The 64,413-nt window shown below is 42.7% G+C and overlaps 1 protein-coding gene across 2 annotated transcripts; it reads right to left on the bottom strand.

The window, feature by feature from the left end:
• Positions 1-6,477: 6,477 nt before the first annotated feature.
• Osmr (oncostatin M receptor) lies at positions 6,478-63,272 on the bottom strand. Of its 2 annotated transcripts, none has more exons than XM_059276611.1 (18): positions 63,086-63,272; positions 50,990-51,074; positions 43,356-43,525; positions 37,908-38,079; positions 35,400-35,678; positions 33,924-34,059; positions 32,896-33,047; positions 25,951-26,093; positions 25,163-25,316; positions 21,543-21,619; positions 20,047-20,272; positions 17,461-17,640; positions 16,361-16,465; positions 14,206-14,376; positions 13,106-13,273; positions 8,382-8,463; positions 7,875-7,947; positions 6,478-7,136 (listed from the first exon to the last, which is right to left on the bottom strand). In XM_059276611.1, the coding sequence occupies exons 2-18, from the start codon at positions 51,060-51,062 to the stop codon at positions 6,579-6,581; spliced, it is 2,919 nt and encodes a 972-aa protein (XP_059132594.1). In that variant the 5' UTR covers positions 51,063-51,074; positions 63,086-63,272; the 3' UTR covers positions 6,478-6,578. The 2 variants fall into 2 exon arrangements, with proteins under 2 accessions (XP_059132594.1, XP_059132593.1); XM_059276610.1 differs by lacking the exon at positions 63,086-63,272 and adding an exon at positions 62,433-62,696.
• Positions 63,273-64,413: the final 1,141 nt, after the last annotated feature.

The raw sequence follows: 64,413 nt of genomic DNA, 5'->3' as shown, positions 1-64,413 counted from the left end.
ATAAAAGTAGACTTTCATGATGAAAACTACATGCAGTGCCAAGTGACTAGCGTAGGTGTTTAAGACTATTAAATTATAGCAGAAAAGGTTAGGAATGATGTCAGTGGTAATAGAAATCATTGAGAAAATTATCTATAAATAATAGATATTACCAAAATAATGTCAGTACTGTAGTTTTTCAAGAGTTTAGAATTAATCTTAGTCATATAAATTTGTACTATTGATAATTATTTAATAATTTGGAAGGGTTTGAATAGTTAAGCTGGTTGTAAACTGTGAATTTCTAATTGTAAATTGTCATTTTTAATTGAATTTTTTTCAAGAACAGATTTCAGCTTCACCTACTAAATAAATACTGACAAAAGAGAAATTTAGTATTTATAAGGAAATAGGCTCTAAAATTTCTTAGCCTTTTCTTTTCTGTTTGTGCTTAGGGTGTATTGGAGGAGAGAGTGTTCTCCCTAACTTAAGTGTTTCTAATACAGAGAAATGAATAGACATCCCGTAAGACAGTGGTTTTACAAGGCTGTTAGAAAGTGCGGGCATTGTTGCTGTGGTGACGTATCCGAGTCACTGGGAGCAGTGGCTTCAGCAGCATTCCACTCTTGTCCAGAGCTTGAGATGGTGAACACTGGATTCCGTGTCACCATGGCCAAGTGTTCAAAGTGGGATGTCACTGTTCATTTAAACTTGTCTACTGCTATTTATAACATTTTTATTTCATTCCTTTCAGAGGATGCCTTTTATGCCCCATATCAAAGCACAGATCATTAAGCAATAAGAAACAAAATTGTCTGTCATTCAAATTATAATTGCGATTATTCTCGTGTGGTAAGAGTGAGGTGCTAATTTTGTGTGAGAAGAATTTGTGACCACTTTGGAAATGTATTCTGGAAGTAAGGTTTTTTTGTCCCTCCTTTAGACTTTCACTTCCATTTTGTCTCAGATTCACAGTCCATGAAAGAAAAGTAGAATTGTTTGAAAGACTTCTAAGAAAAGCTGCTTGCAATGAACATTTCAGATTTTCCTAAGTGTGTGCTGGCAAAGGGCTCCATTTTCTCCATATTGACAGAGTCTGTTGTTCCCATCTTAACTTCAAGAATGTCACTACACTGAGTCCCACATCCAAGCGTGCCAGTGAACTTGAGGGCAGTGCTTATGAAGGACACAGAAGTCTGCGCGAGGCTTTCCAGGAGCCTTTTTCTTTCAATTACAGGTCCCCAGGGGGATTTCATTTCTAGCACATTGTATGACTCACAGAATGTGGGATTCCTCCCCTTTGGAGTATTTTTATAGTTAGGTGGATGACTGCCACAGATGCATGGATTGCACATTCTGACTCGATAAGATGCTTAACATGAAAATTTATGCCAAAAAGGAAATATACCTTACAACTTTCCCATTTAACTAAGTTGGTCTAGCACAAAATGCTAAGTCTTGGGGCAGAGAGGGAGTAGTGAAAATTTTTTATGTATGATTGTTGAAAACTCTTCCATTACTGGCCTGTCAGAAACCCTAACAATGCATTGGGAAACAAATGATGGAAATTCAGTTAGCTTTGAAAAGTGGTAAGGGATCGTGAAGAGAATCTCAGACTCAATGCTCTCTGACCACATGACCTTTTTTTATTTAGTAATACGCTGCTACATTTTTGGAGGTTCTGGTGTTTGTAGGTCACTGAACAGACATTGAAATCTGATTTATATTGTATAACTGTAACATAGAAAGAAAAAGTATTTATATATTTTCCTTAAGAATATTTCATTGAGTTGTGTATAATTTAAATAAGATTTGTCCCCAAATGGTTTTGCTCACCTTGATTTTTTTGTTGTTGTTGTGGTTTTATTGTTTTTGTATAATGTGTACAGTTTATGTTAAGGGCATTAAAGCCTCCTGAAACATAATCTTATCAAAGGGATTCATTCTTAATAAAATGTACTTAAAATTCTTAAACTTGTGGCGATGTTGCTTTATTTGAAAATGGGTGTCACTGGGCCTTGACTTGAATCACATGATACTGATGTTGACAGGTGTGATTTCCAATAAATGTGGCTTTTCGATCCTACCGATGGGGATGGTCTTGTACTGTGAAAAGGGGCTGCCCCCAATTTTAAAGTAATTGTATTTCCTTGGCATTCTTCAGAATTTAACATACTTATATTTTAATCTCAAATAAGTATTGTGAACGATTTGGAAATAGAAATGTCTTTAGCTAGAACAGCTCTGGACTTTCTGAGGTAGTAAGAAAAAGACCTGTAAGTGGAGTGTTGCTCAATCGTTCACACACTGGCCTGAGCAGAGAGGCCAGCCTCGTTCTACCTTGTGGCAGAATAACACACCACAGGAAAAGAGCCAGCTGAGAAATTTAGTGTGAAAGCTAAGGTCTGTTAAAGTTGTTAAAATATATTCCCCACCTTAAGCAAACTTGGTTCAGGTATTTGGCCTGTGGACACCTGTTTGTGTGTATCATTGTTCTCACCCTGTACCGTGTTTTTATCAAAAATGTAAAATGAAAAGCATGCCTAATTTATCATAGTTGAATAAGAAAATGGTAGTCTATATTTTTTAAATTTTCCATATAGAAATATTCAAATAGCTGAAGAGAGAGCTCAGTGATTAAGAGCACTGGGTCTTTTCAGAGGACGTGGGTGGGTTCAATTCCCAGCACACATGTGGTTTTCTTAGTGCTTATTTGTAGTCCTAAGCCAACTTTACACTTAGTCCTCCATGTTGGAGATAACTCATGGCCTTGTTTGCTAATTCTGAAGACTTTTCATCTCCATTTTTATCTTGTAGAGTTTTAGAAGCACTCTATGAAGTGTCTCCTAAGCCCTTTGAGACAAAGCAAGCTTAACAGCTTGTAGATGTGACCTTAAGTCTAATTCAACGTGGTGTTATAAACACACTTTGCAAATGAGATTAACCATGAGAAACACACACACACACACACACACTGACTGTACATGGACATCTTTGTACATGTGGAGGCCAAGGTCAAATATCAATCATTCCACCTTTTTTTTTGAGATGGGGTCTCCTGGGTGAACTTAGATCCTATTAGGCTATGTATGGCCAGTGAGCTCCAGGAATCCTGTCTCTTGGCTGATTGTTTCTTGTGCAGGGGCATGTAACTCGTGTTTCCATCTATCAGCTCTTGGAATCGTCTCCTCTACTGTCGAGTCCTTTTCAGAAGTGCTTGCCGATGCCTCTATCTTGAAGTGTTTGGTTGATGTCCACTAGCAGTTCCAGAGTTTCGGGTCTTCCATTAGAGTCTTTGACCCGTTGTTTGATTCTTGAACAAAGTAAAAGAGATGGGACCTAATTTCAATCTTAAGGATGGGAAACTCCAGTTTTCCCAGCACTGTTTACCAAAGAGCCTGTCTTTTCATGCAGCTGTGTGGGTTTGATTCTGAGTCCTCTGCTGAATCTCAATAGTCTGTGTCTCTTTGTGCCCACATTATATGGTTTTTGTTTATTTGGCTCTGAGTATATAATAGTTTATGGTCACATATTGTGATAGCTTCAGCTAAGACTTGCTTTGGGTATTCAATCTTTTTTACTTCCATATGAATTTTAGGATTATTTTATTCTGGTTCTATGAAGAATGTAGTTTGAATTTTGATGAGAATTCTACTGAATGTGTAATCACATTTACTAACGGCCATTTTTACAGTCTTCTGATCCAGGATAATGACAGGTCTTTCTCTTTTCTATATCTTCAATTACATGTTTTAGAGATCTTTTACTCCCTTGGTTATGTTTATTTTGAGAAGTTTTAAAAGTTAGTTATGAAAGGGTTTTTTTTTTTCTGATTTCTTACTCTACTAGTTCATTATTGGAATATAGAAAAGCTGCTGGATTTTTAGATGTTGATTTTGATTCCCATAACTTGCTGAATGTGTTTATCAGATCTAAGAATTTTCTCCTGGAGTCTTTTGAGGTTAATATCTAGAGTATATAAGGAACTTCAAAAATTTAATCATCTAGTCAATAAATGGGCTGATGATCTGAGTAGACAGACATTTCTAGAGGAGGAAAAAACTACCTGAAAAAGGGTACAGTAACGTTAGCCATCAGTACAAGGCGAATTAAAAAGCTTTGAGATGCCATCTCAGGCCAGGCAAATTCCTGCTATCAAGAAAGAAAAACACGTTGATGAGGATGAGGGGGAAGAGGAACAGGATACAAAATCTTTCGCACTATTAGTGAAAATGTAAATCGGTACAGCTACTATGAATGTCAGTGTGGTGGTTCCTTAAATTAAAAATAGACCTGCCATATGACCCAGCTTTACCACTTCTGCGTGTACACCTGGAGGACTCTTAAATCAGCATAGCACAGTATTTGCACATCCATGTTCATTGCTGCCCTGTTAACAATAGCTAAGCTAGGAAACTAGCCAAGAACCATCAACAGATATGGATTAAAAAAAAAATGGGACTTGATCACAGTGGAATTTATTCAGCTCTAAAGAGTATAAGACATTTGCAGGAAAGTGGATGGGACTGCAGATCATTATAGTACATGAAATAAACCAGACTCGGCAAAATATCACCTTTCCTTCAACATGTAGGTTTAGTTACGTTTGGAGTTTAGTGTTGGAGTAAGGACTGTCACAGGAACATAAGAAGGGGACCACGAGAGGGAAAGAAGGCACCTTCAAGCACGTGAGTCTGTCCAGGAACTGATGAGATGTGTAGATTGCAAGTTAGTGCTGAAGAGACCCTTTTTAGCTTGAAGGGGTACCTAGAAATTTACATTTCTGTTAAATTTGTGAGGTGATTTATTGGCTACACTCAATAACTTAAGTTTTCATTCTGTTGAGGGAATTAAAACAATGTGATTGTGAAATGTTTCAAATTGGCCTTTATTGAAACAGCAAAAATAATGGTTTTTTTTTTATTTATATTTTGTGGATTATCTTTTAAACAAGCCTGAAATGAAAGAAAACATTTACAAATCAATGTCATTAACATTTCTGGGTACAAGTTTCCAGTGAGAAATACATTGACAGAAAAACATAAACAGTATTGGCAGTACTGACCAAAGTCATCTCCAAGTAGACTCTTCACGATAGTGCCTGGTACTAGGTTAGGGCAGAACCATTTTCTCTATCAAAAGGCTTGGTTATATGTAAAGAAAAGACTGGGACCTTTAACAGAACATTTTTGATTGGTGTTGCTATGTTCTAAGGCTACATGCCATATGGCTATCGCTATAGTATTGGTAACAGCCATGCATGTGCACAAAGTCATCATTCCCACCGCACTCACAACAGACAAGACAAAGGGACCCTCTCGATCTTATTTTACAAAGTGACAAACATCAGGAGGAAGAAAGTGATGAATTGATCACCTATGTTTGTCCGGCTACCATAGAGCATCTTCCAGAGATTGTTTACAGGAGTTATGCTGCTACCAAGCTCCATGGGAGTTCAGGCCTTACCTAAAAATAATAGTGTGTATAGTGGGTATTGTGTGCCATGTCCTAATACCTGATGCATGTGAGTGCTATGGAAATTGTTAATACTGTATTTAAAGAATAACAAGGAATCTATGACTTGGTACAGACATTTTTTTTTCTGAATATTTTTTTCCTGGAGGTGGTTGGATTTTGATGTTATCTTAAAAGACATACTTTGGGGCTAATGCCAAACTAATTTCTAACTCCATGGAACATTTTAAAGTTAGAGCTAAATTGTATCGAGTCCTGAGGCTTTATTACTTTAGCATGATAGGAATGTGAGTGAGAATTCTCTTGAACCAGACTATGTGTGGAAATAGGTTATTTAGATACAGCTTGGGATGGGGGCAATGAATGCGAAAGGAACCACTCAATGAAATGTCCTGTTTTCTATTCTGAGGTAGTCAAAAATCGAGGAAGACTGAAGTCTACTGAACAGGCTACTGTCACCTGGATCCCAAGTCTGGAGCTTTTTGCAATCCTGTTTTACTATAGTAAGCTAGATGGCAGGAGTCCTGTGAAGACTATTCCTGTCCCATTCCTACATCTTACCTGTTGGGTTGGTTCAGTGTAGACACCAAGAGAAGTTTTTTTTTACTTTATCAGTGACTACAAATTCTCATTTCAAGGTAAGACCAAAATCTAGTTTGTAACCTTTCAATTAAATGTGATAAGTCTACACAATAGGAGTAATAAATCTCTTGTGGCGTTAATCAAAACATTTGATCCAATGGCTTTACCCTTAACATATTAAAGATTAGGTCAAGTTTACATGAAGATGTTTTCTCACTGCAAACCGAAATCCTAGGACACAGCCACTTTGTGCAGTCCTGAGTAGATAGGGTTTGTGAAATCGCTGATGAATATCCTATGTCAAGGTCAGGGGTTCTGTGACAAGGGTGAGCCTGGAACAAATAATAACAAGGTCAGCATGCGCCATTTCTAAGTAAGCCTTCAGGGCAAATGCCAAGTTGCATAGCTCTGGTCTTTAGTCTTTAGTCTGTCAGCAGTGGATGCTCCTGGAATCAAGGGCCAGGGCACGTTGTGTTGGCATGGTACCAGCCATATCCCCAAAAGTGCCTGTAGTGTATGAACCGGCTTGCTGCTAGTTAACATTACTGTTCACCTTGACCTAAAAGGATCATTGAGGTCAGGCTGTTATTCTCACTCAGAGCAGGTGGTGCGAGGCTCCCTGGGACTGCCATTTGCATTTTATACTCTGAACAGTGCACTGGCATGGGTGGATTTGTGGCAAGACTGTCCTTGTCTCCACACATGGGTGAAGCCAGCTGAGACACATAAATCAAGCTAGTTTCTTCAGTCGGGCTTTCCGCCAGGGACTTCATGTAGTCTTTTCCTAGAACATTTAGTAACTTGTCAGGTGGGGTCAATAGTCCAAGTTGATGTGGTATGTCTTTTAGGGGTCCTGAAACGAGCCCGTGGGAACCAGAGTCAAAAGCTGACTGATCATAAGTAAAATTCTCAAAGAAGACACAGGGCACAGGGCCAGAGGAACCGCTTTCTATTGGCACGGAGGGAGGCTTAATGGATACATCTTCAGCGTGTGGTTTCCCAGAGCCTACACACTGTGTCTTGGGGCCTTCTACCTTGTTTATAACTTCAAGGACATCTGGAATGCAGTCTTTGACGTTCATTATTAAGTGGGGGTTCTTCTGCAAAGGAATCAAATATACATAATATAAATGCATATGTAGGAGTATCCAAGTGCATTGTGTATGTAGTGTGCACTGAGAGCTCCCCATTCCTTCCTGGCCACGTGTTAACTTGAAGGTTGTGACAAAAGCCAGATGATTCACCAGGACAGAACAGAGCATTTTTGTCTTAGGAGTTCTTGTCTGACTCCCCATTGGAGAAAGCCTTCCTGTCTCACCACTGACTTTTCTAGTAGCCCACGATGAGAAAGATGCAATCACCTTTGTTTGTTTGGCTATGTTGGGATCCAAACTGGGCCTTACTCATGCTAGACAAGCAAGCACTCTGCCACTGAGCCGTACCCTAGTTCATCCAATTGCCTGTCCCATGGCCTTATTTGTGCCTCTAATTTATTGTCTTTTCCTGAAGAGGTCTAAGAAAACTTGATCAATGAACTTGAACCAAAATCAGGCCTTTTCTGTCTCTGTCTCTGTCTCTGTCTCTGTCTCTCTGTCTCTCTCTCTCTCTCTCTCTCTCTCTCTCTCACACACACACACACACACACACACTTTGGGTTTTTTGAGAGAGAACTATGTAGCATGGAGGCTTAGGACTAACTTTATAGACCAGACTAGCCTCAAACTCAGTAAAGATCCCTTTACTCTTTATCTCTCAAAGGTAGGGATTGCAGGCATGTACCACAATGCCGGGCTCGATCAGTCCTTCACATGTTACACATACCACATCCCCACATTTACCTTGGATTTTATCAGTGACAGGATGCTGCTCTTGTATGGATTTGGAATGTCAGGGTAGCACTTCTCCTTCACCCTGGAAGGACAGTGAAATTCAGACTGAATGCACAGTTCAGTAGAATAGTTAGAAGTGAGAGCTCTGCAGTATCCTCTGTGAAGCAAATGACTTAATTCTTCCTTACTTTAATACCCAAATCATGGGATCCATGAAGATAACTACAGTACTTAACAGTATTATTGCAGGCACTCTAGCTCTTTCTATATAAAGCATGTGGAACACTGCCAAGCATAAGGTAGCATAAATAGTAGCTGTGGCCATGGAGCAACTTTTGAAATGGTTCTTTTCCCCATCTATTGACCCAGAAGGCAAAATTGTCAACTGAATGACATATGCTCACTTACATTTCTTTAACCTTTGCCTTTCCAGCATTCTTTCCCCATATTATTCCATATCATTTCTGTCCCACGGTTTGTTTCTAACTCTTGGATAAAGGCTTCCTCTGCACTTACCACTGGCTTTTCCAGTAGCACGCAATGATGATGAGCAAGACACAGAAAGTCATGGGTAATAAGATCTGCAGTAGCATGTGGGCTAAAGAGGAAAAAGGAAAGGAATTATTTTCATATATGCATTGGCCTCCTTGAAAGGATAAAAGGTGATGGTGGTGAAGAATTTTCCATGCTTACAGTTCTTCAAATATATATATTTATGCAAGACTCAGTATAAGTTTTTAAATGAGTTTAATTCTGAAAAATCACTTCTCACAAATAAATAGGTCTTATTTATTAGATTTATAGAAATTTAACTGGATGAAACTTACAGGGAAAGTTCATTCTGGCTTCTGCCTGACTCAGAAGAGAAAACACCAACTAAGCTGGGTATGGTGGTACATGCCTTTAACACTCCTAACTCCAGGAGTTCAAGGTCATCTTCCACTACATAGCAAGTTCAAGGCCAGCCTGGGCCATATGGGACACCAAGCAATGCAGGGAGCCTTTTGCTGTGAGCCAACATTCCATAGTTCCAACTCATTAAGTCTGACAGAATAGAGCATAATTGCCCAGTTCCTCACTCCCCACCCTAGCTCTGTGGTAGGTGGGAGTACCTTCCTGCCTCTTGCCTGGGAGCTTGACCACATGCCTGAGTTTGGCCAGTATGATGATGAATGAATCATAGCTGTGGTTTAAGTAAGGGCTTCATTATGCTACCTATTCATCCTCTTTCATCCACCATGAAAAGTTTGCTCAGTATACTGCTGCCCTTTAATAAGAGTGCAAGTGACTTTATGTGAAATACACCTGCATCAGACCCAAGCCTGGAGGTCAGGGTGGCCCAGTCAGTCAAATCATGCTCATGTGGGACCCCTGATCAGAAGACAAACACTTGTTTGCCACTGAGGTTTCACGGTTGCTTATCAGACATTAAAAACTGGCTAGGTTCAGGAGTTCTACCTCTTGATATTGTGACAACATTGTCACCTACAAAGTTCACACTCAGGAATTACTTTTTTGGAGTTACCAAAAAAAAAAAACCACATTAAAATGTCATAATATTTTAAGTAAATTGGGCCACATGTGTGTGTTGTGGAATACTTAAGATGTGTTACATTTGTTTATGCTGTGGAATATTAGTTTAATGATGCAAAGATGTGTTGCATTTTTTTATGTTGCATTTGTTTAACTCTGTGAAGCTGTGTTACTGTGCCTGCCTAAAACTCCTGATGGTCTGTTAAAGAGCTAAATAGCCAATAGCAAGGCAAGAGAGGGATAGGCGGGGCTGGAAGGCAGAGAGATAAATAGGAGAAATCTAGGCTCCAAAGAGAAAAGAAAGGGAGAAATGAGAAAAGGAGAGGGAGAGAACACCAGGGGCCAGCCACACAGCAACAGCCAGCCACAGAATAAGAAGAAAAGAAAGAGATAAAGAATAAAGAAAGTAAAAGCCCAGAGGCAAAAGGTAGACGTGATAATTTAAGTTAGCAAGGCTGGCTAGAAACAAGCCAAGCTAAGGCCAGGCATTCATAAGTAAGAATAAGTCTCAGTGTATTTATTTGGGAGCTGGGTGGTGGGCTCCCCAAAGAGTAAAAAACAACCAACTACACATGTGATTTGTGGGCTGCAGACTGGACATGGAGACAAGACTTCTAGTTAGTCCTACATTAGAGTATCCGCGTCCATCTTAACCGCCTTTAATAATTCTGCTTCATTTCTCAAATGAATCAAACACTACTATGTTTTAAAATACTTTGCTTGTTTTGGTTGCTTGTAATTCAACTAATCAATCACTCAGCTATGTATAAACAAACTCCTAAGCAAATGACTTGGAAGGCTCTGAGGACAGTATACATGGACACATGGTCCTATTCTACCTGTGCACTTCTCAATCCCTTCTCTCTCCTTACCCAGGACTTCCTGGACTAGAAAAAAAAAAAACAGCTGGGTTTGGGGACATTAGATGTTGGTTTGGGGACACTGGGTGTTGGGTAGTGCTAGAGTTTTGGAAGGGAGCCTGCCCTCAGTAGAGACCAACACTAGTGTGGTGAGGATACTTGCTCTCAAGACCAGCCCTTTGAGTGTTACAATCAATTTTAAAATTTGGTAAAAGTATGAATTTACATATTTTTTATTGAAGAATAAATAGAGGACAAGTCCCATTATCAGAAACGCTTGAAGCCAGAGGTTTTTAGTATTTCAGATTGCTTTGAACTGGGGAATATTTGCATATTCATAGTGAGATGTATGAAGGGAGTCTAATTACAAAATTCATACAAGATTCTTCTGCATTGTATAGCCTGAAGGTAATTTATTCAGTACATTAAAGGTAGCCAGAAGTTGAATTTTCCTCTTATGGCATGGCAGCCCTCAAAACGTTTTGATTTGGAATTTAGAATTTCAGATTTATTATATTCAACCTCTGTGTGTGTGTGTGTGTGTGTGTGTGTGTGTGTGTGTGTGTGTGTGTGTGAGAGAGAGAGAGAGAGAGAGAGAGAGAGAGAGAGAGAGAGAGAGAGAGAGAGAGAGGGGTGGGTGGAGGGAGAGACAGATTAGCATACAGCCCAATGAGTTTTCACTACCTAGACATACCCATCAAATCAGTGTACAGATCAAGAGGAGCATCACCCAGGGAACTCAACCACTCTTTATCTCTAAGAATCCATAGGCTGGTCTTTTCAGAGTGTGATGGCATTCTCTCTCTGCACTCTGTAGTAGAACCGCACAGCAGAACTCACACCTGTCTTTATTGACATCCAAGTTTCACCTGTATTGTTTTTATAACTGTAGAGATTTTGTTTTCATTACTCTATGATACTCCATTGTGTAACTATAGCAGTTATTTATCCTTCCCCATTTGTGAGACTCATGAATGTGGGCATTCTAATACTTGCCTGTAGGCGGTTTTTTTTGGGGGGGAGGGTATATACAGACATTTCTTTAACATGTATATCCAGAAATATATATATTCTAAAGAAAGTATGTATGCTCCATATTGAGCATACACTTTATTTAGAAGACACTAATGCTACTAGTTTTCCTAAATTGTTTGTATCAACTTTTTCCCTACCTATGGACAGCCAGGGCTACACAGAGAAACCCTGTCTTGAAAAACAAAAGAGAGGGGGGAGGAGAGAGAATTTGATTATTTTTTCCATTTGTTTGAGTTCAACTACTTTCAGGTCGATTTGAAAACAAACCTTCAAAACATTTCTATTCTGAGTGCTGAAAAGTTACTCATAGTTCTACATCCTGACAAACAGAACCTAAGTTCTAAGTACTACAGAAGATGCATCCCATGCACTCGGCCTACTAACAGCCAGGCTTCAGAGCAGCTACTGCAGAGTGTCACTGGCCACCCTCTGCATGGGCCTGGCTGTTGGAGCTGTGGCTCATGCCACCGTCCAGCATTTCACCAGCCTGGAAAAAAGATCGAAATGCAAGGAACATCTTCTGAGCTTGTCCTGCTTTTACACCTCATCAATCCAAAGGAATCTGAAGTTGAACCATCATTTGGTAGGGAAACACCTGAACCCAGTGTGCTTGTTAAAGCGGCTGGAAACATGGTTCCAGTGTCCAGGAGCAGAGGCAGAAGTGGTAGCAGAGATGTGACACCAATTAGGGCACTCCAGGACTACCATCCTAACTAGTGTGACTGTCCCATCCCAACAGCTCACATCTCAGTGAATGGATGCTGCATGGAGGATGCTGGGAATTTCCAGCTTGAGCCTATTTCTTTCTCAAAGATGAGTGTCTTCAAGGTCTCTTTCAGCCTCACCCTTCTGTGAATTCTTTAATGGAAACCACACCCTCACCTCCAGCACACACACACTCATCAAATGCTCAAAATCCTAGTGCAGCAAGAGGGTGCCTAGGAGTGCCTCCAGAAAGACTTCCCATCATCTTTTAGAGACCGTTCAAAACTGGATCTTGATTGCACATCAGGAAAGAATGTCAGGAGGAGCCAGTTGAAGCAGAATTGAAGCTTTTCAGGTTATTTTATTATAGATTTTGAGCATTGGAATTAAAAAAGAAAGTGTTTGGGAAGAAAGTAAGAGACACTCAAGAACGCTGGTGCAGGCTTCTCTAAGGAGAGTAATCCTAAAACATTCTCTGCTTCACCCTCTATCGGATTACATTTCTCCCCACCTTCCTGTCAGTGGCCGCCAGAGTATACGATGGAGACACAGTTCCTACTATGTCCCCTCCTCTTTTCCTCCTCTCTGTCTCAAGCCAAATGCATTTTAGAGAGACATATCTCTTCACCTGACCCCTTCCCCAACAGAATCCACAACCACAGAGCTGGTGATGTACTGGCCTGATCTAATGAACATTGCCAGGCTCAGACTATCCTTAGACCCCAGCAGAGCAGAAAAGCCACCAGCCAAGCCAGGAAACCAGGCAGAAGGAAGGCTGAGGCAGGAGGCAGCTCACGACCACCCATGCTGGAGAGAGAAGCTCCAGCTCTTCTGATGTCTAAAATATGCTGTGGTTTTCAAGTCACCCCAAGACTGACTTCCAGAGACAGGCATCCAGGGTCAGTGAGAAAGATGAGAAGAAGGTTCTAGATCTTAATTGGTCAGGTTACTGCTGCTTTTACCTGGAGTTTGGAACAGGATTCTGGATAACATTTATGTGTGGAGGAGAGAGGAAGGGGAGGGGAGAAGAAATTATTGAAACTTGCTGATCTAGACAAAGTGTAGGAACTTGATCTCGAGGAAAACATTTGATTTGGAGAAACTCACAGTGTTCATCCAGAGTCGTGACCTTCGTGAATGTTCCATTGGGGCCTTGGCCAGCACTGGTGTATGGAGTGACGAAAAACTCATAGAGGGTTTCCGGCTGAAGGTTTTTCACAGTGAATGTCTTTTGCTTGGGATCTTTGATGTCATATTCACAGAGCACTGAATTACCTGTGATTGAAAAACAATGTTGTTATCAAGAAAATCATATTAAGAGTGTGGGAGCGGGCCTGCATGTGGCCAGTTAGTGGGGTGCTTGCCTTGAATGCATGGGCCCTGGCTTTAATTCCAAACACTACACACACTGGACATGATGGCACATGCCTGTAAGCCCAGCACAAAGAGCAGAAGTTCCAGGTCATCTTCAGTTACGTAGTGAGTTCAAGCCAGCCTGGGATACATGGAACTCTGGCTTAGTAAGAAAAAGAAAGGAAAGTGTGTGGCAGGGACCTTGTGGGAAAGCCAGAAATGGATAACCCAGCTGCCTCAGTACCATCGGCATTTTTAAACCAACCTCAAATCAAATTGTAATTTCTCTGATTTTCAAGATGGGCCAGAGTCAACCAAACATCCACTAAATGAGGGATGGTAATCGTACAGATACAGAGCTCTGCCAGATACCGTGAGCACACACAAGCGAAGGAAACATGCTGATGCCAGAGATGTAGCTTATAGACAGACTCCTTGCTCATAATACACGGAAGGCCCTGGATTTGATCCTCAGCACCACAAACAAATAAGTAAATAAAAATAATAACATTTGCCGGTTTTATTGTTGTTTTATCTTGTTTTGTTTGGTTTTTAAGGGGGGGCTGGGAAAAGCAAACAAGTTTTCTAAGTGGACGGACTTCTTAAGGGGCTGATGGCCAGGCCTGCATTATTTTCGAAGTGAATTAAAATACCAGTCCCTATACTCCCACTCCTTTTTGTTTGCCTGTTGATTCTAAAATGACATGGGAAGAGCATCAGCCTGGTCCCTAGTCTGGCCCGATCACATAAGGGGCCTTTCCTGTGCTCTTCCCCAGCTCTGGGGTGGACTCGGCCTCCATTCCATTGCTTTCTGAATGGTGTGCTGAGTCTAGGTGAAGAAGAGCAGGCATCACCTGGAAGCCGCGTCCTTTTCCCCTGTGGGTGGCACTGCAACTCCTTGGATTTCAAGTACACACGGTACCCTTCTACAAAAGCAGACTGGAAGTCGCTCGCATAATCCTGCCAGTTCAGGGTGACGGAGTTGGAGGTAAAGTTAACTCTAACTTCCGGGTTCTCCAGAGGAGCTAGGAAAGGAAGATGGGATAAGAACAAGTTATGATTTGGGAATGGTCTCAGAGCACATATGCAAACTAAACAGACCACAGGCAGCCCTGGACATGAAGAGCATCTGTCAAGTTAAGGAGTGATAGCTTTTCCCTGATAATGTGTACCCAGACACAGGTAGGAGAGCTGGGAAGGGGCTGTGTAGTTGTCCCCTTCAAGGATTTCATAGATGAAGACCTACAGACCCAGAGAGATTAAAGAGTTGATAGAAAAGTCACAGGAGGGAAAGTGAAAACAAAAGGTCTGTCCTAATCTTGATTCTGGCCTTGAAGTTTCAACGGTATTTTCTGAACCTGAGACTCTGCAGGCGTAAAGAGGAAGGGACAGGAGAGGCAAGATGTGTTCACAGATGTGAGCGGGGACTTGAAGAATCCAGTTCTCAGGACAAGGCAATGCATGTTATCAGATGCTCCGGGAATGTACAGGGTGAATCCTAACCCCTGTCACTTACACACACACACACACACACACACACACACACACAAACACGCACGCACGCACGCACGCATGCACGCACGCACGCACAAACATTTTTGTATACTGTCTGCACACAGAGATACATTCACGAATGGCATGCCTCCTCCTTTTCTCTCCGCTAGCCACGAATACTGGATCAACTCCCCCAAACGAAGAATTTTAGAGTCAGTCTGGTGAGACAACCAAGAGCTTTCAAAGTCCAGAGACCTAAATGCCAAGCATTCCAGTGGGAGGAGTGAACAGCCCCATTCTGGTGGTGGGACGGGTAACTATCCAGAGAAGGTGATTTCACAGCAATTCTAAAAGAAATGAGTAGCGTGTTTCAGAAGGCGAAGCCCTTTGACCCAAGGGTTCTGCTTCTAGGATTCATTTAAAAACCATCATCATCGCAGTCATGGGGTGACAGCTCACTCGGTAAATGCTTGCCTTTTAAGCATGAGAGTCTGAGTTTGGTCTCCAGAACACATGCAAAAATCGGAGAGAGCTGGTGTTTGCTTGAAAGCCCAGTGTGTATGGGAGAGGAGACAGATCGATTCTTGGAGCCTGTTGGCCGGTCAGTGTAGCCGACTTGGTGAGCTCTGGGCCAGGGAGAGACAGGTGCCAAAAGCATGGTATAGGGTACCTAAGGAACAATAGAGGCAATCCCCGGCCTCCACTTGCATCTGTGCCTGCATATACACAGGCACACACACACACACACACACACACACACACACACACACACACACGTACAGGCACACACACACACACACACACGTACAGGCACACACACACACACACGTACAGGCACACACACACACACACACACACGTACAGGCACACACACACACATGTACAGGCACATAAACACACACACATGCACAGGCACACACACACACACACACAGATACAGACAATGACTTAGCTAAAATCAAAGTAATTCAGACTGGGCACAAGAAGGTGGACACAAAAAGAGAGGTATACAACTTGGAGCTACAAGATATTTGAAGATAAAATTTACAGTTTCTCAGTGAAAGTCATTGTCGTCATTCTGAATTGTCCAATGATAGGTGACATGGCATGCACAGAGCGGGGGGCTTTCCAATCACAGAAGCAGCACTGTGGCCAATTAATATTTTTTGGCATTAATCAAGAAAGCAGTTAACACACTTTGGAGAGTAAGATCTTATTTCCATTGAAAAGTGTGTATCTGTATAGAGAAATGGGTATCAGTGTATAATAAAACACTAACTGGATATTGGCCTTTTGGGTGCTAAAATTAGCAATGATTTCATCATCTTCCATGTAACATTTTATAAATCACCATATAAATGAAGATATTTTATTTATATGGTTTTAAATTTTGAATGTAATTTCTAAAATAAATGGGACCATAAAATCAAGCTTGGGAAGGAACTCTTCCTCAGCACAAAGCTCAGATGACTCAGAACAAGTCTCCACGAGGCATGCCGAACGCCACCTACTTACCCAGTTCCTGGGTGTACCCTGTTTGTTTCTCTAGTAACTGAGCATTCTGTTGCGTAGATCTTCCAAAAATTCTGAAGTTGTAACGGACCCCTGGTTTAAAAGCATCTGGAGAAGAGAAGTCAAGGATTTTTTAACAAGACAGAATGACATCATCATCTGAGTTGAAAAGAAAGGATGACCAATGAGTGAGCACTCCCCTAGAAGTTTCTTCCTCAAGATCTTTCCTTTTTTCCCCTCTACTGCTTCCCTCCTTCCGCTAGACCTCAGAATCGTCCATGTTTCGAACATGGCACTGTCCGGAAAGTTCTATAGAGACTGGCATCCACTCTGGAGCCAGGACCCTCAGCCTGCCCTCATCTACGTGTACGGATCTGGTACAGAACCAGGCCAGACTCCAACTCCTCCAACTCTGCTTTGGACATTGAATGTCCTTACACTATTTGTCTTCAGTCTTTCCATTAAAACTCAGAATCTTGAAAGCCTGGCCTCCCCTTCCTTTCTTCCTCTTTCCCAGTCAGCCCTGTAGTCTCCCTGCAAAGCTCTTGGGCTCCTGAATCTCGCAGGGGCCTCCATCACTTTCTGGATCTAGACAATTCCCACATCAGTCCTTCAGCCTTGTAGATGGTACACCTGTGCCTCCTCCTTAAGCCACTCACTGGAGCTCCTTTGACTTCCCTAAAGCAGCAGCAATCTTCAAGTTGTAGATTCAGGTAAGGAGGTGAGAGTTCATGCCTACAAGGTTATTGAAACTGAAAGCCAATATTTTGTTTCCATCAACTTTATGCCCTAAACATGTCCCAAATATGTGCTGTTCTCTGTATCTGCAAAAGCTTTCTGCAAAAGGTTCCAATGTCCCTCTAATTTGGAGGGAAAAAATTATTAACATCTGTACTATGGGTCTACATTTACATACTTTGCTGTTGTAGATTTTAAGCCCGAAGGACAGAATCTATTCTCATAAAATCTGATCTCCAAGCAACCACACTGGATTTGTCATTTCAAAATTGTTAGCCTAGCACAGAGTGTCTGTAGGTTAGAACAGAAGTCTAAGTTGAACCTGCTACAAGGGGGATGTGTAGGGGGAGTGTGGGAGTTCTCACCTGAGGTGATGATGGTGCTCGTGGTATTGGGACCTAGCTTGTCCCATTGCAAATCACAATGTTGGTCCCGGGAATGTGCACACCAGTCCACAACGTAGCCTAAAGCATCTCCAGATAAGGGATCCCAAGAAATATGGAATCCATCCTTTGTCCCATTAATTCTTTTTTCACGGACCTCTTCTGGACAGAAACAAACAGAATAATACTTCTGATTCAGTTCATTGTATTTCTTTTACAATTTCCAAGGAAGAAAATAAACCAACATTTGCAATGTTTGTTTATAGCTTTGGTTTAAAATGTCTCTTAAAGGCTTCCGTACCCAAAACCTTGATCCCCAGATTGTGGTACTCTCTGGAAACAGAGAGACATTTCAGATGTTGATAGTGGAAGGTGGAAGTTAGGTTACTGGACACACTATTAAAGAAGACATTGGCACCCTGGGTCTGTCCTCTCTTTGCTTCCCAAGCACCTTAGGTGAGCAGCTTTTGTTCTATCAGAAGCTACCCACCATGATTCTCATCCTCACAACCCAAAAAGCACCAAGCCAGCCAACCATGATATTGGTCTCTACAACTATGAACGAGAACACACTTTATCTTCTTAAAGTTTGTTACTGCCAAGTACTTTGTCCCAACAATGGGAAGTTGACTATCTCATGGGTAAGAACCTCAAATTGCTATATAGGATGAGTGCAGGTGTTCCTCACTATCTCCATTCTTCAAATCATGTTTGTGGCTTCAAGACACAGCTTGCTAAGCGTTAGGACCCAAAGTTTGGAATGTCTACTCTAAAGGTTCATTTGCAGTGTATTTGTATGGTTCATTTTCAAAAGTGCTTCCAGCGAGCTTAGGCGCAGCTACAGTGAACAGAAAACATTGGAACCTTGCTGACACCCTGCTAACGACACCCCTCCCCACCACCAGCCAAACTAAAAGCATGGAGTAGCAAATTACTAAGAGGCAAGCTTGCCTGCAAGGCCGTCCACCAGATACGTTTTAAATAAACAGTACGTAAAACACCTAGATGAATCCAGCACAGGTTTTGTTTGGAAAATGACAGAGGGAAATGTAAGACCCGGATGGTGTGTAGGATCGCCTTCTGCTGATTGCTCAGCCAAAGAGGAGACTTGTGTTAGGGTCACACAAACTGTTTCCATGCTCCATCAATGGCCATTCTGGGTTCACACCCAGTTTTGTAAAGTCATGAGATAAACTGCCTTGTTCCCACCACTCTGAGTTCTCAGTGCTCTTCTTACGAAGCACATTTCTCACGTCTATGGATAAGCGAAGGGGACATGTCAGTTTTGATGTGAGACAGATTTGTTTCTTTGATGGAGGAAGGTGAGAAAGCTGTGTGGGCAAAGCTGTGTGTGCTGGGGGGAACCAGCACCCTGAAGAAACCATCTCAACGACCTTTACCTTATGCTTAGAGCTGTACAGCCTGTTCCTGCTATATAACAACGTAACCCAGAAGATGAACAGCACCTCAGTTTCATGCTAATATTAACTAGTAATTAGAACTGCCAGCTGACACAGGATGCCCAGAGAATCTGAACTGCAGTCTTCAGTGTGATCCTGTGGAAATGGGTAAAGTTCTTCAGCTTCAAGGTCAACGTGTGACCCTACTCCAGAGCAAAAGAAGGGATTTCACCCAGGACAGTTCTTTTTATAAATAAAATACCTTCTAATATGGTTCACTTAGCTTAAACTTAAACTGAACTGGAATGGAACCACACAATCTTTCATAGCCTTATGAGCCTGGCACCCTTAACAGCAAGAACTGAAGGAAGGCATTGTTGCAAGGTACGTGAATGACCTCAGCATGTCAACTGCTTTTGCCTCTTGTCCACATGTGCACTGTTTCATATCAGGTGACGGGGGATTTACGATGCCAGGGTTTTTCTGTGGCTCAGTCAAGAAGGTCATTAACGTCACTCTTGGTTTTAGATGTGAGATCGTTTCCACTTTGCTCACTCTTTAGTTGATGGAAAGACTGGTAGGTTATCATTGTTATTCCACAAACTTGACTGAATTCCAATGTCTCCTGAAGGAGAACATCAGCTCTCCTTAGGATGTCCATGGGCTCCTTTGTCCCATCACTGTTCTCCCTCAACATAGTCTCACTATGGAGCAGAGGCTGGCCTCAAACTCATGATCCTCCTGCCTCAACCTCCCTAGTGTTGTGAATATAGGCATGCTCCATCAGCATGCCTGTTCCATAAACTCTTTATAGGTGACAAGACTGGGCAAATATTGGTTACAGCACAGTAAATATGGTCCATATCCCATAAGCCACAAATCTCTAGGGCACTGTCTTGACTCTCAGAGAGGATTGCTGTGGGACTACACTTACTTAAATGAATTTTAGATCATTCCTTAAGTGTGCTGAAGCATCCAGGGACAGAGTGTGCTGGGTCACTATGAAAGTACCATCACATTACAACCTGTGGATACGCCCAGCTCCAAAGGAAGTGCCTAAGTGCACAAGGTCGCCCCAAGCTCTGGTTTTATTTGTCTGTCACTACTTGGAAATATCACCAATATTTTTCCTCAAGAATGCAAGCCAAATTGACCAATGCTGACTCACCACGTCCAGAACCATCAGAGAGGGCTATCACTGACTCAGGCGATGCACCCACGCTGTTGTTGGCTGTGACATGAATCTTGTAAGAACTCCTCGGATCGAGGTCCAGTTGTGTGCCAAGGGCTGGTGCCCAGACAGAGTAGTGTTCTGACTCAGTTGGTCTGTCTTGATTTTCTACAACTATATTATAGGATGTGATTTTGCCATTGGCCTGTGATTTTAATAGTGGCTGAAAAAAAATGATAACCCTTTGAAAATGAGCTTTACTTTAAAATTACTTTATAATTACTTTTTATTCCCTCCATCTCTTAGTTGCCCAATCCACATACACCTAAGAACATATCCACTCATACACACACCTATGTGTGCACATGCACACATACTAGCACATTCACACATGTACACATATAAACATATTAGAACAAATGTATATGTGTGTGCGCACACATGCACGACATACCAGAAAATTCACACAGTTAAATAGAGAAATCATCAAGCTTAGAACCAGGTATTTCAATCTAACTGAAGAAAGCAAAGACAAAAATCACTTAGAGATTATATTAAAGATTTATAGTGTGTCCAGAGAGAAGGGACTGAGTCAAAAGTCACGAGGAATAGAGACTCCTTCGATCTGGAGGACGTAAAATTTGGAAGGCAGCTTAGAGAAGGCCCAGGAGTGGAACCAGCCCTTTGAAGACCTTGTAAGAAGAACCTGCATCCTGGCCTCCCTTTACCTAGTCTTTTCTCACCCTGACCACTGCCATCTAGACCATACTCCCTCTTTTAGAAGACACTCATGGTTACAGAGTGCCCTTGTCCTCACAGTCCCAGGATCTGTCAGTGATTCCTGAGGTCTGCTCTTCCTGGGACAGGCTCTGTGTACCCCTAAATCGCACGCAGATCAAGCAGCAGCTGTCTCCATGGGATGTGGAGAAAACTCAGACGGAGGCTCAGTAGAGTCAACATGTATATGCAGAGCCCTGGAAAACTGTGCCAAACTCAAGGGGAGAAGAAAAGCTGGAGGGCTGTGACCAGGGGCCAGCCGTTTCCTCTCACCATGTTTTTGGTATGAGACACTGAGGAATGTCAGAGCCCTGAATATAAAGCTAGCCTTCCAGGTTGTCATGTAGTGTACTGGTCCAGGCAGAAGGATAATGCTGATCTTCCATTATAATTTAATAGCTTGATTTGAAACTTTCGTATTTACATATAATTAGGACTCGGGTATGTGACTCTAGACATAGTCCCTTGTATTGAATCTTGCAAAATGTTATGGCGGGCCTGAGTTGAACATGCAGAGAAGGTTCTAGCAATCAGAACCAACCATCAGCCATCAGATGGGCTCAGGACAATTGTAGCCTGAGCACAAAGACACAGGTATGGAGTGGGTCCTTCTACCTGATAACCAGCCCTATGTGACTGACATCACAGTTTCTCCTGGCTGGGCAGAACACTGCTGTGCAGAGGCAGCAAGTCAGACCTGAAGCTGCACGACTTACCTTCCAGTATAAGTTCAAAACATGACTTCCATTCTCTAACCGCACTTGTCTCCATACATCAAGAGCCTGTGAGGGAGCTGAAATTAACCAAAGAAAAGTCCCTGGGTCATATTTGTGCAAAGCAGGCCGTACTTCCCATGTTCTTCTAAGACAGAGGTTCTCCAAGTTCCTAGTGCTATGCAACACCTTCCCTGTCAGGGGGTCATGACCCACAGGTTGAGGACAACTATTCTAAGCCATGGCGATTACCTGTCCTTCCTGGGGCCTCTGTCTATGGGTCCACAGCCATACTGCTCACTAACCACTCATAGTGTGGGCTTTAAATATTTTCACTGTCTATATTCATAGTACATGATGCCGTATTACATTGAGAACAGTCCCATATAAGTTTATAGGAGCTGCTTTAAAATCAAAGATCAACTGCTCTTGAGCATAATACCAAACTCGAAACTTATGACTTGGCCCAGAGCACTTGAAGCCATCAAAGAATTTTCATTTGTCAGAACAATTCTAAGAGGAGTTAGGTCAGTCTCCCGGCCGCCCAACCCTCCACCTCCATCTCCCGTTTCCTAGACAGCAACCATTGCCATGTGCAAGGCTGAGGTAGAGACACGCTACCCTAGGCCTTAGGGGGCAGGAAGCCTAGGAGCTCTTCCTGGCTTTCATGATTTCCTCCAGCTGGCCCCTCATTGGAGTCACAACCTGAAAATATTTCTTTCTTCCCTCTTCTTCCTGATCCTGTCAACTATCTCTTGTAGACACACAGGGGACCTACTGCCTGGTCCCCAAGTCATGGCACCATGTACTGCTTCCAAGAGTCCATGGTACAGTCTCTGAAAATAAGCTGGAAGATGGAATCAGTGCAGCCAGGTCTTGGCTCATCCGACTTTGAAACCCTAGCATCAGGCTCTGAGCCCGGGTCTTAGGGCAGGCTCCAGAAACACTGTCTGAAGAGTGAAAAGTGAAATAAAACCCAGAAAGCAACCTGCTTAAACATTCTTGTCTTGTCTCGCTGCACTTCATTCAGAAATTTGTGTAAACTGAGAGTTGGCTTGCACTGAATCTGTGCTTACTCTTGATATATTTGGAGGGCTCACTCTCTTTCCATATCTATCTATCTGTCTGTCTATCTGTCCTTCCGTCCATCCATCCATCCATCTATCTATCTGTATCATCTATCATCTATGTATTTACCTACCTTCAATCTGTCTATCTACCTTTAATCTATCTATCTATCTATCTATCTATCTATCTATCTATCTATCTATCATCTATCTGTATTTTTTTTCAGTGTTGGGGATTGAACCCAGGTCCTCGAGCATACTAGGCAAGTGTTGCATGACTGAGCTACACTCCCCCTAGCTGGCTGAGCCAGTCTCTTAACTCAAGACCACCCTGGGTACTGTAGCAGGAATCTTAGAAGGTCTCGCCAGTTCCTCAGCTGATCCTGTTTCCTCAGACTGGAAGCTTCTGAGTCTTCATCCAAATGGACCTCAGCTGAACTGTGCTGCTCGAAAGCCTGAAAGCTTAACCAGCCAAATGCTTAACCAGCCAAATGCTTCTAGTTTCTGGTCTTCATGCCTTATATATCTTTCTCTTTCTGCCGTCACTCCCTGGGATTAAAGGCTCGGCTTTCTGGGATTAAAGGTGTGAGTCACCATGCTTGGCTGTATCCTTGAACAGATGGATTTCTGCCTTTGGAATGCTAGGATTAAAGGCATGTGCTACCACTGCCTATCCTCAATGTTTAAAATTGTGGCCGTTCTGTCTCTGACCCCAGATAAGTTTATTAGGGTACACAATATTTTGGGGAACACAATACCACCACAGGGTACCTCCTTAATTAGGGGCAGAACTAATATATATATACAACAGTAGGTAAAATGTATAGAAAGGTAATTAGGTGTCATGCCTGTTCCAAATATTTTACATATATTAACTCATTTGCATTCCTATGGTGTAGGTGTTCATATTTACTCCATCCTCTCAATAAGGGAAATAAGGTTCAGAGAGACTAAGCCAACTGCTCAAAACATGCAGAAGTCAGAATGAAGCCATTGGAACTTATGGCTGACAAGTTCTCAGCCATGACATTATTCAGGAAATTGATGGTCACTTTCAGGTTTAAGTCACAGGCCTACGTTCAACAAAGATGCACGAAAGCATGCCTGGGCAGAAAAATATTATCAGTGTGATTTATTTTAAACCTTTAAAGAACTGATTTTTTTCATTGTTGCCTTTCACTCTTAAAAATGGGTGGAGGTGCTACAAAGATGGCTATGTCGCTTTTAGTTTGATTGATATTTTTGCTTGATATTTGCATCGGACTGTGTACTCTACTTAGAACCAAAATTTCCATCGTATTTTTGCGGTCATACTTGGACATGAATGGGCGAACAGAACAATAATCAAAAGAGAAAATCCAGGCTCCCGCAACTTCAAGGGCTGCCAGGTACGTCTGCTGAGAGCACCGTTGGCATCTTTTTGGTTAGTTCCTGGAGACTCACAGGCATGACTTCATTCTACAGCGAGACCCTACAGGCACAACTCATACTCAAATGCATTCTCAAAAAAATCTCTACAATCAGCCTGTGAATGGACTGGAATCCAATCTCAGCCGAGTTTTTCTCCTTTAAATGGTCCTTCTAGAATGCCACAGGAGCTCCCCTGTCTACACCCAGACAGCAAGAAGGGACAAAACATACCCATCCCACCTTTCTTTTGACAGTAACATAGCTAAGGCTCAAATCCACATGATATCAAGAGTGTAATGATACAACCAAGGAAGAGCATCTCTGCAGTCCTGGAGCTCCAGAGCCAGGCTGCTGGGAGTGAATCCCAGTGCAAACACTCCCTTGGCCTCTCTGCCTTTGTGGTCTCCTATACAACAGGAGAATCAGCACAGTTCCTGCATATGTCATAAGGAGCACGCAGCATCGTGAACAATCACAGATGAGCTGCTATTGTTTTATCACGTGTCTGCTGTTCCTTAACACTAGACACACAGTCAAATCCCTTCAATCCCCAGGTATAAGTTGTCTCACCTTGAGGATGGATGACAGCCATGATTGACTATCTTGAACTGGAAAGGTCTGAGAGCTGGGCCAGGCCATTTTGTCTCCCGACACCCACCTAAGTCCTAGGACATAGCTCTTTGGAGAATAGCAATGTAGACTCAGGACTGAAGAAACCTTAACTACCAAAGACAATCCAAGAGGACCCCAGTGTACTAGCACTGGAATGAATCACTTACTAATAAAGATGATTGTCCCAAAGACCATGGCATTCCCAAGGACAGTCTGATGCTGTGTGGTATAAGGCCAGTGCTTTCCAAGGCACTGACACAGCCTTTTGTCCCCAGTCCTAAGTCAAAGATCCACACCCAAAGCCAATGCAAACCCAGCAATAGCAAAAAAACTACTTGAGAAAACATATACTAGAAATAACACTGTTATCAAATGCCTTTGCTTACTAGGCATTTAATCTAATTTTAAAGTATGACATTCCCTTTGTTTTAATACTTTCCTTTCAGTGTTTGGCACAAATGGGAGCTCTGAAGGAAGCCCTTGCATAGCATGAGGCTTAGACTGTGAGTTCTAATGCCAGGGAGCCCCACATACCAGCCTCGGGTGTGCTGAACTCCTTTTGAGTCCAGTCACTCCATTTCCAGAAGTGGTTGGCATCTGCACAGCGCACACGAGCCTTGTACTCTGTGTCTGGCTCCAGATCACTGAAGAGGTAGCTCGCACTCATGTGGACAGAAACATTGTGCTCCTGAGTCAAGAAGGCAGAGAAAACAAAGACTATAGCTACATCTGTGCTGCAAAGCCAATCAGAGCACCACCATCCCTGATTTGGAATAAGACTGGGTATTCTTCAGGGGGGAATGCTTTTTCCCTTAAGGTTTTCTTTCCAGTGTTAAATGTTTAAATCAATTTCAGGATCCCCTTTCAACAGATAATCCACACTATGAACTAATATTGCAATAAGGACCTGGTTGATTGATGGATTTTTTCTTATTTTTAGGTTGTTCTTTTTGACTTTGGGTAAGGTCTTGTAGCCAGTAACTTACTATGTACATGAGGCTGGCCACAAACTTGTAGTAATCCTCCTGCCTCTGCTTCTTAAATGCTAAGATTACAGTTGTGCCCCAGCAGGTTTGGTCTAAAATAAGACATTTTTTTTCTTGTATTTTGGTTGTTTCTTCAGATAGAGTCTCACTATGTAGCCAAACCTAGTTTCAAACTTGTGATCTCCCAAGTTAGCCCCCTGAATGCTAGAATTACACATACATGTGTGACACCCAAGTTTTAAAAAAAAAAAGAACAAAAACAAAAGCTTATTCAGCCATCTCTCTGATCTGGTACATCGAAAACGTTTAAGATAGGAGACAAAGCATTGTTCTTACCTGTATCCCTCCTCTTTCGTGTTGGAGTCCAACGTGACACAAAAGTGTGTAGCTGTCTCCACGGGAGTACACCTTCCAGGTCATGTTGGCTTTTGTAGCACTTAGAGTTTCAAGGGTGACATCATGGGGAGCCTTAAGATGAACTGTCAAAAAGGAACAAAAAAGAACATTCAAGCAGATCCCAAACAGAGTTCAGTAACTAGGCAATTCATTTGTCACTTAGCTGCTCAGCAGCACTTTTTGTTTGTGTTTGAGAAAAGGCAAACAACGCCAGGCTTGGTGACAATACGTATTGTGTCAAGTAGACAATCTTTTTCACTCACTATTGCCTTACATATTTTATATGTATTAGACACTGAAGTAAAATACAAAAAATAACTACACATAGACTCTTAAGACTACATATTCGATAGATCAGTCAGGTTGTGGAGGAAGAGTCAAAACTTAAAGAAGACAGCCAATGGAGGAAGGTTATAATTACAACCTAAGTCTAACTGCAATAATATTAACAGTGTCAGGGACATAACCCTAAACAATCCAAGGTACAAAGCATCCCAGAATAATGTCACCAATTGACAAGGGCAGATGCCTCCAATGACCCACATGATGCAACTGCTACACACGAGTTTGAAATAGGTCCATGAGCCAAAGCCAAACGGATGAAATGCACAGAAGGAAAATAGTTCTCAGCAGAGAAACTGAACCTAATAAAGGGAAAAATGAAAGAGGGGACAGTGCAGAGAGAGGAAGGTGTAAGTGAGAAGAGGGATGCTGAGGTATGACCGGGGGAGGGGGTGGTGGAGAGGTAATTAAGGATGTTTGAGAAGCCTTATAGAAAACCCTATTTTATAAGCATCATATACACATTTTTTAATTTAAAAGAGTTTAATTGGAGTTACCCTACACAGGGACTATTCTCATTCCAGGCACCATACATTAGCAAATAAAAAGTCCAGCATATCCACTCAAATTGTTGATCAGAGGTGTCCCAGAGACCGTTAAAATAGTATAGGCTATTGCCAGCAATCTTGGTTGTCCACTAGAACTTGATGGTAAGACCTTATTGCTGAAGACACCACATACATTAGTCATAGGATATGGTGACAGGAAGCTTCCTGCTGCTAGATAGCTTTCTGAAAGGTGCTATACAGACTGTCGTCGGAGGGCTGGAGTCAATCAATAATCTTACCAACTGTGAACCCTGTGAACTATAATAATCACCGGTATGGTAAGATGCTCATAGGTGCAACAGTCTTATGAATACTACAGGGGTAACCAACAACTTTTCACTTGGATTTATGACCCACCACAGAGGAAGAAACACGTGCTTGGCACTGCAAATCTGGTCAAGAACAATGACTGCAATCATGGCCCCCAGGGATGACCCCACTACTGTTATTCTGGGGAATGAATATAATATCAAACTGCCCTTTAAACGTCTGTCTCTCTGCTTATAAAGTAATGTGCCCAATGAAGGGTAAACTAGACAATAAAGGCAGAAAGGAAATAAAGAACTTATTGAAAATTTTAGAACTGGAAAGTACAGTATGGAAAATGAAACCCTGGCTGGGAGTCAGCTGAGAAACATGGAGAATGGCTATAGACTATAAGCATCACATGGAAAAATTAAAAAAAAATTAGACTTCTCTGTGGTTTTGGACAGTGGATCCCATGGCACAACATTTCCTGGTTGCTTGAAGAAAAACTAAAGCTGATGACCTCAAGCAGTTAAAGAACACAAGTGCCCCCTGGTATTCATCTGTTTATATGCCCTTTTACTGTTGGGCACATTATAGACAGAGGAGTATGGACCACTCTTCGCACACAACTTTACCTCTATCTGTGAGGAGTGGCCCCATCACAGCAGCTGAGACTTTGAACCACAGAATGGACATGTCCATTTGTGCCTGTTGTCTGAGTTATAGACTATTCAGTGAGCGCTGTCCTGCGTACAGAGTGGAGAACAAGACATTGCCTTGTTTATATGGGACTTAACACAAATTAAAAAACTGTTTCAAACGGCCCTGTGACGACCAGGTCAACTGCTCAAAAAGCTCTTTGTTGTTGTTGTTGATGTTGTTTGAGACAGGGTTTCTCTGTGTAGCTTTGCACCTTTCCTGTATCTCGCTCTGTAGACCAGGTTGGCCTCAAACTCAGAGATCCGCATGCCCCTGCCTCCTGAGTGCTGGGATTAAAGGCATCAAAAAGCTCTTCTGAGCATAAGGACAAACAGCAGATTTCTAATAGCAAGTCAAATGCCAGGACCACATAAGCTGAGAGTCAAAGGAAAATCTCAGAAAAAAAAAAGTGGTTGCTGGGCCTGATCAACCCAGTAATAAGAAGGAGTTGAGGGACAGGTGAGTTTCTCTCAAGATAACATATACACAACCCCTGTGTTATTTTGGCCCTCTGCATCAAGGTGATGAACAACGCCACTGACTATAAATGGAGTTTCCTGCAACAGGATGCCTTGGAAGCCATTCACCAAGTCAGGATCCAACCCTCACACCCTCACTCTCAGAACCTTTAGAGGCTGCTAGCCTCACGCACTCACAGATGTTCAGAACCTCTGAGTGTACTGAGTAGAGAGTGTGACAGCAGAAAACTGCCGCTAGGTGTACACGACTCTCAGATTTGAGGCATGTGAATTGACCCTCACCCCCTGTCCCACTCTTTCTCCTTCCTTCCTTCATCCTGAGGTCTTACTCTGGATTACAACAACTAGGCTCAAACTCACGATCATCTGCTTCAGCTCCCCAAGTGGACGGGACTACCGTCATGGGCAGCTCCTTGCTTGCTGTTGGGCACTGCTCTCAGACCAGGCATCAGATAACCACAGCTTTACATGTGACACTATGGCATGAACGACCAGTTCTCACTTGGATTCGTGCTAATTATTATTACCAGTAAAATGGGACTGGGTTAACAGAGCTTGATAATTCAATGAATTTGTACATCTAAGATAGGAACCAATCACCCCATGAACAAATGCTTTGCTTACCAGAAGGGTCAAGTCACCCACTCACCCATCAGTGATGCTTAGGCTCTTCCCAGGTTTGTATGGAGAATCAAAAAACTTCTGATTGACCATTTGGCAAGGTTTACTGATAGCTTTGTCAAACCAAAAACGGAATGAGGACCATGGCTGCCATCTGGCCAGTAGATGGCAATATTTTGACTAAAAATGGGCATGGATAGTCCAATCTGCCCTTAGGGCAAACTAGGTGCCTTGGTGATAGTCACATGGTCTCTCCTTGCCACCCTTTCTTGCTGTATGAAGATAGAGGTGGGGTCTGGGGCTGAGGCTGACACCTGCCCTAATGGTCTGTTTGCTACAGGGAAGAGTGATTAATTACAGTTCTCTGGGGTTTCTGGGTCTCTATCCTCAGATTTTCCTCACTTTAGGATTTGAGCTGACAAGACCAGTGTTGTTCTTTCATCCTTCTCCTGACATTGATGGCCCAATAACACAGTAGATGCTTGCAGAGGGATTCAAGTTCATGTGCTGAACTAAGGAGACAGCCGAGCCTCGTAACTTGTCAACAGAAACTCAACAAAGTGACTTGTAAAGCAAAGCAGCAGTGGTATTAGAACCATCAGACCAGGACCTTTAAATAACCACAAGAAACTTCAGGAAAATAAAGTCTTACTATTAGTATACAGGACATGTGGCAATTTTAGATGCGAACCTGATTTTAAATCCTCAAGATATATAAAGCAATAGAAACACAATGAGAAATCAAACAATAGCATGTAATAGAGTCTCATCAACCAACTCAAGAATGTATAGGTCCAAAGAACACAGCTAACACCCTGAACTAACAGACACACTGCCCCAGTGTTAATCAATTCCATCCCTAGATTATGTTCCCCAAAGCTTCAGGTGGCAGATGCTTCTATGCACAGACAACATGCTGATAGCCAGGTTCAGAACCCTCAACCCAACCACAGAAAGTTTAATGAGCATGTATGGAACAGACACTGATGATTAGAATAAGGTTCTGTCAGACATTAATATCCCAAAATGTCTTCTATTTGGGAAATTTGAAACTCAAATAATTTGTGGATTAGTTTATGGATGGCGTTGGGAACATCCAAAGTTCATAGTGAAAGCATTAACTTGTCAAAACTTTCTGGATTGTTTTGGATGTCCCTAACTGACTTTTCACTAGGGGTTTGTTTTTACATATCTTATTTGTGGGATGGTCAGAAAATAAAAGGAGCAGCAGACTAAATTCAAGAAAGTAGAGGAAATCAGGTTATGAAGGTAGGGTGAAAAATCAACAACACACAAAGGATGTCATCAGACACAGGGCACATTAAAAACCAAAAATTGGTTTTAAAAATAACCAAGATAGTTGAACTTCTAGCAAAATTGAACAATGAGAACAAAGACACACACAAAAACTTAGAAAGAGTCACAGGAGTGACTATGCATGACAGGTAGCTTCTTAAGCAACTGGGAGGTAAAAGGAATGATCTTCTAAAGTAAGAAGAATTCAAGTTGAAGCGGCACATAGTGAAGACATGGCATACGGATAACTGGACCTTCTGAAGAACAGTGTAGAAGGGAGCTAACAAGACTGTGGTTCAGCCTTTAATCTTCCCTAATGCTTATTGTCTGGCAATAGGACAGACCCTTGAGCAAATATGGGAAACTGTAACCCAAAGATCTTTCTTAAAAATGTTCAGAACCACATGCTGGAAGAACATACCATGTTACTGAAAGTATCAATCTAAAACAGACAAACTCTAGTACAATTGGTGGACTTTAAAGAAAAAAAAAAACCGTATGACAACTAGACCAAAAGATCAAGTGTTTAATAATGGGAAAAGGCACGTGGCAAGTGCCTTTGGACATTCATCTTTGTTCTTTATGTGAGTAGGGAGTGTAGCAACGGAGTTCATTAAACTCAAGGGAGATAGCGTTAAGTGATTTTATACCCACTCAACCTGACTTTTAAATACAAAAGTAAGAGTCCAACTTTGACATTCAAAGATTCATGGGACTACTGTTCCATCAGCCATTTCTAAAGAACCCCCTAGAGCGACAACGCAAATAACAAGCATGTGTAGATAAACTTTTGCAAGAGAACTAATGGTGAACATTAAAATGTAGTTATTCATAAGCTAAAAAAAAATCTACCAATGTTTTTAAAAGGGAAAATAAAACATGCAAACATAACACTGCAAAATAAAAGGAGAGAAAAACCAGAAAATAAAACATAAGCCAGTTTTAGAAATTGCTGGAGTGATTATGATTTCTTAAATATTCAAGGAATATACATGAGAAAAATTTAAAGTTTTATGAACAAAGGCCTAAATAAATGTAAGAATTACCATGTTCCATGCATAGGAAGACTTAGTTATCACAAAGACACTGATGTATCCAAGTTACATTTGTAGATTCAATGTAAATCCAAAAATACCAGGAGAGGTTTGCGTGGAATTTGGTAAGTGAGTTCCAGGGTTTATATAGAAGAGTATAACAACTTAGAGTGACAGGAACCCACCTGGAAAAGGCCAGCGAGAGACTTAGCTCCATCCAGACCCACTGCAACTAAAGTCCACGGAATTAGAGGGGGTATTAGTGTGGAAAGAGACACACTGCCCAGTTGCACTAGGAGTCTGTGACTCTAATACACTGTTGTAACAGGAGGAGTTGGCATGTTAAATCAGTAGGGAAATAAGAGCTACTCAATGAACAGAAACGAACAAGTGTTCTTCCAAAAACAACAAAAAAACCCTCAATGTTACATCCCAACTTTATTTGATACATAAAAATCAGAGATTTAATTTTAAAAACACTTTAAAACTCAGTAAAAAATTATGAATGACTGTATTTCTGATTTTGACCTTGGAATGAGAAAGGATTTCTTTAAAGGATTTGGGTATAGTTCTCTATGTTAAAATTGAGATCTCTCGTTGTCAGTAGGCATGGATGAAATTAAGAACTACCAATTGGGTGAAGATATTGGCAGCATAGGAACCAACAACAAAGGATCTGCATTAAGAATGTATGGAAAACTCTTACTAATGGGAAAACCATAACAATCCATAGAGGAATGAATGAATACTAGGAGCAAGCACATCATAAAAGAGAGAACGAATGTGTTTCCAGTATAGGAAGAGGTATTTAAATTGGTAACCATCAAGAAATACCATTTTATGCCCAATTCAATTGGCAAAAATAAAAAGTGATCCAACAATGTTAGGGATAATAAGTAAATCCATAGAATCAGAGTATAACTGGAAAACTACTTTGGAACACTGTTTGAGAGGTAAGCATTCAGGAAGACTATGTTGCCACCAATTCCATTATCTTAAGTAAACACTAAAAAAGAAATACATGCGTACAGACACATGGGAAATCCTAATATTAATTGAAACACTACCCCAAGCAAAACATGATACAACTTGCAAGCCATTGAAAGAGATGAATGAATGAAACAGTGTGCATTTCCATGAAGTGCTATATAGTATAAAGAGACTACATCAGTGTTCCCCAGTACAAGCACATCATGGCAACTTAATACTATACAAAAAGTCACTACTAGATTGCTAAAGATGGCTTGATATACAATAAGGCCCAGATCTTTAGAACAAATAGGAAATGAAAGCATAAATCCACATTCTTACTCACAATTTAAAGCAAGGGACCATTTTGGTAGAACAGAGAGAGAGAGAGAGACTCTGGAATAGACTGTGCAATAAGTATATGCCAGGATGCTAGTTTTAAAGTTTGTTAGAGAGCTCATTGATACTTGAGATATGATCAAAACAAGTGCTTGGGAATGCATGCATCCATGAGGGTAAGTGTGAGCCAAGAGAAGTACAAAGATTAGATTAGGTGAACTAGGCCACCATCCACAGAGCGTTCACCGAGTCTCACTGTATAAAATGGTATGCTAATGGCCGTGATGGGCTGTGGCGCCGCTGTCTCACCTCTATGGGTCAGGTTAAAGACGATGTTGACACTTCTTTTCCTTAGCTTGTTTTCTGTTGTGAGTGTGAAGTTGTATGTCTCCTGTGACTCGTCAGTGATTTGCCAGGTATGTGAGTTCCTATGGTTAGAAGGCTCACGTCTCCCAGAGAACCTTAAAAAACGGAACAAGACAGCACAGACAGGGTTTAAACACTTCCGTCAAAGCAGATGTATCCTGACCTTTTGGAACTTTTAAGGCACGAATCCATTGTTCTGTCACCAATGGATACCAATAATAAAAACATTTCGCCGGGCGGTGGTGGCACACACCTTTAATCCCAGCACTCGGGAGGCAGAGGCAGGTGAATCTTTGTGAGTTCGAGGCCAGCCTGGTCTACAGAGTGAGATCCAGGAAAAGGCACAAAGCTACACAGAGAAACCTTGTCTCAAAAAACAAAAAAAAACAAAAAAAAAAAACCACACAAAAACAAAAACAAAAAAACAAAACAAAAAAACCCAAAAAACATTTCAATGAATTTTCTGAATGTGATGAAGGGTGGTATAGACATCAACTAATCTAGTTGAATATTCTTAATAATTTAGAAAAATTAGGGAAAGTTATATCAATAGAGAAGACTATGCTAATACAAAGATACACAATCAATTATTCTTATTTTTATTGTACATGTTCTTTCAGAGCACAGTAGGTCGAAGGCTCTATATCCCTGCATTAAAAGATTTTCTTGTGATTCCAGCAGGCCGTTGTGTAATATTTGTACCCATTTTCTGCAATGTCTAGGTAAAGTTCTCCTTGTACTCCATGTGTTCTTTTGTGAAGCGGAGTTGGACATTTTCTAAAGCCACTTTGACATATGCTTAACTCTGAAGGGTAGGAGAAAGAAGTACATCCAGAAGAAAGAAGACGCACTCAAGAGGATGTGTGTCTTCTCTAAGGGGTGGGGGGAGTGCTTCTCTAAGGGTGAATGACTTGTCACGTGATGGTTAAACAAGGAAGAACCTGAAGATGATGTAACCAGAGTAGACTCACGATTCATATAAAGTGTAGTTTTGAGAATCTTGTTGAAACCAAGACAAAGCAGTGTCTACCCCGGGTTCCCACGAACATTTCAAAGTCTTAAAGTCTTGGGTTTCACAGGAAAAACTCTTGGGCTCCTCGAGTACTTCTGTCCGTACAAAGGAAAAGACAAAAGAGCTAATTAACTCCTTTCATTGAATGATAAGTCAAAAGGGAAGTTCTGCTTGGGGTCTTAAGCCATAGTCCCTCAAACCAAGAAGGGATCAGGAGGTGGAAGTCAGCAGATCAATAGCCTCAAAGAGGCACATTTCAGGGGCTTCCCCATGTGAATCTCTCCCCCATTCTGGGATATCTTGGGTCTGAGTAGTCAATCTTATGCATGAGGTTGGCACCTACATCTATATGAAATAGGTTTGGTGTTCCATTTTGAGTCTGTGGCTTGCATTACAGCCTAGGGATGTCAGCCAGACTATGAACTAGCTCAGTTCTGCAGTGGGGGAGCAAAGAGTCCCAGGAAGGGCAAAACTCCTTGAAAATGTGGGGCCACTTTCGTTCCCAGAGCCTATAGTAAGGGATTCATGACAGAGGCATCCAGGCCTGGAATTGCCTCCTTTGGCAATAGAGAGAGATGTTTCAGATACCTTCCTATGGTTTAGGGTGATGGAAACCAGAGAGCAGACATAGAAAACCACTGCATAGGAACACTGCAGCCTACAGAAAAGTCAGCATGCTCCCCTTCCACTGAAACAGGCCTAGGAATTAATTCTCCATCCAGTTAAGAACAGTATTGGCCACCATTGTTGAACTAATACATTGGGGCTAGAAGCCACCCATATTTATAGGTTCTGTAAACAAGCATTATGCTCATTCACAGAAACGACCAGGAGACAGGGTCAACATAGGACCTCTGTGCAAAACCCTTCTGTGGTTGGCTGATCTACAGCACCACCCCTCTCTCCTTGATTCTGACGGAGTTCCAGCTCAGTTGAGTTGAGGGAAAGAGAATATTTTCTCAGTGGTCCAGGTCATATCCTGAAATTTCCCTCCTTTAATACTGTTAGTTCTAGGAATAAAACTGTTAGTAATAAAGCAGGAGCAATAGGAAATCCTGGGAGTATTGCTTTGGATATTATTTTTCAAAACCTCTTTTGGAAGACTTGTGAAATCGAAGAAAACTAAAACCACATGTAAACATATTTCCTTGCTTTCTGGTACATGAGATCCAAGGTGTTTCATAGGAAATGAGAAGAAAGGAGACCTAGCTCTTTAATATAGTGGTTCTTAACCTGTGGGTCACGATGCCCACAGGGGTCACATATCAGATATCCTACATGTCAGATATTTATATTACAACTCAAAACAGAAGCAAGATCACAATTATGAAGTAGCAAGGGAATAATTTTATGATTGGGGGTTACCACAACATGCAGAACTGTATTAAAGGGTTGCAGCTTTAGGAAGGTTGAGAATCGCTGGGCTAATACTTACTTGAGACAAAAAGAACAGTACCAAATAGATTTTCAGTAGCATTCATGGCTTCACAATTGATGTTTGTCCCTCCTTTGTCAAGGAACACAACATTATTCAACTTCATTAATGACACGTGTGAATCAAGCTGTTCTCCATGGATTGGCTCATTTTGCAACTTACAGGATACATTATATACATACTGCCCGTATACCAAACAGATGGTGACATTGGAGCCTTCTTCCAACAGTTTGTTTTGAGGAAATATTAATAATGCGTTAGGTTGAACTGAAACTTGTACTGCAAGACAAAAAGCCTTGGTTAGAGTCTTACTCAGATTTCAGGACAAATCCCCTCCCACCCCCTGTAGTTATTACAGTTTTATACTACCCAGTTGTATACTGGGAAAATAGCAGCCTAAACTTCCACATGATTCCCCGATCTTTTGGTGGGTCCAAACCAATCCTTTCCATATCACCTTTGGTCACACAGCCTCATTATCATCACTTCTGGTTATTGTGATGTTGCTATTGTCTGTAGCTGCTCTCTGTAGAGCCTCCATCATGCAGGAGGCACTACATGAAGCATTTAGGTTCCTTATCTCAAGTCAGCCTCAGGACCTCTCAGCAGTGGGATAAGTAGGGCGTCTGACCTGAGTGTGCTCAACTTGTCAGTGGTAAAACCATCTCCTCGGCCTCTGTGATTGTCAACTTGAGATTCAGAATCCTAGGAGATGAGTCTCTGGGCATGTCTATGAGTGATCATATGGATTAGGGTAATCAAGATGAGAAGACCTTCTCACTGTGGGTGGCACCAGTCCCTGGCTAGGATCCTGAACTCTATGAAAAGGAGAATGTGAGCTGAGCACTGGCGTTTCTGTTTCCTGATTGGGGGTGAGATGCGGTCAGCCGCTGCAAGCCCCCACCAACCTGACTATCCATGCCATCATGGACCGTACCCCTGACCTGAGAGCCAAAGCAATCTCTCCCTTGAACTGCCTGAACACAACGAAAACTTGCCCGGCTCCAAAGTCATGTGTCTCTCCATCATACCGAGTCACGTCTCCTGCCCCTTCCCAGAGATGCTGCTCACTCAATTTCCATCTCCTTCTGCTCCAGTCTTTCTCTCTGTGTGACCTCTGATGAATCAAAATCCTGAAGACTCTCCCTTTTTGAAGGAACTTCCTCCACCCGGCCACCTTCTCCAGTGTCTGCTTCTCGGTGGCCTTCTAGAAGCTTCCCCCTAACTGCCACTCAGGCTTTACTACCTCACCTCTGTCTTCAGCCTGATGTAGCCTGGCTGGTCACCTATCAGGACACTAGATACTGCTGACACTGGCCTTACCTGTGCCAAGTGCCGTGTGCATAGCTTTTCTGAAGGCTTTTAAGACCTCTAGATGGCTTTTTTAAAAACTATTTTTCTACATTTCTAGTTTCTTTATATATATAATATATATATATATTATATATATATATATATAATATATATATATATATCACCAGTAAGATATAGTTGTAAGTACAAGGCTTATGTAAATTCTTTACCTTTCCTGGACCTCATTTTCTGTATCTGTGAAGTAGGAATTTAAATAAAGCCTATTTTTTAGGATTAATGTGATAACTAAACCGATGTCCAGTGTTTAAAACAGCAGAATGTCTACTTAATTTTATTACTATCAATGTATGCATTAAGCTATTCCTGGGCTAATAGGTTGCTAGTTTCAGTTAATAAACTTGCATCGATGTTTGGCAAAGGAATGGTAACATTAGTAGAATTTCATATAATATGTCCGGACATATAGTGAGGAATAAAAATACTATTGCTGTAGATCTGACCTGTAGCCAAGTAGAACATGAGAAGCTATGGCATAGCCCACTCTAAATTTCACCTACAACAATGCTCAATGATTCAAATTAAAGGATAGTTAAAGTTATTTGTCCACAATTCTACACTGTAATGAAAAGCTGCTTTCCTTGTCCCCATACTGCTCCCAGCCTCTAAATTGAGAATTGGCAAACCACAGCCCATGAGCCAAGTCAAGCCTGCCATCTGTTTTGTAAATAAAGTTTTATTGACACACAACTGCATTCATTTGTTTACACATTGTCTAAGGCTGCTTTCTGAAGACATAAGTGCCATAGTCTCAAAAGAAACTGTTGGGCCCTTTACAGAAACATTCCCAATACTTGTTCCATATATATATATATGTGCTGCTTTAATAAAAACACACACACACACAACTTTAGAGTAAACATATTTTTGCATATTTGGAAAATGAATACAAAATTATCTGAATCACATAATTAAATCAAAGAAGGTATTCAGGGGTAAAACTTCAGACATCTAGATCTCCATGGGGAATTTCAAAACCACTTTTTAGTTCTTTTTTGACCAAATGAAAATAATGCCAGTGTTACCTCAGAGGCTTTCAAAGGGAACGGACTATCCTTCAGTTGACTACTGATCCCTGAGTTATACTAAATCTGATTATTCCGTGACCACTTCATCTGTAACCATTTCACTTCTTACCACTAACTTCTTTCCAGGAACTCCAGTTGCTCCAGGAACTCTGGGGAGGGTACTTGGCATCATTTACCATAGCCCTTATTCTTAGGAAATGTGTTACACATTCCAAGGGGATCTCAGACTTCCAGTTCCAATGCAGAACTTGGTTCCACTTCACAGTAGTGTTGTAATTCTCCTAAAAATGAAGGAAATATTTGGAGATACACAGTCATTACATCCTGGAAAATAGGTCAACCTGAATCATTACAAAGTACAAACTTCTACCTGACTTTGACTCCATCACGATGCTAAGTTAAGTCCTATTGCTCCCTTGCTCTGATGTCTTTGCATTGGCAGCTATGGCCTCCTGTCTCCTCAGTCCCTGTGACTGTCACATTGCCTGGGGGCCCATACAGATCAAGTGAGTGAAAAGAGGTCATTCAAGCCTTGAATCAAAGATCTGCGACAGATATTCATCCATGCTGGATTACTTAGACTCTGCTAAGAAATTCTAGAAATCTAATTAATTGAATGGTCCTTTTAGAAGTAAGCTGTGTCTACTGGTATTTTAAAATATTCATTTTAGCCAGAGTTAGATCAGACTAGCTAAATTTGAGCAAACATGGCAATCTTCCATGGCATCCTGGGAATACCAACATTTCTAGAAGTGGCTATTGTTTTTCTCTCTTGTCTTTTCAGATGTGGTGGCCAGATGGACCACATCCCTCCACCAAGCCTCCTCTGTCAGAGCCATTGGCCCTAGAGTCGCCAAATAGCATTCCTCATACTACTCTTTGAGGCCCCTACTCAAGATGAATTGATCTTTCTAAGACATTGGCATCTCTAGTCTCCAATTTGATTAACTTCAATGGTGCTCTGACATCTTTCTCTACCTTTCAAGGCTTCCACAGTCTGGTTCCCACTAATCTGCAGGATCTCTCTCTGGACCCAATAGTCTACCCAAGACTTTTGCTGGTGTTCCAGCATCTCAGTGTCTGCTCATGAGGCATTGCTGGGTTAGTGTCCTCCACTTCACTCTGCGTTACTGAAGTCCAGGTCATACTCCATCTCCTTCATGAAGCCCTTTTAAAATATCTCAGTGTTGAAGATGGAACCCCGTGCTTTACACATCGTTAGTGAGAACTCCCCTGCAGAATTGCACCTCAGGTTCCTATGAGATTTCTTCTGCTCTTTCCTTCAAGTTCTTCCCATCTCCAACCATTCTACCTGTGACTCTGGTATGGATCCAAGAGAGCAGAGACCGTGTTTCCTTCTTCTTTGAATAGCTTCAGGAAGTCATTTTCTTTAGCGTGCCCCTCCAGAATCCCTGCCCTGTCCCCAAGTCTGTGCTGGATAATTTTATGTCAACTTGACACAAGCTAGAGTCATCTGAAAAGAGGGAACCTCAATTGAGCGCCATAAGATCAGGCTGTAGACAAGCCTGCAGGGAATTTTCTTAATTGGTGATTGATGAGGGAGGGCCCAGCTCATTATGGGTGGTACCATCCCTGGTCTAGTGGTCATGGTCCTGGGTTCAATAAGAAATAAGGCTGAGAAAACCATAGGAAACAAGCCACTAAGCTGAACTCCTCCATGGTCTCTATATCAACTTCTGCCTCTAGGTTCCTGCCCTGTGTGAGTTCCTGTCCTGACTTCCTTTGACGATAAATGGTTAACTGTTTATGGATGGGTAGCAAACAAAAACAAACAAACAAAACCCTTTCCTCCCTAAGTTGCTTTTGGTCACAGTGTTTCATCACATCAATAGAAACCCTAGCTAAGCCACATTCCTTACAGCACCTTGAATTTCCTGGGGAGGCTAATATGAGTGTGACCCATGTACTTTAGTACAAATGACAAGTCCTCAGTATATGGAGCCCAGCAGTCGCATGTCACACTTGTAGGCAACAACTCTTACATCTTTGCCCGGCTCAGATCACCAATCTTAAATCACGGAAACAACAGATACACACAGTTGTGGAACGAGAACACTGTGGTCCACCCAGGTACATTTAATTGTGGGCCTCCTTACTACTCCATATAGAACAGAAGTTTATTTAAAGTGTTCATATTTTATATCAGCTTATTATTGTGCTTTATTCTTGGATCACAAACCATCTTTCTGTCTGCCTGTTTTGATATCCTGATTCAGGAAACTTTCATTATTTAATGAAGAGCCTTAAGACATTACATTTGAATATTGTTAAATACAAAGTAAACACTAGGCAACAAAAGAAAAAAGAAAACTGAACTAGACAATGATGGTGAACTCACTATGCTGTCAAACAGGCCACGGAGTTGGGGTTCCCCTGTGAATCTCCCCAGATCCACTCATTCCTGCCCTGGTAGTCCCCTGCAGCCAACACTCACATCTCGCCACACCCCTTTATCTTACTGCTCTCTGGGTAAATGCATCTGATTGTTCTCCCCGTGGCCCTGGGTGGTCTTGCCCTGCACCTGCCTGCCCCAACCTGTCTCCCTGTGCTCTGAGCCCACACACTGTAACCTGCCTTCTAATTTGGTAGCTACCCCACACCCTTCTCTCAAGGCCTCTGATGGCTCCCATTGGGTTTTCCAAGAGATCTTGGTCCCACCTTTCACGCTAAATTAACTCCTCTTTCATACACTGGCTCAAAGAATCTTTCACTCAAATTGTGGGAGAAAATTAGGCCTAGCCCCAACATTCACAAGTGATCCTTATACCCTACACACATTTAGAACATCCCATTTGTGCGCTCAGCTTTTAAATCCCCACATCTTGCACAATCACAGTCCAACATTCTAAGCTAATTTAGTCACTTGATTAATATGCAGTGGGTCATGTTTCCCTAGACACTGTGGATTCAATCTAACCTCAATTTATGCTCTGCGGTCTTTATAGCTTTGTCAATGAAGAAGATTAACTTAGAGTATGTCAGTCAAATAAGTGATTTTAAAAAATGTGATAAATTTGATTTTTTTAAGTCATTGAAGTGGAAATTTGAATATAGCCCTTGCAGACACTAGTAGGTCACAGAAACTGGCATACATACTAGCATAGAAATACATCTGAGGTCAATGACTCATTGCTGAGGCATGAATCCTATCCCTAGATGATTCACGCCCCCCGGCATCTTTCCAAGCTAGAGCTGCTATTCTGCTTCTCTTGCTGTTAACAAAAGAGTACAGAAAATGTCCTAGAGGAAAGAGCAAAGCTTGGCCTGGGGCAGCACCACGTAGTGTGGTTGTCAGCAGGGCTCTGTATGGCCAGCATTGTCAGGCAGGGGTCCTATTCTAGCTATGAGCACCTAGGTCAATGGGCGTTTCTCCTAGCTTGTTAGAAGCACAGTGAATGATGAAATTGTATGCTGTCTCCCTCAGCTTAAGTGGTGATGGGGTTCCTAGCTTGCACTACAAGGAACTGTCCAAGCAAAGAAGAATTTCCAGAAGGAAGTGTGTTCTCTCCTTTAATGGAAGGAAGATCTCATGTCTCTCCTCAACCTCAGGTACAAGAAGAGTCAGACAAGGGCATCTCCTAGCCATAGCATGTGCCCATCTTCCTTGTCTGGCCATGGAGGTGAAGAATGAGGATATTTCGCTGCCTCTCTCTGACTGAACTGCAAACAAGTATCTGTGAGTTGGTTGTCGTTACGGCTATACTGAGGCTGGAGCTGCACATTTTGAGTTCAATGAAATAAATGGCTGGTGTAATCATCCACCCTTGGGGATCTTAACCCCTCATAAGTCGCAGAAATAATTTCCACATGCTGCTTTCCCATTCAAAGAGATGACATTCCACGACTCTAATAAGGAATTGAATTTAAGAAAACAAAGAATGGGATCCACTTGTTCCATGACTAACACTACTTGCTTTTCCTGACATGAGAACTGATAAGAATTGTCTTTTAGAGAACTACAGAATAGGATTCCCTTGTTCTACACTAATGTTATTTTGTTATGGTGATAAGTATTAATGCTCCAAAATTCCCCCAGCACTTCTCCTGATCTTAGGACCTTTGTTGAATGTTTCCCTAGGCCCAAACCACCAATGATACCCATTGGAATCCCAACAATCAGGTTTCTTAGTGTAAGGTGGAGTAGTGGGAAACTGTGCTGATGATGGGAAATGGACAGCTAATTATTACACATATGTATCACTAAGGTGACGTCACACATTCACCAGCTACCACTGTGGGAAACTGCCGTTTAGAGGGACAGCCAAGCAACAGACCTGCTATAAACCCTAATGGACTTCGTCAGATTTTAGTTACTTCAGGTCACTTACTCAAACCTCATATGTGGTAATGGATATGGAAAAGAACTGAAGACGTTAACATTAGTGACAGTCTTAACTGGAAGGACAGACATTCTTGATGCCTAAGAGAGAAGGGGGACTTCAGTGGGACTGATGGGTCCTCATCTCAGTCCTCTGTATTCTTTGCCTCCAGAAGATTTCTAAAGTGTCTTGATAAACTGTCCTGAGACATCTCATAACATTATCTAATGCCTGGGTCCAATGTGCACCTGGATGAGACTGTTGGACACAGCAGACACATCTATTACCCAAATCAAGATGAGTGAAAATATACCCCAAATAAGTCAAAGCAGAAGAAAAGTTGAAGGTTTTCTTTCGTTTGGTTTGATGCAAGGGCTCATGTAGTCAAAGTTGGCCTTGAACTTATTCTGTAGCACAGGGTGTCTTGAACTCCTGATCCTCCAGCCTCCACCTCTTAAGACAGACTTAATCAATTAATCTATGTATTAGCAAACCCCCATTCCAGGAAACAGAGGACACTAAATTATTGTCCAATGCAGTCCATGGGAATGTCTGTGTTGGCCAGGTAGTAAATGCCGGGACTTGCTCCTCTGTGTACTCACACAGGGCAAGGAAAGGACACCTAAGAATCTTCATTGTTTTAATAAGTAATTCTGTCTTATTGAGGACAACCTAACTTTCCTGGATGATCCTGGGTAGACAGAGGAGAAAGAGTGAGGTAACTCATCTGCAGGGAACATGCAGACCCAGTGTCTACAAGGACAGACCCTGTGACTGTCTTAGGGCAAACAGCAGAACAGAGAGAACTTTCTTAATAAATCCATCAAACCCAATGGCCCATATTACTTTGTTTTAACTCAGCAGTTCTCAACCTGGGGTGGGAAGTTGCGATCCTTTCACAGGGGTCACCTAAGACTGTCAGAAAACACCGATATTTACATTACAATTCACCACAGTAGCAACATTACAGTCAAGAAGCAGCAACGAAAACAAGTTTAGGGTGGGGGTCACTATAACATGAGGAACTGTATTAAAGGGTCACAGCTTTAGGAAGGTTGAGAACCACTGTCCTAACTGAAAACACAGGGATGCAATTGTTTAGGAAACCTGTATTGAGAGGGAAATGTTCTGGAATAATAAGATTTCTTGAATGATATAAAAAACATATCATGGCACAGAAAAAGAATTTTTAAAATATTAAGTCAAAAAATACTTACCACCCAGATGATGTTGGATGTTTTAACTCTACTGATCTCTATCTGAAATGTCATTTTTAATTCTTGATGAGTAAGATTTGGAACAGTCCATTGTAAAGTCACTTCCTGAAGTTTAGACTGAATAGAGACAGCAAGTATCTCAGGTGTCAAATGGAAAGGCTCACCCAGGACTGAAAGACCAAAAACAGGTAAAACTCTCAAGGGGGGCATGATTGAATAGCCACACATCTAATAGACTGTTCACTGTGTTCACGGGCGAGCTTTGGAAAGTATGTTTGCATGTGTGCTGGGGTTGGAACTTCCAGATCAAAGCTGAAATGGCTACCCACTACACATGTGCATCCTAGCACCAGATACTGAGAGGATCTGGGAAGGACTTCGAAGTTACATCAGCAAAGGAAGAAATTAAGACCCCAATGAAGCAGAAAACTTGCTCGGTAATGCAGAGCTTATTAATAAGCTGGTCAACACCTGCATAAACGTGTCTTTCCTGGGTAATCTAACTGATTTTAACTCATAATGGAGAGAAAGAGATTTTTTTCCTAAAGGTCTCATATTTTAAAATTTAAAAATAAAAATCAGTTTTTGGAAATTGAGGGTTTCATGGCTTATTAGAAGATCTGAAATGGAAGCATATCATATATAGAGACATGGTTCCATGTATTTCAATGTGCTGAGCTTAAATACCTCCTGCAAGAACTCGCTGAACTCTTTGGATGAGACGGCAATAATTACAGGCACTTAATGTGAAACAAAACACTTGTGACAAGGTGCCCCAATCAGAGAAGAAGCCTAATTGGAGAGACACAACAAAATCATGGAAATAATCGAGTTCGCAAGCTTAGAGCAGTGAGCAGTGTTATGAGTCTGTAAAAGAACAGGAATTCAAACATGAAAGGATTTGTGCAGGTCATTGACCCCTAGGACTGTCCAGTGTCCCTCAGGCTGTCTTGAAACCCTAAATACCATCACAACCATACCTTGCACACAGAAGCATCAACTATGATATACTCTGCTACAAGGGAGAGTGTGGGCCTGGGTCCACTTGGGTTACTGCCAATTCCAGAGAATAAATTGCTGACTGCCATTCAAGAGAGGAAAACACCATATAGAATTGAAAGGAATTGTGTATTGCTAGTTCAGCTCTTCCAACTGTTGGGCCAAGGGGTTCTGAAGTAAACTGGGGATGTTGCAAAGGTTTTGAAAAGATAAAGACTCCCTTCATAAATTCAGCTGGTATCTGCTGAACCATCTATAACAGACATCTGCTTCTTGGCATTTGTTTTCCTAGTTTTTATGAAACTGGTGATCTCAGAGCTTCTTGTATCACATTTAAAAGGCATGAAAGTGTCCAGGGGAGGAGTGGCTTAGTAACAAAACACACACTTAGCATGAATAGAGCCTTAGTTCAGTTCCCCTCCAAACTCTCCTCTCCACAAAGGCAAGGGAGTATCTTCCTAATAAAAATGTTAGCAATCGGCAAAATATGAAGGGTCCCCAAATCGCCAGTGCACGTGTGCTGAGCACAAGACAATTTTTATTATAGATAAGGAAATCAAAGCTCTGTGAGACTAAATCACTTACAAAAGCTCTGTGAAACTTAAACAGGGATCTCCCTGACATGGGTCCCCCTTTGTCACACTGTTTCACGACCGGGAAGATAGGATCAGCTGTCGGATCCATGCTCTCCATGGAATGCCTGAGAGAAGCATGCTTCATGGCCTCAGCAGCATCCAGGATACGGCCTGGAGAGTCTGGATGAAGCTACATAAACTGAAGCGAGAATGATGTGCTTTTGTGTGACTTTTCCACAGTGGGGAACTTCACTTGAATGTTGTGATTTCTACATACAGAGGACTATTTTTCAGTAGTAAAAAGGAATAGGGTGCTGATCCATGCTACCAATTAGATGGAACTCAAAAATATTATGATAAGTAAAAGAATCCAGACACAGAGTTACATATTGTATGTTTTCACTTATGTGAAATATTCAGAATAGGTAAACCCATAGAAACTCTAAGTGGTCCGGTAGTTGCCAGCATTGGGGATGGAAGAATCAGGAACTACTGCACAATAGATATCAATGTTTCCAGCAGCCAGAGGCTGTGTTTCTGGAGTTGTTAGGTTGTCTGGGCCCTGGCAGCATTAAAAAGCAAGGCTCCACCATTCATCCTCAGTAGGTCAACTAAATATGTGACTAATAGTGTGCAGCAGAGAAAGTAGATTTATTTAGTTTGTCTACAATGGGAAGAGAAGCAAAGACTCTCTAAGTCTCTAAGCCCAGTGACTCTCTAAGTCTATCTTGAAATGAGGTACAGGTTTAACTAGAAGGCAGGAGGCATGCATCATCATAATCCAGCAATCCCAGTCAAAGTCTGGTCCTGTCCATCACTGTCTCAGCCCCAGCCTGTTATGGAATATTACTTCAACTATGTAAAGATGCGTTACATTTATTTATGTCATGGAATATTACTTTAACTGTGTAAAGATGTGTTACATTTGTTTCTGCTGCACTTGTTTCATGATGTAAGGATGTGTATTTAATTATGTAAAGATGTACTGCATGTGTTTCACCTTGCCTGTCTAAAGTACCTGATTGGTCTAATAAAAAGCTGAATGGCCAATAGCTAGGCAGGAGAGGGATAGGTGGGGCTGGCAGATAGAGAGAATAAATAGGAGGAATCTTGACTTGAGAGAAGAACGAGGAGGAGGAGGAGGAGGAGGAGGAGGAGGAGGAGGAGGAGAAGAAGAAGAAGAAGAAGAAGAAGAAGAAGAAGAAGAAGAAGAAGAAGAAGAAGAAGGGAATGATGAAGAAAAAGAAGGACATGCCTGGCAGCTGCCACACAGAGAGACATGAGAAGCAGTGAAAATAAGATATAGAGAAAAAAAAAGAAAGAAAGAAAGAAAGAAAGAAAGGTAGAAAGCCCTGAGGCAAAAGGTGGATAAAGAGAAACAGGTTAATTCATGTTAAGGAAAAAAAGCTAGTCAGAAACAAGCTTAAGCTAGGCCAAGCATTCATAACTAATATTGTCTGTGTGTCATGATTTAGGGGGTGGTTGGTGGCCCAAAAGAAAAAGCCTGGTACACCAGTCTCTCCTGCAAGGAGGTCTAACAAGTTGTTAGACCCGGGAAGGTTCATCTTGGCAAACAAGCTTCTCCTCTGGCTGACACTGGGCTTCAGCCTTTTCTTTCCTCTGCCCTGTGACTCCCAGGGAAATTCCAATTCCTTGGGGAAGAAATAATCCCACAGATAAAGGGAAGGGCACAGATTTAGAATTTCACCACTCCCACAGGATAGTTACAGTAATATTACAAAATATTAAATATCACTCTTGATTGCCTCACTGTAACCATGAAGATACTTAATTTTATGTTATGTAGCTGTTACCTCAATAAAAATTTTCAAGATACATAGTTATGATAAAAAATAATAAAAAGCTGAGCTTCTAGAATTCTGTCAACTCCACGCTCACTACATTGTTAAGCTTAAATCATGTGTTTTGACTTAAATTCTCCCACACTGTTGTGGTTTGTATAAGGTTTAAGTGTCCGGCAGAGGTTCTTGGAAACTTGGTTTTGGTGTGGGGATGATCAAAAGTGGTAGAACTAAGAAGAGGCAGGGCCTGACTAACATGCCAGTGGGAATCAACAGCTGTCTCATGAGATGAAAGGCCCACTCAAGGGGAGGGAAATCACACCTGGTATGGGAAACCTAGCCCACCTCCCAGGGCTAGCGAGATCATGGGCATTAGAAAAGAATCTATTACAGCCACTTTGCTGTACCAGCATAGTTCTTTACTCCATTTTAATGTATCCTATACCCACAGATAAGTGTAGCTGCCACCCTGCATCAAAGAAGCTTCTATTCAGAGCCGATGGAGACCATCACAGAAAAACACATTCCTGGGGAACCCAGCCCTGATGGGTACATCTACATCATGGTGCCAAGAACATCTCAGAAGAAAGGGTGGGTCTACTATAAGAGGTGTAATACCAGGAAGTCTGTGGTGAAACAGTCTTTCCTAGAAATGGGTGCATAAACAAGACTGGAACAACAGCAATATTAATGGATGTACTAACGTGGAAGGGGGAAACTTTCATGGGCTCCTACCCTTAGACCAAGAACTACAGACAACTAACAATTGCTGGGAGAAGGAGAATTTGCCTTCCCAGGGAACTAGGCTCTCCCAGGGATGAGCCCCCTTATTGATGGCCATCCCTGAAACCATATACACACAAACAACAAAAATGGACTCAGCACATTGTATTTATATGCTTGTGCACACACACACACACACACACACACACACACACACATATGTGACAATAATAACTCAAGAAAAAGAGGCTACCAATTTGAGAATAGGGGCATGGGGGAGTTGGGGGAAGGATACCTGGGAGAGACTGGAGGGAGGAAAGGGAAAGGGGCTGGTGTTGATGTAATTCTATTCCAATTAAAAACATTTCTAAAAATAAGTAAATAAATTAAAGGAGGTAGGGCCTGGTGAAAGGTGGTTAGTCGTTGCCATGACTACCCTTGGATGGTATCAATGTGTCCTTTGGAACCCTGGTTAATTTTCTCAGTTTGACTGGATTTAGAAGCAACACAGAAGCACAGTACTGTGTATGTTGATGAGGGTGTTTCCATAAAGATTTAACTGAAGAGGCAAAACCCACCATGAATTTGGGCAGCAACATCAACGGGTTTGTGGCTCAGACTGAATAAAAAGGACAAAGCCAGCTTCTACCGATGCAATGTGACCAGCTCCACCACGGTCCTGCCTCTACACCTTCCCCACTATGGCGGCCTGCGTCTCAAGCTGTGAGACAAAACAAAACCCTTCCTTCAGCTGCCTTTTTCAAGTATTTCACTGTAGTAACTTGAAAGTAAATAATTCCCATGCTCTCTCTCTCTCTGTCCCCCTGACCCATGGCTTTTCTGATCCTAGCAAGTTGTAGTAGGCTTCTTTCCTACTGTGGGTTGTGACGGAAACAAGAGCGTGACTAAGTCTTTCTTAGCTCAGGGAAATCAAGATGAATGACACACTGTGAGTATAGACATTCTACAGCTGATTGACAAATGAATGAGTCAACTCCCTGTCTAACCTTATTTCTGGAAGCTCTACCCAGTTGCCCTATGTTGTCTCAACCAAAGGGAAGCTCCTGAAATTAGCATATGTTATCAGCAAATGTGGAATGACTCAGGTACTTGAGTAACATCAGTTAGAAGTAATGTCGAGGGAAAAGCTGAAACGCCAATATGAAGTCAGAGAGATCAAAGGGACCATGGGGATGAATACATCCAAGCCCGCTGTTTTTTTCAGAGAAGCTAGCTGAGGTTGAAAATGGTGGTGGAGGACTGTGGCAAGACTACATACCAGACCAGACCCAGGACTCTGGCTCCCAGGCCAGCTCTCATGCCATGACACTGGAGTGTGGCTAAGGAGGCCATCGGGGACTCCATCCTGGGCTAAGTCACAGACACCATTCCATTTTTCCCACAGTTTCTCTGACCAACCCTAATACTGCTGGAGGAAATAATGTGTGGTTAATTCCCAGAATGGATACCATGTAATAGTACTTAAAACAATGTGATTCCAAGAACATTTGACATCCAAAGGAAACATTCATCCTACTTGATGACTTAAATTAAAAAAAAAAATCCCCTGGAGATAGATTGTTCTTTGTTTGTATATATACATATATGTAATTATATTTTTCTCTATATAACACAATTTAGCCTTTATTAGAGTGTATATTGGAGGAGAGCAAGGTGGCTCTTTGTATAAAGGTGCTTGCTGCCATGCCTGATAATCTGAGTTCCATCCCTGGAACCCACATGGTGGAAGGAGAGACAGACTCACACATGTATTGTGACATGTGTATGCATGTAATTTCTATACACACACACCCACACACACACATCTAAAAGAATGTAAAAAAGGTAAAAATCTCCACATATTTACATTTTGTATATATGCCCAGAAGACAGAAAACTACATCAGAATGTTGCAGTCAACTTCTCTGGCTGAAGGAAACATGTGCAGGGCTAATGGAAGGGTCTTTCATATGTCCTAGTGCTTAGAAGAAGATAGGTCGGGTTATTTGAGACGCAGTCTCTGACCTGAGCCTGGCTAGTTGATGAAGTGGTGAGCTCACTAGTTTGAGGGAAGGTGTAGTAGGCAGCAGACATTGAAAAAAGTCCCCACAGTTTCAGTGAAGACAAAGATCTACCAAGGAAGCCATGTTTTGTAAAGAAAGTTGGAAGCAGAAATGGAAATCTGGTTGCCAAGAAATTAGGGAAACATGTTTGATCTGAACAAGAGAAACTAAGCTATAAAGACTGATGTGAGAGCAGTATGTTCCACTTGCAGAAGACACACTATGAACAGTCAGGTTCCTACCCTGAAACTCTGCTAGGGGAATAAGCTAGGGCAAAAGCTGTGTGAATGCTGGGGAATGCCTCCACACAAGGACTCGGTGCATTAGGCTGTCTCAGAACCAGGGGCTCTGATCTGGGCCGGAGCATTCTCGATGCTCAGCCTCCCTAATTAGCTGCAGCTGATTGACTCCAGTAGCAAGACAGACTGAGGGAACTACATATGCCACCAGGGAGAGAGTCCAGTCACCTGGCAGCCCCAGCTTATAGAAAAGCTCAATTAACTGATATTTAAGAAGCCAGAAGAAATAGTATATTCCCACATTCCCAAACCCAGATCTAAATGATGTAAGGTAGAACTTGAACTATTAGCAGACCTAAATCTCCCCCTTTTTCCACGTATCTTTTCTTGCAGTTTTAAGAAATAAATGGGGAATTCTATACATATTCTTTGCAAATGTCATTTTCACAAATTCATGCATGGAACTATATCTGTACTCTTTGTTAAAAAGCAAATGCAGAAAAGAATAAGTGCAGGAAGAAAAATGTAAAGCTTTATACAATATGGACAAATGCAAGCAAAATTTATGAGTCAATAGAAATTCTTTCAAGTCTAAGACTCTATGTTTAAATAAGTTCAAAGTAATAAAGTACCCATATATATTTTGATGAAGTATTCACATGCATGCACATTTACAAAGTTGATTTATTCCAGACTATGGTCTTCTGGGGGGAATTAATTGACAAACATTTTTTTCTCTGACTGTAAACAGATTTAAGCACTTAAGACGTTACCTTGTACAGACTCGAGAGAGTTTCTACGGTTTCACAGACTCTGCTTGCTTTCAGCCATTCTTTATAAGCCTAACAGCGCTCAGTAAGTGTGCCTAAGGGGCATCAGAACTTGTTCTAACCCGGCCACCAGAACTAGTCTGGGCTGTTCCATCTTGCCCAGCAGGATTCAGAAGGAAATACCTTGGCAATGGTCTAGGTAAAACAGAGCAATCCTGAAGCTCTGTGGTCTCAGCTCCACTTACAACCACACCAGTGAGCAGAGCTCTGAGCAAGACACTAAGGCTGAGGTTTACTAATGGTGCCTTCAGGATGAGGGAGGCCACACCCAAGTCAACTGTGGCTTCTTCCAGAGATTTACCACGTCTCATCAACGCCAAAGGAAAGGAAATTGCTCAACTTCTCTCCAAAGCACCAGTTGGTTTATCGTTATGTGTTCTTTACTTCTGTTCCGGCCTCTTACCTTCACTTAGGGATGCTCTCAAGGGCAATAATGCCAAGATGAAGGCTGGATGAAGGACCGCAGAGAAAGCCATTGGTCTGACTGTCTGAAACAGATAAATTATGAGAAAGGGGATTTTAGTTAGCTGTAATTCCTAGTAGGTTTCACAGGCCAGCTGTGGTCAGTGAAAGGACTAAAATCTCTCATTCTTCTTCTTCCCTTGTATCCATGTCATCTGCCTTTGGAGGAAGAATTCCCATTTCCTGTCTTACGAAATGTTCCTTAGGTCATAAATGAGGTGCAACTGATAGAATCAGAAGCCCAGGCCCCCAGGGACCTGTGTGAGCCCTGAAGACTTCCTCTGTGGTGGGTTACTGAGGCGTGGGGGCAAGAGCTCAATGGTTAGCCAGTTCACTGGAATCATCCAAGCAAAGCCAGAAAAGCAAAAAATGACACAAACGCTGATTAGAAAAAGGACAAATCTAATCTCAAAAGGGCTCAGTTCAAATCAATCTCTTGAGGGGCTAGAGAGATGCTTCAGAGGTTGGGAGTCCCTGCTGCCCTCGCAGAAGACCTGGGTATCATTTCCAGCCCCCACTTGGTGGCTCAAAAAACATCTGTAACTCCAGTTCCAGGGATCCAGCACCCTGTTCTGACCTCTGCAGACACTAGGCACAAGTATGGTACACAGTCATATCTGCAGGCAAAATAACTATACAAAAAGCAAAAGAAACTAATTATTTAATTTTTTTTAACAACTAAACTAAAAGACTAAATCACCCAAGCCATCTCCATGCTTCTCTTTTCCTCTCACTAAAATTCAACCTGGGAAAAGTTAGCATGTTCCAGGAGACAGTCGTTCTCATTGTTCAATACAATTTCCACTTCGTTTTGGTTTCTGTGGTTTTTTGGGTTTTTTTTTTGTTTTGCTTTGTTTTGGCATTTTGCCTCTGAAGAGAGCCTCAGATTACAGGCCAAAAGAGTTCCCCTGATTCGTAAGGTCCTTTGATCAGAGGACAATCTGAAGGAAGAGAGAGTAAGGATGAATGACCTCAGAAGGGCCAATTCACTTCTAATTTAATAGCAAGCTCATTCATTAGTCAGGGGAAGCGTTAATCTTCACTTTTCTCTTCAGGACTCTGAGTCAGCAGGGAGATTCACAGAACGATTCATAGAAAGCCGTTTTCTGCCCTTGTCCTGTTGCCCAGATCTCATCCAGAGCTAGAAATTCTGTGAGTCTGTCTATGAGTTCTCACTGCCACCGTCTCTGTTCATTTTCAAATAGTGTGTTACAGGTAAATTGGAACCACAGCAAAGACAAGGATTGGGTAAAGTAAACGACTCTCTGGTGGTCAACAGTGCCCGTGTGCTGAAGTAGGGGGCAGCCTTTCTCCACATTTCCGGTCAGCGCTGTTTTCTACTCTTGGCAAACACATCAGTCCATTCATACCTGATCTCTACTTAGAACTGCGTGGTCTGACTGAATGCCAGAACCAGGGGGAGGGATAATTCAAGGAGAAACTGTGCATGTGTGCATGTGTGCATGCCTCTGTGTGTGTGTGTGTGTGTGTGTGTGTGTGTGTGTGTGTGTGTGTATACACTCATGCTGTGGTGCATATGTGGAGGTCAGAGAACAGGCCCCACCATGTGGGCTCCAAGATCAAGCTCAGGTTGTTAGGCTCTACCCTGGCTAATAAGTTTTAAATGGCTTCTACTTCAGTCTGTTGTCACACTTGTTCTGTGCCATTGGGGCTGTCAGGGTCTTACTGTACAGTCACGTGCAATACAGGAAAAGACAGCACATACAGAGTATGGCTCGACCATGCTTTGGGTTATCCACTGGGGATCTTAGACTGTGCTCTCTGCAGACATAGAGGACCCCTGCATAGTTGTAGTGGCTTCACTGGACCACCATCATCAACCCGAGGACCATGGGCAGCAGGACTATGAGTCCTCACTGTTGTCTGGAAGCCTCCTGGCAAAACCAATAACGTTCTTGAAAACGGGCCGAGTGGGAGTTGGCAGCTGCAATATTTCAGAGACTCAGTGGAGCATTTCTTCGGAAACCACCCAGGAATAACAGTCCAACAGCCAGAAGCTGACAACATGTGGAGAGATAGACACCACTTACTTGCGAACTCTGGGGGACAGCATTATGCGGTGTAACAGGGCCTGCTCCAGTTACCCTAGGCTGAGGGGGCACCTGTTTCTTGATGGGACCATGAAGAGCAAGAGTTCCCAGCAGATTCAAGAACCAAAAGGAGGCAGGTGTGGCTGAGGGGAGGGGATGTGTGGGGAGGAAGCCCAGGGATGAGATTGAAGGTTTGTGGAGAACAGAGCAGAAACAGCAGGCGTTATATTTGAATAGCTTGGACTGCCACGGTGAAGCCCTAGAGAGATTTCACAGAAGTATACTGAGTTGATGCCCGCAGAACAGAGCCCAGAGATGGGGAAAGAAACCGGGGAGAAGTAGAAGGAGAGATGGAGTCGGAGCCAACAGTCCAGGTGACAACAGAGGACAGGGTTTGGACTGTGGAGGTGGTGTGGTGGTGTGGTGGGGTCGGTCAGAGATTTCAAAAGCCGAGCTGACAAGCCAAGGAGTGGTGACCAGATGACACATCAAGAATCTTGGCTCAAGCCTTTTGAAGAGCAGAATCACCATGTAGCAAGGCAGAAGCCTGGGTTGGATGGCTTGGGAGTCTCTATCAAATGTAACACAAATTGCTAAATGCTCTTATTAATTAAAAAAAAAAACAAAAAAAAAAACCAGAGCCAGATATTGGGGTGAATGCTGAAAGATCAGAGAGACAGAACAAGCCATAGCCAACCTCACCTCGCCAATTCCTCATCTGATCCTGTTTCCTCAGACTGAAAGTCTCTGAGTCCTCACCCAAAAGGTTTTAGTTGAACTGCTGCTGCTAAAGCCTCTAGTTTCTGGTCCTCACACCTTACATCCCTTTCTGCTTCTTGCCTTCACTTCCTGGGATTAAAGACGTGTGTCACCACTGCCTGGCTCTGTTTCCAGTGTGGCCTTGAACTCACAGAGATCCAGATCTCTACCTCCCGAGTGATAGGATTAAGGCTACCGCTGTCTGGCCTCTATGTCTAATCTGGTGGCTGGCTCTGTCTTCTGATCCCCAGATAGTTTATTAGGGTACACAACATATTGGGAAACACAACGTATCACCACAATCAAAAGCTCAGCTCCAGATAGAAGTGTTAGATGCTTGTTTGATCTGCAAGAAAAGACCTTAAGCAGCCAGCTGAATAACATGGAATTCCTGTCCATCAGTAGAATGTCAGATGCACAAGGGACTATGTGATGGCCCAGATAGGAATAAAGACAGAAAAAGGACAAGTCCAAGCCCAGAGCTTTGGGATATGTCACAGACTACACTAGTTCTCCTGACCACACATGCACCATACAAAGACAAATGAAAAAACGGGGTAAGCTTGGCTTTCAAGCACTCTCAAGGATGAGGGACGTGGGTGAGTGAGCTGGTAGATCAGTATCTACCTATGGAGCAGAAATTTCCCATTGCTCAGGGCACATCATGTCCAGGCGCCCAGCCTCAGATTCACTCAGCAGCCTCAGAAGATCCAAGGCTCTCAGTGAGCAGCATTCTACTCCTGTAAGAAAAGGAAGGCATAGGGTGTGTGTCTGTCTGCATTACTGAGGCCTTTCCCCAAATCGGTTCTTTCCCACAGCTTATCATCATTGAATAGACTCGGTGCCACTAGCAAAAACAGATCGAGTTTCAGGCGCACTGTGCAGCAGAGTCCCAGGACGTGACTGCCACCCAGGAAACATCTGGGAAAGGAAGAAAAACGGATACCAGTTTTCACCTACCCTCTCCTCTTCGCTTTCAACTTATTTTAATGGAAGCACAAATTAATTCCCTTTCAGGTCTTTTGGTTTTTTTCTGTCACCAAATATTACCCAGGTCCATAACCTTTGGCACATGTGGGGTTGGGGAGCTGGAGAGAGAAACTGGTACCGGTTTTGTAATTTATACTCTACTTGTCCACTCAGTCCTGCCTCTCCATTTCTTTGCTCATCTCTGGGCTCCATTCGGTGTCCATCAACCCAACAGGCTTCTGTGAAAATCTTGCTTGCTTCACTGTATTCTTTGAATGTCATACCTGCTCATTAAATCTGGTGTGCAAGCTCCTATTCTCACTGAAGATCCTCTGACTACCCTTCAGCGTGAATGTTACATGCATAATAAAATGCACTTCTAAGGAACATGTAGTGGGCCTTCCCTTACTGGAATTTCTTGTTCAGCCACGACTAAAATATTTATTCCTGGGAAGTCTCTCTACCACAGATAATCCTCCTGAGACACAGTCAGAGCGATAGTGGCGTGCTTCCCTAAACCTGGGTGTGTTGCCAAATTCTTCAAAACTGGCTGGCTGACCCCCTGCTATCACAAGCCAATGCCATTTAAAGCAGTTTGTGGATGGTGTGTGTGTCTCTCTGTGGGGTGTGTGTGTGTGTGTGTGTGTGTGTGTGTGTGTGTGTGTGGTGTGTCAAAGAAAGGTCTGTTTTTAGAATTGAACAGTCTCCAAGAGAGGTTATGGTAGACCACATGTCTCAACAAATTTCTAAAAATTGAAATCATAGCAAGAATTGTTTTCAACCTCAATGAGGAAAAACTGGAAATCAATGACCAGAGCTCTGGGCTGCAGTGTAGAGTGCCATGCGTTTGGGGCAGTTCTTCATCATCTCCTTTTTCAATTGCCATTAGGATTGGTGAGGCCCTCTGAAGGGTTCTCACTATTTCTGTATAAGACTGATGACCCCCAGTTTCCCTCCGGTTCCCTTCTCCTCAGGTTCCACCACCAGGACAAACACCTCCTGAAGGTTCTAGCATTTCTTCCCCATCCCAACTTTACATCCCTCCAACGGATAACACGTGTCCACCAATTTCATAAAGCAAATCCTGACATAAGGAGCTGAATCAGTTCCTGTGCAACTGATTTCATTTTAAAACAACGTTCAGTTAAACGTTTTTGGGATGTGTGACCTCAGTTTCAGTTAAGGCTTAGTCTCTGAGTGATAGCTGAAGCCAAAAGAAAAAAATGGTAAAATCAAATGCAAAGAATATTCTTGATCAAAAGAGATGCAGAAATTTCCTGTATGCTAAAGGTTGTATCTGAATCATTTGAGAAGAGATATATTGTTCCTATAAATGGTACTGGAACAATAACCTGGACCTCACGGGGTGTCTAACATATACTGGACTGTGATAGGAGACTCGGGGTCAAGCTCCACTCTGGTAGTTAGTTGCTGTATAACCAAGCACTACCTCTTTAAGTTGCCTCTTCCCTAGGTGAGAATGAAAGAGCCTGTCAGTATATAGGCAGGAGGATTAGAGAGATTAAGAGCAGTCTCACACGGTAAATACAGCGAGTCTTATCATTATTGCTACTGCTTTACCCCTTTAGGCAAAATATAGTCCGGATACACACAAATTCGAAATACAAATCACCAAAAGCACCTTAAAAAAAACATAGCTGCAATTTTTTTAATGTAATCTGGCAGCTATGATATAAAACCCCAAAGCAGAAAAGATAAAGGTTGATATCCTGACTATATACACAATTTTTTTTGTTTTGTTTTGTTTTGTTTTGTTTTGTTTCGAGACAAGGTTTCTCTGTGTAGTTTTGGTGCCTGTCCTGGATCTCACTCTGTAGACCAGGCTGGCCTCGAACTCATAGAGATCTGCCTGGCTCTGCCTCCTGAGTGTTGGGATTAAAAACATGTGCCACCACCGCCCGGCCCTATGTACACATTTTAAAGAAATTTTAATACTAACTAGAAATATATGGCAAAGAGTTGCTGTCCCCAGTATATAAATCTGCTAAAAATAAGATTAAAAGGCAAATAGCTACAGAAAAATATAAGTATGTAATCCGGCAAAAGAAGAAAAAGCACATACTGAAAAAGAAAAAGATTAAGAGAGATTACTTGGATTAATGAAAGTCAGCTTTAAAGAGCTTTGTGCTGATGCCTGTTACACCTGCACTTGGGTGCTGTTCCTTGTGAGCTGTCCACCTCCTGGTCTGTCATTAGAACCAGAGGTTAGACGATTTAGGCTAGGGTGGCTGGTCAGTGAGTCCCGGGGATCTGCCTCTTTCCACTTCCCCAGCACTGGAGTTTGACGCCTTTGCCACCATGCCCGGGTTTTTTCTTTGCTTGTTTTATATTACATGAGTATTGAGGACCGAACTCGGGTACTCACTCTTTCTCAGCAAGCTCTTTATTGACCGAGCTGTGTCCTCAGCACATACCATGTAACGGCCAAAGAAAACACACCTTGTCAATCAACACACATGACAAGTAGAAGGTATGATCACTGGCAAAATAATTTAAAGTATGGACAAAGGACTGACACCAGCTGATAGCTTGTTGGAAATCATGGAAACCATGCTACTGCTTGTTAGGAGTGAAAAGTCTCTGGACCACATTTTAAACTTAATAGAAAAATCTGCACACACAAAAACCCTCCCACATCCTCAGCTGATTGGGTAGCACGTGGATGTTTGAGTATTACATGTAACATTTATTACATATTTGCCTTTCCTAGAACACTATCAGTAAATAAAGGCAAGGATGGGTTAGTTCCCACTCTCAGCAAGGCACTCAGAACACCCCAAGGTAGGAAATACAGTGAAGTGTGAAAATGATCACAGGCTGTGTGTAGTGGAGGGCAGTTTTCTTCCTGGTGCTTTGCTGCCTGGCTTATAATAGCGGCCGAATTTTCTGAAAGCCTTCTGGAAGAGAGTCCATTATGATCCCCAGAGGCAGATGAGGACATGAAGGGTAGAATAGGTCGAAGGTAGCAGCTTCCCCTGTGACACAGCTAACCTGCTGTAAAGTCAGTTCTCGAAACCAGGTGAGTCACTCTGGTCCAACCCCTTCCCGTATGGCATTGCCTCTGCTGTGCTTGGACGGTGAGGAAAACCCCATCACTGATAACCGCAAACTCAGGAGAAACCCGGATGGAACTTCATTACATTAGACAAGTTAGAAACGTCACAGGGAAAGTAAAACGTAGGGGAAGCATTTTTAAAATTTGTTTTTAAAAAAGTATGAATATGTATTTTAGATCCTAAAGCATATTATTAAGGCTCCAGCACTTAACGTCATGGTATTGATATGAGAGGGACCCCGAAACCAATAGAAAGAACATAGACCGGGGATGTGCCCTGTATGAAGAGGGGTTGATTTTGTGATGGAGACCAAATTTCATCTTGAGTGATGGGTACACGCCTGAAATCCCAGCACTTGGGAGGGCAGGAGAGTTGTGAGTTCAAGGCTAGTCTGGGTTACATGGTGAGCCTTGGTTTTAAACACCCCTCCCCAAACAGTATAAACTGAGCTTCAAATGATAAACCATTAAATAAATGAATAGGATCAGTCATCTAAAAATTTAGAAAAAAAAAATAAGTTGTATCCCTACCTTCACTTTATTTTTCTTAGAAATGTGATGTGCAATGTTATGATATTAAAAACCAAACTAGTAAAAGCATTAGCAGAAATAAGACAATTTAATGTAGATGACCAAGACTTTCCCAAATTAGGCAAAGTACAGAAATCATGAAATCGTGCTGACGACATAAGTATTTAGAGTTTCTGTGCAAAAAAGGACAGCTAACGCCAGAAGCACTATGAGTAAGGAGACAGGATATTCAGACAGTGGAGTGTCTCCACTCTCAAAAATGCAGGGATGACGAATACCTGCTCCAGCGGGGTTTTAAAAATATGACACTAGCCAGCCGGGCGGCCGTGGTACACACCTTTAATCCCAGCACTCGGGAGGCAGAGGCAGGTGGATCTCTGTGGGTTTTAGGCCAGCGTGGTCTACAGAGTGAGATCCAGGACAGGCATCAAAACTACACAGAGAAACCCTGTCTCAAAAAACAAACAAACAAACAAAAAAACCAAAAAAAAAAAAAAACCAAACAAACAAAAAAAGACACTAAGTGGGACAGTCACAGGAACACAAATACTATGTGACTCCACTCATACGATGGGCCTTCACCAGTGCAGTTCAAAAGACAGAAAGTAGACCAGCTGATGCAAGAAAGGGAGAGGGGAATGGGTGTCACAGAATTCGTAACACAGACTTGCAGTTCTGAAAAGTGGAAAGAACTCCAGAGCCACTTGCGGGACAGTTGTGAGTACACTCAATGGCATCAAGCTTTATACTTACAGCAGTTTAGATGGAAACTACTACGATTGGTCCCTCACTCCATAATTTAAAAAAAAAAATGAGAAAAGGCAGCATTATGGGAGAAGTGGTTGCATTACCTGTTACACACAGAGTGTTACGATTTGGGACAGGACAGAGTTTCTGCAATGCATCAAAACAACCACGGACCAGAAAGATATCTCAGTGGCTAAAGGGGCCTGCCTAGGACACCCACATGGTAGAAGGAGGGTACCAACTCCCCTAAGTTTTCCTTCAACCTTCCCCTGCCCACTGTGGCATGAATAATGCCCCCATCCAATGCATAAACGTAATAAAAATCTATTGAAGAATAAGAGAGACCAACTCAATGTAAGAACAAGTAAAGTCATGAACAGGTCGTTACAGGACACAAATGATGCCTAAATATATAGAAATATTAAATTGTAGTAGTAATTAGCAAAATGCAAATTTAAAATGCTGTACTGGATCTCAGCTACTTGCAAGTTTGAAAATGCATATATTTGTATTAGCCGTGGTGAGGGGTGTCAGAATTTCATACATTGACTTGTACATTTACCTGCGAAGTAGGGGTGTGTAGTAAGCCTGTTGCCCCCAAACAACTCTCCTGGGATTCTACTCCCAAGCAATGTCCACATTTCAGTTCAAAGACCAATTCATTATCTTCCTTGAGGCATTGTTGCTAGTTCTAAATAGTTTTTTAAAGCACAATACCCATGAATAAGGGAAAGGGTGGATGCATTCTGCTCTGTTTCTGCTTTCGGTTAACATGAAGCCCTTGACCAAAGATCTATGTACAGATATAGAAAAAGCTTTCCAACCTGGATTTCGGAAGGAAGCTATCCACTACAGATAGCAAACTTACGTATTTAAAGGTACTTCAAATACTTTGTGTGTGTTCTTCAAATCTTTATACACAAAGGTATCTTGTAGTGATATTTATCATATGTTATGACTTGAAAGGGATGTCGGGGTGTCAAGCTGGTACATGGTAAACTCATGAGAGCTAATCTGCGTTGTCAATTTGACTGAGCTCAGAATCACTTTGGAGACGCATCTCTGGGCGTATCTGTCCAGGGTGTTACACAAAGGGGTAACCGATGAGAGATGACCCATCGTTAATGTGGGTAATACTATCCAGAGGCTGACCTCCCATATGGTATGAGAATGAGAGAGAGGGGGCTGAGGGAGAGAAGCTAGCCCGCCAACAGCTTTCCTCTCCCTCCCCTTCCTAAGTGCCAGCACGTGACCAGCTGCCCCATGGTAGACTATATCCTTTCAAACCATGAGCCAAAACCAGCCTTTCCTTTCTTAAGCTGCTTCTTGTCCAGTGTTAGTCCCAACAGAGAGAAAAACCATACGCCATCCTCCATGTTCAGTCTAGACTGGCAACAGCTGATGTTGACAGACGACATGTCTTTGCATCCACTTCCCTCCTGTTAGAATAACAGCAGCCCGTGGTTGTTGTGTTACTTCAAAACTACACAAATCAAATGCAACGTGAAGTAAGTAAAACCTGGGAGAGCAGGATAATCCAGTGTCGAGGGAAGGGAGACTGTGAGGCTGGGGTCAGCCACTGGGAAAGGAAACCTCGGGTAGGGACAAGGAAGTTTGCTTCAGGGAGGGGTTTGCTCTAGAGAGATCCTGATACGCTGTGTGTTTTGTTTTCGGTCTCACACGGTATGCTGTTTGTTTTAGTTTTTTTTTTTTTTTCCCTCCTCTCTAAGAAAGGTTTCCTGTCCAGAGAAGAGGGCCAAAACCTACTGTTCCCATAAATGAGCTGGAGAACGCACACTGTGATTTTCTTCCAGAGGCAGCAACCACCCAGCCCAGGTCCCACAGGGAACACACAGACCTTTCTCGGTCACTCAGAACCACGGCAGTGGGTCTGACTCGGTTCTTTTCTCGTACAAAGGAATACAAAACGTCAGCACCCATGCACTTCTGTGTGCTGGGGATGATGGGAAGAAGCAGGTGACAATGGCGTGGGGGTAGGAGGAGGGGAACCGGATGCCTCTGGTCACCTCCAGCCCCACTCCAAAAAAACCTCTAGAATTGGAAGTACAGCAGAGAGGCTAAGAGACTCTGAAGTGAAGTCACTTAACTACTGGATCATCATCCAGTCACTATGAAGTACACAGTTCTTCGTTAAAAGTAATAGGAAGCATTATTATTATGCAAACAAGAAAAGTGAGACTAAGCCATAAAATGTAACCTGCCCCAGGTCTATTTACACCAGGGTTTGGACCTGTTGCTGTTGTTGCTGCCCCCCCCCCCCCCACACACACACTCCGCCCCCTTTAGCAGAGTGCCTTTGGCCTGCACCTAGCTTCCACTCTCAATTCTATTTGCTCTGCCTAGGTCCACTCTCACATTCAGGTGTCTTGAGGGGAAACAGCTTGATCTCCACGTGCTTTCACAATGTGTTGCAGGCAGCTGCCGCATCCAGCCCCTGTCTGAGAGCAATCCCCATCCAGCATGCCTCTGGTCACTCACATGCCAGGCAGGGCAGGTGGCAGCCCGGATGAACAGTGAGTGGACAAGTGGCCAGTCAAGAACTGTTCAAGGGAATCGCTGTATCTAGGCTCGGATGTCAGCACCCCACTGCTCTCTCTCTAGTCTCAGAGACACTGACCCATGGAGGTATAGCTGGGCATCCTTGACTGTGAATGACGCCGCTTTCATCCAAGCAGCTTGGGAAGAGGCACCTGCTCTCTCCACCTGTGCAGAAGCCTGCCCCAACATCTGTCTCATCCGGGTGCTCTCCTCCCAGTGGAGAGGGCAGCCCCTCTTCCCAGAGAAATGGCAGGCCTGGGTGGGAGTTAAGGGTTGGGATGCAAGAGAATGGGGGCAGCCATCAACTCCCACAGGGTATTTTGGGAGAGAAGCCAAAATGGCCCAAAGGGGAATCCTAACTCAGTAAACATTTCCCCAACCACTGGAGAGAGAGAGGCCCAGGGATGGTGAAGCTCAAAACAGGCCTGGATTCGGTGGCGCTCCAGGGACTTGGACTCCGGGAGGATCTGGTGTTTTTGAGTTATCCACTAAGTAGGCGGCACTTGTCTGGCACACCTCCTGTGGCTTGAGAGTTCCTGGGTTGGCAAAACCAACCCAGGACAGGACGGAGGCGGCTGAGCTGACCGGGAGCCCGGAGGCTGCAGATCATCAAAGCGCAGGGCTCGCCCGTCGGGGAAGCGGAAGGAGACGGCGGCGCAAGGGTTCCTAGGGTGCACGGGGCCGGTACTCACCCGCCTGGCGTCCTGCTCTCCGGAGCCCGGCCGATCTTCGGCCTCGCAGGGGCGCGGGTGCGGACGTCTGTCCCGGCGTGTGAAGGCGGCCCCGCGCCCCGGCTATGAATCAGCTGCGGGGCAAGTGTCCAGGGGCGGGAGTTACGGGAAGGCGACCGAGGGGAGGGCCGAGGGGCCCTCACTGTTGCAATTTCCCGTCTCGCTGAGCACTTTTGGCACTCCTGGGACCCACAGGAATTTGCCTCCTGGTCCCAGGGGGATGTAGGGGGGACAACCGGGACCCTGCAACTGGGCGCTGTTCCCGGGACGGGGTGGGCGGGCCCGGTAGGAAGGGAAGTGGGAGAGGCCTGGGAAGGAAAAGCTGCGCCCGGAGCACCCCGCTACTCTCAGAGGGACAGGGGTGGGGGAGCGCGGGGAGCCGGGACCCTGTGCCCGGGGCCAGGTGTTCCTGCACCGAGCCACCTGCGACGCCTGCAAGACCCAACTCCGAGCGCGCTGTCAGAAAGTTGCCTGAAAGGACAAACTCGTGGGTCAAACTTATGATCGTGTTCAGAGCAAGACAAACACGTGTTGGAACAGCCGTCTATCCAGTTTCTTTCCCCTGAACAACCTGGAAAACCCCCTGTCTGACCATGCCTCCTGCCGCTACAGACCTGAATGCTTTGCCCATGGAGAGCCGATTTGCTTTCTCTCCTTAAAATGCGGTCCGATCTTTATCTGCTCAGGCGTTTGAAAGACATTTTTTGACCTCTCTTTATGGTTGTATGGTAGAATGTCCGCAGCCAGATCGACTTTTGGAATTGGCATGAAGCGATCGCGACACGTGTGGCAACTTGTTCCCTTCTGGCCTGGCCCAGAAGCTGGGAGTACCGCCCACCTGCACATTACACCTTGCTCCTGGGCAGCTAACACTAGTTCAGTGTGCGTTTGGAAACCACCTAAAAGTCACAAATGGAAGGGAGCTGAGGGGAACTGTGATAGATCAGGACGCATGGACCACGAATGAGCTCTTAGAATCAGTAACTGAGTTAATGGGACGTCTCAAAACAATGTCAGAAATATTAGTTATTACAAAAACCTTTCTTTCATGTCTGTGCACGCTTTTTCCTCCTCCCTAATGACACTTCAGGGAAGAATAATTTTTTTTTTTAAAGATCCATATCCTCTCAGTACCTAATACCTGATGGTGCCCCAGAGACTGGAGTGCACAGTAAATATTTGAAGATAATCAGGAAAAGGTACAACAATTCCAGTGAATAAATGTGTGGTCCTTTGCCACACCTTTCATTACTTAGTTTTAAAGAGTCCATTAGTGTGGCCATGTGAACAGCCTTAGGAATACCTTCGAGCCAAGTTCTCACCCACTGGGAAGGCTTTCTGATCTATTCAACTAAGAAAAAAATGGTGTGTGGGTGTGTCAGTACCTCCTTTATAGGAAGAGTTGAGGGAGCTGTCTCTTACAGCAGAAGCCATATTAAATAAGAGCCATCAGTGTGGAGAATGCTTTTAGTTTCCACAAACGTATGTGGAGCACATTCTTCCTAAGATCTCCCCTCCTTCCCCCACCCACCAGTGTCCCCCAAGCCAGTTATAATTCCACTTCATGGTCATATATGAACACATGATTTTATGTATCTGTGTAAAAACCTAGGAACTACAAACAAGAAAAAAAAAGCTGGTGACATTTGTCTTCCTGAGATTGGCTTAATTCACTGAGTATTATTATCTTCATTTGTAGTCACTGTAAGTAATATGACTTTGACTGTGTGTGCATACACACACCTTTTCCTCACCCGTTCCTCTACTGTTGGACATCTGTGTTGGTTCCATAACTCAGCCACTGTGAAAAGTGCTGGTATAAACACTGACATTCAAGGATTCCTGTGGGATGCTGACTTTGAGTTCTTTGGGTAAATACCCACTTTACGTGGGCTCCTATTAATAGTATTGTTGAAAGAGACTAAAATGTCAAATTTTAGTA

The sequence above is a fragment of the Peromyscus eremicus genome, chromosome 11, assembly GCF_949786415.1.
Source record: "Peromyscus eremicus chromosome 11, PerEre_H2_v1, whole genome shotgun sequence".
Lineage (NCBI taxonomy): Eukaryota > Metazoa > Chordata > Mammalia > Rodentia > Cricetidae > Peromyscus > Peromyscus eremicus.
Note: the sequence above shows the minus strand (reverse complement) of the source record. Positions and strands in the feature narration are given on the sequence as shown.

Excerpts from the sequence above, each read along its gene's own strand:
- Osmr (XM_059276611.1), bottom strand. The coding sequence starts at position 51,062 with ATGGCTTTCTCTGCGGTCCTTCATCCAGCCTTCATCTTGGCATTATTG. Across the intron at positions 34,060-35,399 it reads TACTGTTCTTTTTGTCTCAA|AAGTACTCGAGGAGCCCAAG; the intron begins GTAAGTATTAGC and ends TTGTACGGACAG. Across the intron at positions 26,094-32,895 it reads CTTTAACCTGACCCATAGAG|TTCATCTTAAGGCTCCCCAT; the intron begins GTGAGACAGCGG and ends CCTTTTTGACAG.